At 32.7% G+C, this 70,782-nt stretch overlaps 8 protein-coding genes and 1 non-coding gene across 13 annotated transcripts; 5 read left to right on the forward strand and 4 right to left on the reverse strand.

Annotated features, from left to right (window-relative positions):
• Positions 1–10,966: 10,966 nt before the first annotated feature.
• On the forward strand, positions 10,967–16,067 carry LOC108461141 (transcription factor bHLH101). Of its 4 annotated transcripts, XM_053023783.1 has the most exons (6): positions 10,967–11,141; positions 12,357–12,473; positions 12,618–13,054; positions 13,157–13,501; positions 14,669–14,719; positions 15,691–16,067. In XM_053023783.1, exons 1-6 carry the CDS (start codon positions 11,111–11,113, stop codon positions 15,781–15,783), a joined length of 1,074 nt encoding a protein of 357 aa, XP_052879743.1. In that variant the 5' UTR covers positions 10,967–11,110; the 3' UTR covers positions 15,784–16,067. The 4 variants fall into 4 exon arrangements, with proteins under 4 accessions (XP_052879743.1, XP_052879742.1, XP_052879740.1 ...); XM_053023782.1 differs by having other exon boundaries at positions 10,967–12,012; positions 12,357–13,054; XM_053023780.1 differs by having other exon boundaries at positions 12,357–13,054.
• A 1,476-nt stretch (positions 16,068–17,543) lies between these two features.
• Positions 17,544–20,880, forward strand: LOC108461809 (uncharacterized). The gene is made up of 7 exons (XM_017761750.2): positions 17,544–17,847; positions 18,469–18,568; positions 18,670–18,790; positions 18,887–19,008; positions 19,431–19,552; positions 19,635–19,794; positions 20,530–20,880. The coding sequence occupies exons 1-7, from the start codon at positions 17,616–17,618 to the stop codon at positions 20,642–20,644; spliced, it is 972 nt and encodes a 323-aa protein (XP_017617239.2). The 5' UTR covers positions 17,544–17,615; the 3' UTR covers positions 20,645–20,880.
• A 50-nt stretch (positions 20,881–20,930) lies between these two features.
• Positions 20,931–21,015, forward strand: TRNAM-CAU (transfer RNA methionine (anticodon CAU)). The gene is given in 2 exon segments: positions 20,931–20,968; positions 20,980–21,015. It is a non-coding gene; the product is annotated as a tRNA-Met (tRNA).
• Positions 21,016–22,333: 1,318 nt separating this feature from the next.
• On the reverse strand, positions 22,334–23,706 carry LOC108461742 (probable 3-hydroxyisobutyrate dehydrogenase-like 2, mitochondrial). The gene has a single exon (XM_017761668.2). It carries the CDS (start codon positions 23,445–23,447, stop codon positions 22,527–22,529), a length of 921 nt encoding a protein of 306 aa, XP_017617157.1. The 5' UTR covers positions 23,448–23,706; the 3' UTR covers positions 22,334–22,526.
• A 1,431-nt stretch (positions 23,707–25,137) lies between these two features.
• LOC108461666 (ras-related protein Rab7-like) lies at positions 25,138–28,053 on the reverse strand. The gene is made up of 7 exons (XM_017761570.2): positions 27,830–28,053; positions 27,564–27,590; positions 27,332–27,431; positions 26,512–26,658; positions 26,325–26,405; positions 26,070–26,215; positions 25,138–25,581 (listed from the first exon to the last, which is right to left on the reverse strand). Exons 1-7 carry the CDS (start codon positions 27,880–27,882, stop codon positions 25,512–25,514), a joined length of 624 nt encoding a protein of 207 aa, XP_017617059.1. The 5' UTR covers positions 27,883–28,053; the 3' UTR covers positions 25,138–25,511.
• A 3,053-nt stretch (positions 28,054–31,106) lies between these two features.
• On the forward strand, positions 31,107–35,462 carry LOC108462238 (proline-rich receptor-like protein kinase PERK1). The gene is made up of 10 exons (XM_053024494.1): positions 31,107–31,344; positions 31,573–32,312; positions 32,389–32,403; positions 32,714–33,355; positions 33,454–33,534; positions 33,660–33,730; positions 33,815–33,891; positions 34,001–34,145; positions 34,431–34,592; positions 34,900–35,462. Exons 2-10 carry the CDS (start codon positions 31,655–31,657, stop codon positions 35,173–35,175), a joined length of 2,127 nt encoding a protein of 708 aa, XP_052880454.1. The 5' UTR covers positions 31,107–31,344; positions 31,573–31,654; the 3' UTR covers positions 35,176–35,462.
• A 2,243-nt stretch (positions 35,463–37,705) lies between these two features.
• Positions 37,706–43,629, forward strand: LOC108463806 (coatomer subunit gamma). 2 transcript variants are annotated; one of them, XM_017763737.2, is made up of 18 exons: positions 37,706–37,944; positions 38,408–38,505; positions 38,597–38,647; positions 38,839–38,952; positions 39,048–39,248; positions 39,345–39,446; positions 39,880–39,987; positions 40,069–40,302; positions 40,588–40,838; positions 40,935–41,106; positions 41,204–41,359; positions 41,460–41,510; positions 41,666–41,806; positions 41,880–42,077; positions 42,182–42,313; positions 42,396–42,569; positions 42,776–43,015; positions 43,174–43,629. In XM_017763737.2, the coding sequence occupies exons 1-18, from the start codon at positions 37,899–37,901 to the stop codon at positions 43,366–43,368; spliced, it is 2,664 nt and encodes an 887-aa protein (XP_017619226.1). In that variant the 5' UTR covers positions 37,706–37,898; the 3' UTR covers positions 43,369–43,629. The 2 variants fall into 2 exon arrangements, with proteins under 2 accessions (XP_017619226.1, XP_017619225.1); XM_017763736.2 differs by having other exon boundaries at positions 37,718–37,944; positions 39,342–39,446.
• A 187-nt stretch (positions 43,630–43,816) lies between these two features.
• LOC108463807 (guanine nucleotide-binding protein subunit beta-2-like) lies at positions 43,817–47,347 on the reverse strand. The gene is made up of 6 exons (XM_017763738.2): positions 46,926–47,347; positions 46,734–46,828; positions 45,884–46,308; positions 45,050–45,407; positions 44,382–44,495; positions 43,817–44,207 (listed from the first exon to the last, which is right to left on the reverse strand). The coding sequence occupies exons 1-6, from the start codon at positions 47,029–47,031 to the stop codon at positions 44,172–44,174; spliced, it is 1,134 nt and encodes a 377-aa protein (XP_017619227.1). The 5' UTR covers positions 47,032–47,347; the 3' UTR covers positions 43,817–44,171.
• Positions 47,348–50,715: 3,368 nt separating this feature from the next.
• Positions 50,716–54,705, reverse strand: LOC108464144 (cyclase-associated protein 1-like). Its single transcript, NM_001330025.1, is given in 10 exon segments — positions 50,716–50,811; positions 51,786–51,926; positions 52,118–52,174; positions 52,267–52,322; positions 52,443–52,552; positions 52,654–52,801; positions 52,879–53,185; positions 53,283–53,347; positions 53,671–53,839; positions 54,430–54,705. Coding segments are annotated over 10 exon segments (1,416 nt in total). The 3' UTR covers positions 50,716–50,724.
• Between the last annotated feature and the right edge of the window lie 16,077 nt (positions 54,706–70,782).

Raw genomic sequence — 70,782 nt, forward strand, 5'->3', positions numbered from 1 at the left:
GAAGGTATTAGCACCCTCGCGACGCCCAAAATTGGTATCTCGTAAACATGTGTTGTCTAGATTTTCAAAAATACGAGTTCAATGTAACATTTAGTCGAGATCCGATTAAAAAGATGAGAAATTTTCAATTCTTTGGATTTTTGAGAAGGACATACCATTTTAACACGAGTCGATTGATGTTCATCCAACATAGCGATGAAATCAGCGACTTTGTGTTAAACCGACATGTTGCCTTATGTATTAAAATTAATTAGAAAAATATTCCAAAAGTAAGAATTTAAAATAAATAAATGATGTGAATAATGACATTATGAATAAAAAATTTTAACATGGGATACTAGAACATTCGAATAACAATAACAATGACATTTGCGAAAGAAATAAAGACAAATCATGAATAAATACAATGTGTAGTAATGTTAAATATGTATATGTATATACATAGTACAGATGAACGTATACGATATGTATTAGAAAAAAACATGTATTTATACACTAATAATCATAATAAAAGATGTGTGTACACCAAATAGTACATAATATTGAAATAATATAATAAGTGGCAATAGTGAAAATAATAAGTATAATAATGAATAATATGATATCTGAAAATAATATTAATATAGAAGTATATATACATACGTATAATAAAATATGTGTACTAATATATAATAAAATATAATATATACATAGTATATAAAAGAAAATATGTATGTGGAAATGTATAAGAAATATATATATAACTAGTAATATTAAAGATATATACATAACATATATAGAATTATACAATAATGACGTTCCTTAGAAATGATAATAAAACTATTTTGTACATTACACAAATACATACACACATACATAAATATATATATAAATAATAGTATTAGAAGCATACCTTATAATATTAGATATATATATATATATATATATATATAATAGTATAAAAGAAGAATATGACTAATGATATTAAAATATATAGAATAATATATATATAATATAATATTAAGAACTTATATACATCACGTATGTAAAAATGCATATAATATTACAACATTTACATGATATATACATATTAGAAACAAATAACAACTAATAATAATAACCTTAGAAATATAATGAAGTATAAAAGCTAATATAATATAATAGTAATATTAAAATAGAGTAATTAAAATAGTACTATATATAAATGTACGAATATATACATATATAATATACATATATTAATATTAATAATGATGCTAAAACTAGAAATAATAATCATTAGTAGTAATAATACTTTGAAAATAATTAATATATTAATAAAAATACTAATAATAATATTAATAATATGTAAAAAAATGAAAATAAACGAAAAGGACTAAATCACCTAAGAATAGAATTTGGTAAATTTAAAAGAAATAAAGAAATAAAGGACCAAAACGAACACGCGTGAAAACAATGGGGACCAAAAGCGCAATATTCTCTATTACCCAAACGCGCAAAGACACGAGAGGGCTAGATTGATGAACGGGCAAAATTCGGGGCCAAATTAAACGCAAGAAAAATCGATTGCAAACACAAAAAGCGGAAGGGTGATTATGCAAATAGCCCTTCCGCTTAAAACACACGGATCTGGCGGGTTAGGGTCGGGTCGACCGATCCAAGGCCTAAACGGCGCCGCTTTTATGTATTAAGGGGGTCCAAAGCAGTGCGTTTGGACCCTATATAAGCCAAATTTTTGCTTTTCCATTTGAAACCAAAAAAAAAAAAAAAAGAGAAGGGAAGGGAAGGAGAGAAAGAGGAGCGGAGAGAAGAGAGGGAGGGGAGCTCCGGCCACGGGGTCGGTCACCGGACGGCCGCAGAGGTCTGCAAAGATGGGCTGGCCCCGCACGCTGTGATGGCCGGAAAGGTAAAAAATCTTATTTTTTATTCTTTTTTTTATTCTGTTATTTTATTGTATTTCTTTGATAAATATATGTGTATGAATTCGGCCAAAAAACGAAATTAGAAAAAAACAATCACCTTAGATCGGTTCTGATTTTAGCTCCTGATTTGTTGATTTTGTTTTTTTGTGTTGATGTCTACCTCGGACTGGTATTCTTGTTATATCTACTGACTTTTTCGAAATATATGTGTATTCAAAGATCTAAAAAAAGGGGCGTTTACAGTGTTCCATTCGGCTTTTTATAGCCTGTTTTGTTACACATTTTGTTATTATTTTTGCCATTCTTCTCTCGCTTTTTGTCTGCTTGTTGTTTGTTGTTTTGCGGGGCATGGGCGATGGTGGCATGGGAGTGCGGCGCCAAGGTTGGGCGTCTTTGGTGGGGTTCGATCTTTGGTCGACGCAAAGTGGGGCTAGGGTTAGGTTTAGTGGGCCATTCGGTTCGGGTGGTGTTATGGGTTTAGGTTAGTTGGGGTTATTGGGTTTCTGTGTATTGGGTTTTGGGTTTGTAAGGGTTTGGGGGTTATTGAATGGGTTTAGTTAGGTTTAATGGGCTTAGGGTCTAGTTGTTGGGGTTAGCTAAGTCCTATTGTAATGTATTTGGGCCTGAGTCTCATAAACGGCCCAAAATTGGCCTATAACAATGATCACACCTCTACTCCTAATTATAAATAATAATAATAATAAAGAGAGAGTGTGAGTAAATTGCCTAGATAATCACTCTAAAATTACTTTAAACCTTTTTGGATCACTCTAAATTTTTTTTATCAAATATAGTGTTGTAGGCCAATTTTAACCCATTTACATCAAAACCCAATTTAGTCTTACCTAACCCACCAAAATTAAACCCAAAATCTTAACTACCCAAAGCCCAATTTACATCAAAACCCTAATGGCCCAAACCCTAAGCTCAAATCAAAATAAAAAACCCTAGCCCACAACCTAAACTTTCCTCAACTAAATCCTAGCCTTTGCCACCACCACCTCCACTAGCCACAATTGTTCCACCACCAACTCCACTAGCCACACTTGCTCCACTACCTACTCCACTAGCCACACTTGCTCCACCACCACTTGTACCTACAAATGAAGACATAAACAATAAAAAATATTTTGTAAATGGCTATATAAGCCTTCTCATATTTTGTATTTAAGGAAGGAGAAAAAAAGTTTTTGGAGAGAAAGTTATTGTAAAGGATTTTTGGAGAGGTTTTTTGGAGAGTAATCAAGGAGAAGAGTTATTGTAAAGGCTAGTTTTTCGGAGAGGCTGGTTCTTTTTTTTGGAGATTAATCGAAGATCAAAGCAAAAGAGGTTCCTTTGTCTATTCTCGTTTTAAGTTCTTTGTTTGTTTATTGTTTTCCTTTTAATTTTATTTTGTTTTTTATACGAAAGTAAAAATAAAAGAAAGAAGCTTACCCATTTTAGAATTACCGAAAAAGGGTTTTTTTTGAGGTCCGGCTACCGTGTACGGTGGCGCCAACGGTGGCCGACGGTGGTCCGGCGACCGGACGGTGACCGGCGTTGTGACTGAAAATCACCCACCCTCTCCCTCTCTCTTTTTTTTTTCTTTCCTTTCAAGTGCAAAAATGATTTTTTTTTGAAGAAAATGGGCTTTTTATAGCCCTCCAAAACGACGTCATCTTGGGGTTGGCCATTAAACCCCAAAACAACGTCATTTTGACTTAGACTGGATCGACCCGACCCGACCCTCCTAGGATTCGCGTGTTTTTTAACAGAAGGGCTAATTGCACTTTTAGCCCTTCCGCTTTTTTTTACTTTGCAATTAAGTTATTTTTTATTTTTAATTTGGTCCCGAAGTTTGTCGCAATTTTCAATTTAGTCCCCGCTGATGTACTGCGTTTTGATGGGAAGGAATAATTACTGTTTCGGTCGCCCTATCAGATCACATCTTATTTCAACATCGATATTAGTTTTTTCTTTTTCTTTTTATTCATTTTTTTTTATTTCAATAAATAAGGCAACGCGCCGATTTAACATTAAGTCGTAGATTTCATCGCTATGTTGGGTGAATATCAATCGGCTTGTGTTAAAAACGGAACGTCCTTTTCAAAAGAAATCGAAATTATAAAAATTCTCGTGTTTTGATCGGATCATGATTAAATGTCACATTGAACTCGCATTTTTGAAAATTAAGACAACACATGTTTAACGAGATACCAATTTTGGGCGTCGGGAGAGTGCTAATACCTTCCTCGTGCGTAACCGATTCCCGAGCCCTATTTTTTTCTCTGGCTTTAAACGTAGACCTAAACTCGACCTTCTTTTTGTTTAAAAAATAAATTTTCTTTTGAAAAAGAGGATTTATTAGGTGTCCGATTGTAACACCCCCTACCCGTATCTGTCGCCGGAATAGAGTACGAGGCATTACCGAGAAGCACGAAACACTTACAGATAATTTAAATACATTTTCATAACAATTTGTTTCAATTTCATACTATTTCATATTTAAGCTTTATTCACTAAAGTATTTGAAATATCATCTTTATGCAAATAGCACACATGAGGTACATAATTCTATAATTATGAATGAACATATTTATCAAACATATTCCATGTTTTTATATATATCATAGTTTCATATTTCCATGTATCAATTACCATCACTTCCTCGTATTTCAGACAAATACGTGTAACAATTCATAAATATGCATTTCATTAACTCTTCCTACCAATTACGATTTAAATTGCCAAATCACTTATTGAGCCCGATTTCAATGTTCACTAAAATTTATCATATAAATTTTGATGTACGTATTCATCAATAAATTCCATATACAAATATCATCATCTTATATTTCCACATACATTTGCTTTCCACATTTATGAATTCAAATAGCATATACAATACATACCAATGTATTTCAAGTACGTTTTCATGATATTTCATTTCGAACTCAGATTATTTCATACTAGAAGTTTTCTCATTAACTCATTTGGAGTACCAATTCATACGGATAATACACTCAAGGCGTAGAAATATATAATCACAAATGAATTCATCCATCAACCAAGTTTTATGCTCATGTCTCATCAACTCGTATTTCCTTATGTCACATAATTCCATGTAATACTTACCAAACTTCTTCAAATTAGTGAACATCTTACGGAATTGAGTACTTCGTTTTTTTCGATGTTATAGTTCAACTATGGTCTTACACATCTTTACATAATGATGCCATAGCCCAGCTATGGTCTTACACGTAATCACATATCTCACTGATATCATATCCAATATATGGTCTTATACAGTAGCATATATCACACCGATGCCATATCCCAGATATGGTCTTATACAGAAATCACTTGTCACTTGTCACTTGTCACTTGTAGCCAAAGCTACCACTATTAACTGATCAGGTAGCTGGTGCTCCCATTTTTCACTGATCAGGTAGCCGGAGCTACCACTTTTCACTGATCAGGTAGCCGAAGCTACCACTTTTCACTGATTAGGTAGCAGAAGCTACCACTTTTCACTGATCAGGTAGCTGAAAATACCACTTTTCACTGATCAGGTAGCTGAAGCTACCACTTTTCAGTTGTCATTTGCCATTGATCAGATAAGTGTAGTCGAAGCTATCACTTATCACTTTCATTTGTCCTTGATCAGATAAGTGTAGCCGAAGCTATCACTTATCGCTTGTTTCCATGGTCCAACCATGGTCTTTTCCTTCAATTCATCTTGTCATTGAACTGAAATGCTCAATTTGATCATTTATTCAATTTTCATGCTTTTACATTATTCACGATTTTATCATCAATACATATGAAATAACTCATCATAAAATTCATAAAATTAACAAATAATCACTAAAATTTAGTCATATAAACTCACAAGTTCAATTTTTGTATTATAACGATAATCATAATTTCTTAATAAATATTCCAAATAAAACATTATATCATTTCTAATCCAACACTCATCGATTATAACCGGGCATGTGATCAATTTATACACGAGTCATTCATATATATGTATATTTTTCCTCCTCCTCCTCTCCATCCACATCCTTAGTATAAACAACACACTTGTAAGTAACATTATCCATAATTTTCATTATCTACTTATGTGAATATTCAAGCTATCCATCTGTTTCATAGTCACTAAATTATTTTTATCTTGAGCTATAGAACTCCAAATTAAGATCCGCTAATTTTCTCTGAAACTAGACTCATATACCTTCTTACCATAAAAATTTAATAATTTTTGGTTGGGCCAATTAATACAGTTTATTCATTGAAGTCTCCCCTGTTCTGCTATCTGACAGTTCCGACCCTTCTTCACTAAAAATTAATTATCTTCTTGTACAGGATTCGAATGATGTCCTCGTTTGTTTTTCTTGAAAATAGACTCATTCAGGATTATAAACATATAAATTTAAGCCCATAATTATTTTTATCCAATTTTTTATGATTTTCCAAATTCAGAACAGGGGAACTCGAAATCATTCTGACCTTGTCTCACAAAAGTTATTGTATCTGATGATTTACAATTCCATTGCTTACATAATTTCTTTTATAAGAAACTAGACTCAATAAGCTTTAATTTCATATTTTATTTATCCTCTAATTCGATTTCTATAATTTTTAGTGATTTTTCAAAGTTAGACTACTGCTGCCGTCTAAAACAGTTTTAGTGCAAAATGTTTATTTCCATTTTGCCCCAAATTTCACAATTCATACAATTCAGTCCTTGCTCAATTAACCCCTCAATTAAGATAATTTTCTCAATTAAAACTTTTTCTAGACATTATAAGTTATTTCATAATTTTTGAAATTCATAATTTCCATATGAAACTTTAACTTCAAACTCTTTTACAATTAGGTCCCAAACATTCACTTTCTATTCAATTCTTTCAATAAAATCAGCATATAAATAATTTAAAGCTCTAATTCCATGCCAAATCATCATATACTTCCAGCACATATTCATAACAACTTTCAATTTCTTTCATAGAATCAAAAACTAATGAATTCAACAAGTGGACCTAGTTGTAAAAGTCACAAAAACATAAAAATTTCAAGGAGAAAGCAAGAATTAAACTTACATGAAGCTAGAGTATGAAAACCAGCTTGAACCCTCCTCCATGGCTGTTTTTCAGATGATGAATATGAAGAGAAATGAAGAGAACTCTAGATATTCCAATTTAGTCCCATTTTTATTTAGCCAATTTTGGCAATTTTCCAATTTTTCCCTTATTTCATCCATTTCCTGATTTTTCTCAGCTATTGCCGCCCAAAATATCTCCTTTAGGACTATTTTCACTTTAGGTCCTTCCTCATTTGACAATTGAGCTATTTAATCCTTCTAGCAACTTTTACACCCTTTTCAATTTAGTCCTTTTTATTTAATTAACCACCCAAACGTAAAAATTTTCTGACTAAATTTTAATACTACCTCACCAACACTCCATAAATATTTCTAAAAATATTTATGGCTCGATTTATGAAGTTGAGGTCTCGATACCTCATTCTCGACCCAATTTACCTAATTAATTCTTTTAAATCACCAAATTCACTAATTCAAAAATGCTTTTATATTCGCATTTGACTCATAGGTATTAATTTATTAAATTTTTAACTCATCTGTCGGATCTAGTGATCTCAAATCTCTATTCCCGATACCACTGAAAATTAGGTCATTATAACTCTCCCCTTTAGGGATTTTCGTCCCGAAAATCTTATCGTAAAAGAGGTTAAGGTTTCAACATAAATCCTCCATCCCGTAATGTTGCCTAAGAACCTTACATCGCACTCGATTACTTTAAATTTTCTGAATGTCATTATACAATATTAATTAAGTAATCATCACTGCAAAGTAAACAAAACTTCATTACTCGAGCATATATATCTCGTTTACTCTTCTCAAAGGTTAATCGATAGCTACTCACAATCTTTCAACAACTCAAATCATCATCACCGTCTTAAATTCAAATTTTCTGTAATATTCGACACTTTAAACTCTTGGAATCAAGAATTTTTTATTTTTTTATTTTTTTTATTTTCCGGACTATCCGTCTATTTACCCATGAATACATAAAATTCATTTCCAAACTCGAGGATCGATTTATATACATATATCTCAATTTACCTTCTAACTGAATAACTTATTCTGATTAAAACATCTAATTCCATCTTAACTGTCAATCAATATTAACCTTTCAAAACAATTTCCTCTTCAAGTTGTTAGAACAACTCAAACACATAATCTTTCACAATTTCCGTAATATGCTAGTCAAAAAGCTTTACTAACGGCATTAGTTCAAACAAAACACCACATCTCGATTTATCTCATTGACCTTAATCAATATTACCTAATAAAAGGAAATTAATATAAAAATTTAGCTTGAACAGTCACAATCCACACTTTGTCGATGCCAATCTTCTTAAGAAAACTCGAAGAATTCCTGATAACACATTCTTTAGATATCATACCTGGATAAGTTGATTGTCCTCTTCTTTAACTGTGGCATCACTTAATTTGAATGATTTTCCAAACAGTCTATCATCTCTTCCAGAACCGTTTTTACTTGCTAAACCATTTTAATCTCTGACTACATTATTAATTATTCCACTTTTTGAACTCTTTTGTTTCACACTTGTGAACTTATTCAATATAAATTTAATAAACTTTATTATATAATACCATAATGATAGGGGGTGAAGATTGTAAAGCCTAGACTTTTAGCTCTTATATATATATACATCTAACATATCATTTATCAACAACATAACATCATATAAATACCAAACAACATAGGCGTGCTTATCACAAGATAAACTTTTATTTCATTTCATACATCATCACATCCATATCATGAACTCTTTTTCATACATTTCTAAGTTTCAACTCATCATAAACACATTCTTACTCAGACACATTAGTGTCACTTTCAACACTTTCTGAAATAACTCGATTGAAAAGTATTTATGTCTATAAGTAAAATAAAAATTTGATCAGATTATACACATCACTTTATCACAGATTTATACGGCATGTATCTCTAAACACTTTACACATCTCATTTGATCCGAGAATCGGCTAAACCGAAGCTCTGATACCACTAAATGTAACACCCCTACCCTATTCCGGCGATGAATACGGGTAAGGGGTGTTACACCGATCACACCTAGGAAAAAGGATCGGTGGCGATTCCATTTTTTAATAAAATCGAAAGTCGGTTTTTAAATTTCCAATAAATCGCCTCAATTAGTGACCAAAAGAAGAAATTTTTACGTCGCTACATATAGCACTGGAATTACTAAATATTCATGTTTTGGTCACTGTTCCCTCAAAACCCAAAAGGAAAGTTGACTAGAATGCCACGTATTGCTAATTGTTCTACCAATTGTATATATAATTAAATATTGCAAAATTTAATTATAAACCCCATTACCATTCCTAACCTCCAAAATCATTCAACCCTAAACTTCTATTATCATCCCTAAACTCAAAATCAATCCTAAACCTCAAAATCATTGAATCCTAAACCCTCGTTACCATTCTTAATCTTGAAATCAAATTTTAAATCTCGAAATCATTAAACTCTAAATTTTTTTATGATCACATTTCATTAATATCCAAATAAATAATTGGATTGTTAAGAAAAATCAAAGAAGTGCAATAATAAAAGGAGTTTAGGATTTAATAGTTGTTAATAAAATCCTAATTTTTTTGGTCATTCTAATTTTTTTTTTGTCTAATATAGCACTGGAACTACTAAATATTTCTATTTTGGTCATTGTTCCATTAAAATCCAAATGGAAAGCTGATTAGGATGCCATATACCGCTAATTATTCTAACATAATTAAATATTTCAAAAATTAATTATAAATCCCATTACCATTTCTAACCCCAAAATCAAACCCTAACCTCCAAAATCATCAAACCTTAAATCTCATTACCATCCCGAAATCAATCCTAAACCCCAAAATCAACTTTAAACCCTCGTTACTATTCCTAACTTGGGAATCAAACTTTAAATCTCAAAATCATTAAACTGTAAATCCTAATTAAGTAAAAGACACCTTCTAGTATTTTGCATCGTGCATTGTGTAAATGTATCAAAGTTTGGAGTTGAAGATTATTCTAATTTTAATTAATATATATTTTTCTAAGGTATTAGTTTTACAGCCAATATTAAATTTTAATTACTTCAAAATTTAATCTTTACCTGATTGATCCAACCAAGCAAAAGACACTATACATTTCAATATAATATACATAATATTGCATTGAAAATAGAACACCCAATAAAAAACTTGAGCAGTAGACCGCTAGCTATAGATGTTGGAGTGTTTCGTGTAGTACAAATTTAAATGTTTAATAGATTATGGTCTAATTCTCCACTTGTCCTTATACTCTTTTGGTTTTCAAATTTTAGTCCTTTTTTTTTATTCCTAGAATTTAATCCTTTCACTACGTCTATCATTCAGCCATAATAACTAAAATTCATTCAAAGGAAACTTTTGTCCATCCATTAACCCATAATTGCTGAAGAGGCATCAACAGCCTTCATAAACATTTCTATAATTGACTTCCACCAGTCAGTGCATGATCTAGAGCCTTGGGGTGAAGGGGCATAACAGATTTCAGAGCAGTTCCATACTGCCTGCGCTAAAGCAAAATGAAACAAAATATGTTCTGTTTTTTTGAACCTTTCACATCTAAGGCACTCCAAGATATGTCAGCAATGTCGCCAGCATAGGTTCTCCTTGGACATGCAACAAATAAACATTTTGATCTTGGGATGACATCTGAGGTTCCGTATTAATTGATCTCTACTAATTATTTAAATGTGTTACCAAATTTAACATAAATATATTAAATTTTTTATCAATTAAACTTTAATAATTTTCGAATACAACTAGAGAGACTAAATTGTAAAAATCCACAGACAACAAGGACTGGATTGAAAATTAAACCATCAAATGAAAGTACATTACTAGCACAAGTACAAGCTTCTTCGACTTCGCATTGTTGTCAATAGTACTACACTACTCTTTGAAAACAAAACCACCCACCCACCCCCCCAAAAAAAAAAACCCACGCTTTCCTTTTCCTTTCTCCTTTCTCTGTGTTTCTACCCTTTTTCTTTCGGATCCAAAATAAAGTGATGTTTTTGCTCGTCTTCCCTATGTAGCTGCTCACATTCTCATCATCAGCATCTCCATGGAAAGCCCATGTTCCCAAGGGAAGTACTGTAAGATATCGATGTTCTAAGTATATTCGACTATTTTCATGGCGTCGCTGCCTGTATTTTTTACCCAAAGGATTATGTCCTTTTCCTTCAAAAACAAAAAAAAACCCTAGCTTTTGCTTATTGTTGATGTAATTTTGCTTTCTTAATGAATATTCATCTTGCTTCCAATTCATATAATTTACTTCAGCATTTTCTGTAGCTTAGCTATTATGGGCATTAGCATTTCATCCAGTATACTTCATTTTTCTTTCTGGATTTTCTCATTGGCACCTTACCATTCTTGCATATGGTTAAATATAAAATTACATTAAATTCAATCTTTAAATGGAAATTAAAACTCTCCTACCATTATTTTCTTCCTCCAAGAACTGGCACCTAATGAAAAATTTCATGTCATTGATCTATTCAATGCTGAGTTGAGGAGGGATATGTCACTGTTTCATCTCTCTCTACATCTTCCCAAACCTGTTAAATTAGTATTTATTAAATCTTATAAAATGGAATATTTAGGACCTAATGGTAGTTTGACTTTAAACAATTTCGACATGTAGCATCACCCATTACAACATATGATTGATAAAGAAAGGTAACCTTTTTTAATATATAATATAAATCCATTAACCCTTTCTTTTTGTGGCCATATATTCAATTCCTTCATCATGTATATACTTGGTTTATGCATTATAAAATCCAAATTGTTAGCCTCTTACTACAGTTAAGTAATATTCTTAAAGTATTTCTTTATTCTCTATATAATCATGTCCTTATTTGTATAATATATACATAACTTTCTTTCCCTGCAAATGGAGGTTTTACTTTTCTTCTCCTCTTTTCCTTTTGTGAGGATGCTCATCTTTCCTCTATAATCTGTGTAAGGCTTTGGAACATTTTTGCACCTTTCTTTGCTTCTGTTTTCTTTATATATGTAAATATATTATGTATTATTGTTGGAGTAATTGGATAGAGGTGGTTGCCATTTCATGAGATTATTAATGTTTTCATGCATTTAGGGTTTAATTTTCCATACCTATGCTTAATTCAACTAGCCCTAGTATTAAGGGCAAAAGATTTGTATCAAGTCTTCAACACCAGTTTCTGAGTTTTAGTCCTCAGATCTATTGCATCCTTGTTTAGCAATTGTTACATTTTCATGCTTTGATTTAAAGCTTAACCTTTCTGGGTCTTTTCCCCCCTTTATTTTGTGTAATGAATTAGCCAGGAATTTAGCAAACCATCTCTGCATGTCTTCTCTACATCTAGAAAATTTGTTCTCAATTCCTGAAGCCACAGATGAATATTTATGGCCGCTGATACAAGATAACAAAGATGATGGTAAGAATTTCTCAGCTTCCATTCAAACAGATGGTCATCAATGCTCATCATCATCGTCCCAAGCTGTCATGGATAATTTAAATGGGAATAAATTGGATCCCGTTTTGGATCTTGATCAAGGAATTCCTGCACTACTATCTGCAGATTACACCATTGAAGATAATGCGAGAACTGGTGATCAGCTTGGTACAACAAGCAAGTTCATTTTAGAATCAGTTGATCCCAACATCGTGGGAGAATCAATGGAAAGCGTACTTGATTACCCCATTGATGTCAGTTTGTCGGCAGCTCTTGAAGATTCGGACGACATAGATTTGGTTCCGCATGAAACTAGCAGCCGACAGCATCCTAGTACGAATCAAGAAACAAGGGATGCTCATATCAATGCCAAACGAATCAGTTCCAAGACTAGGGGAAGAAATCATAGGTTTAAGGAAGGGTTAAACATGGAGGATAACGGAGAAGGAACAACAATGAAGAAGGAGGAACATAACGCCAAAGAGAGGATTCGAAGGATGAAACTGCATGCAGCTTACTTGGCACTTGGAGCTTTGCTTCCTTCAGATTCCACCGGATCCAAGGTTTGTTGTCAATTGATAGGTAACATTAATTCAGCCATGGATTTTACTATGGTAAAAAGTAAGTATTATTACGATGGTAGTTAATGTAAACAATATTTGCAGAAGAGAAAGAGTACGGCGCTTATAATTGACAGAGCAGTTGAATACATACCAGAGCTGGAGAAAGAAATACAGAAGCTAACTCTGAGGAAGAATGATATGTTGTCAATTATTAAAAACAAGAAATCTTGTGCTGTGCTCAATCATTTTCAGCTCCGACAACCATCGGTTTCAGTGCATGAAATCATACAAGGTGAATTTATAGTACAAATATGCACCCAAGAATATCCAGATTGTTCCTTCTTAAACCTACTGCACAATATAGAAGAAGAAGAAGGTATCTGCATTATAAGTGCTTCAACGCACCAAGTTTCGGATCATGGACATTGCTACCATTTACATATACAGGTACATACATACATATTTACATATTGAGCTGTAATAATATATAATTTTATGTATTGTTAGTGAATCAAATAATGAGTATTTGTATTTATTATAGAAAAATAAAATTAATTGAATTTAATGTTAATTTTTAAAAAAAAAGTTAGTAAAACCCAAAGTTGATTATTTTATAATTATTGATAATTCTCTTTCAAAAATTATTTTATGGATTCTTCTCATCACATCATCCATAATTAATTTTTAATTATTTAATGATATTTTAACAATTTTTTCAATGTCATTGACACATAATTTTGATAATTTTTTTATCCTAAATCTCGAATCTCAAACCTCATCCCTCGACGATCGATTCGAGTTCGAGATTCAGGTTCGGGGTTTAAGGTTCAAGTTTGAATTTGGGTTTTAGGTTCAAGTTTGGGGTTTTGGTTTAAAGTTTGATGTTCAAGTTCGAGTTTAGGGTTCAAGGTTGAATGTCAGGGTTTAAGATTTTAAGTTCAAGATTTAAGGTAAAAAAATTACTAAAACTATGTCGATGATAAAAAAATTGCTGAAATTTTATTAGATAATTAGAAATGAACCATAAATAATGAGGTGAGAAAAGTCTATAAAATAATTTTTCGTAATTCTTCTATAAAATTTCCTTTTTCTTTGAGGATAAAAGGAGTTGCATGCAATTTCTTTACCACTATTTTTTTTCAAAATAGTACTAGATAATTATTTATTTGGACAAATGAATAAAAATATGTGGTCGTGATGATTTTTATTTGAGGAAGTCGTCATGATGATTATAATTTCAAAAAAATACAAGTAAAAGTATTTATGTAATAAAGTTATAAAAAATTAATATAAAAATTAAATGTAACATTAATTAATATAGTAAAGATAACGATTTTAATTTAAATCTTATAATTAATAAAATATAGAAAAACATAAATATTTTCAAAATAATAGTAATTGCTTTATAAAGGAACGAGGAACATAAATGTTCATCTCTACCAAATATATTTTGGGTAAGTAGATATATAGTAAATTAAAGTGAGATTTTTTAGCAACACTTTTATAATATTTTTATTTAAAACTCAATTTTTCTGTAGTTTCAGTTTATATGTACTTTTCGTCATTCTACTCCTCTAAGTGCATATTTTACTTTATTATTTGGAATTTGAACAGATGCATGAGAGGTTAGATGGAGAAAACCATATTGCAAGTTTAAGAGAAAAGGTAATTTCATGGTTATGCTAATTCCCTAATTCTAGATTTGGTGATAGGGGTTGTTAAATATTATAATAATAAAAAATCGACCTGGAATTCGACTTGGGGTTCGACTCTATATAATAAAAGGTGACAAACATCTTCTTCTCTATTTCCAGACCAGAATTATCTCCATTTTATCTTTACATATGTTAATCCAATATATCAACAAAGGTTATTATTATTATTATTTTGTTTATTTTTCACAAAATATTACAAATTATTTTGTGATAAAATTATGCCACTATTTTCCTTCTAATAATTCAGGATGGATGAGAATACTTAATCAATTTGTATGTCAATTCCAGTGAACGGTTTGCAGATTAATAAATGCAAAAATAAGATTATTTTGTGATAACAACTATGTGATTTCTATAATATTTGAATCTACAGATTTACTTTAAATTATTTACCCTAAAATTAAAATCAAAATTAAAATAATTATCAATAGAATATTTAAATATGTTAATATCATAATGAGATAAATCTTAAAATTATTGTTGGAAAATATGAATCTGATAATTTAGTATTAAAATGAGTGCTTACTCCCCTAACCATCAAATCTGTATAAAGATAGTTATATGTAGGATGCTGGCAATTTTTGAATTGATTATTTGGGCTATACTGATTATTAGGTTGATATTTGGGAATTTTATAGTACTGATTGGATTTATTTGAAATTACCTAAGAAAATCTTTTGAATCGTGATTCTAGTTACTAAACTCTCAAGAGCCCGTATTTACATTGATTGATATTATTATAATGTATTAAATTTATTTTATTGTTATTTAAGTAGGATTGATATAGATTAGGAATTAAGCTTATATATTTGATAGACTTGCATAGGTGAATGTATTGAAAGTTAATCACTTAATATGTTCTTGTGAGAATTTTTTTATATGAGTGCATTTTGATAGTAAAATTTTGTGTTGTGATTTTAGTTGATGTATTCACAAGGGGTGAATCCAATGATGAGAGTATCGAGTCTTCAAAGCATAAGGGTGAGGAAATTATCACGAGATGTGATTGAGTAGGTTCACTTAGTGTAATTGTTGAAGAGTGCATATTTCTCACTGAGTTAGGCTCTGCATAAATAAGAAAACCAAACTGTGTAAACAACTCATTGTGTTTTGTGTGTTTATTATTTTACATTTGATGGTTGAAGGAGTGCCCACTAGCTTAGCCACCAATTTCATCTTAGCAGTTTGATTCTTAGCAAACGATTAAGTTATTTCAACTACATATGAACTTCAATTTAATGTGTAATTTGATACATGAACTTTGATTTGGTGCAATTATACACATAAAATTTTGATTATAGTTCATATGTATACATGAAACTTTATTGTAGTTCAACTATACACATTTAAATAAATATGTAATATTAAAATGATGTTATAATAATAATTGTGCAAGTGATTTGTGAAAATTAAATCAAACGAGAATCTCATGTATAAAATTGCACAAAATCAAAATTAATATATAATAATACACATTTATTCAAAATTAGTATATAATTTTAAGATTTAAGCATACCTAATTAAGTCAAACAAAATTTGAAAATTCAAGTAAATAATGGATTTAAAATGATATTCAATGGCTAATACTCACATCCTACTTCAATTATATGTCCATTATATTTCATCTATATTTATAGTGGATTAGACATAAAATTGAAAATGTTTAATTTTGTATATAAAATAATTTTTAATTATTATATATAGATATGAATAAAGGTAATATTATGGATCGATATGATAGATGTTCAAGTATAATATATAGATTTTTTTAACAACTATATAAATAAATTGAACATTGAATTATTAAAATATTAAATTTTAGCATAATATGTAAAAAACTTTTAATTTTATATTAATGTAAGTGGATAATTTTCATAAAGTAATATATACTTTTTATTAAAATTAAAATGACTTTTTACCCAATAATAAAAAAAAATTATTAACTCAAATGGTATCTTCATGAGATTATTTATTAAAATGGTACGTTTGTTACAAATGTTCTGCCGGTGCCACCTAATATATTGGCAGCACCTAACTGGCATGTGATGACTTAAAATATCCAGGTACTTGATATGTAAATTTCCCATTTGGATTGGCTATTGAAAAAAAGTTTTTAGGTGCCGCCAAACTTTAAATAGGGTAAATTGTTTCATAAACATATCAATTTGATTTACGGATACGGTATAAATTATAATTATAAAAAGCTTTAGAAAATTCTTAATATATAAAATTATAATTATTAGTTAATTTTACAGTTTCCAAATATAATGTAAGCAAAAGAAAATTACTATCAACACCATTAATTGCGATATCATGCTTAATTTGAACAAAAATATTTATATTTCAAAAATAAATAAAATTTATGTCCAATTGTAATCGACTTTTTATAAAAATATTTTTAATAGAAAATTTTTTAGACTAATTAGTAAGAGCCCTCTTTATTTTTTGTGCTGAATGAGAATAAAAATAATAATAAATAAAGAGAGCTAATAAAATAATTAACCCTATTTAAAATTTTGTGCCGTCAAGCACCATAAAACTTTTCATTCAGCATCTAATATGTCAGTTTGATACAGCTAATATGTTAGTCCAATATGTTAGGCAGCATCGATAAAACACTATAACAAACATAATCAATCTACTAACTGAACAAATTTTAACGAAAAATATTAACTTAATTTTCACTTTTTTAAAGTAGAAAACTAAATTATCCATTGACAGTATATTTTAAGTTATAAGTTTTAACATAAAAATTTACAGATTGACCTTAAAATGACTTCAACCATAAGAAACAAAAAGAAGATTGACTTTGTAAATTACGTTTCCTCCGCTCTACGTTATTCCAAATGTTATATCTCTCAGAAGCAGACAATTGGAACTGTAAACCCAACTCCCAAAGTACATATCTAAACCCCCGATCCTCTACTTCTTCACCGCCAAAAGAAGCCACGATGAGGAAACGCACCCTTTACGTATGGGGAGTCGCCATTCTCTGTTTCGTAGTGTTGATGATCGTCACTCCTGCTATCCCGCAGTCTCAAGAGTACCACAATTTCGCTGATCAACGCGAATTCTTCGGTTATCTTCACTTCTCTCTTTTACTCTCTGCTTTGTTTATCGTATATGAATGTTTTATTTTTTCTTTAAAATTATATGAATCTCGGAAGAACTGCACCCAAAATCTAACTATTAGAGTGGAAGAGCTTAGGTCCCTATAAACCCAGAAAAGAAAGGGGGAGGGGAGGGGAGGGGAGGGGAGGGGAGGGGAGAACCCATTTTTTCTATGCGGTTCAAGTCCTGTACCTTGCAATTACGATCTTGTTATTAATTGGTTAGAACCCATAGTTAAAACCAGCTTAGCTACTCATATTGTTGCAAACTTAGAATTACTACTTTGCTTATCATTCTTCGGCTAATTTTACTTCACTCTTGATTTTTGCTTTGTTTATCATATATCAATGCTTATTTTCCTTTAAAATGATAAAAATCTTTGAAGAACTACACCCAAAAGCTAGCTATTACAGTGAAAGAGCCTAGATCCCTGTAAAACCAAAAAAGGAAAGGGGAAAAAAAAACCTTTTGTTGGATCTGATTCAAGTCCTATACCTTGCAATTAGGATCTTGTTTAAACCAGCTTAGCTATTCGCATAGGTCTGGTTCAAGTTCTCTAATGGGTGCTTATTATTGTTGTTTTTGCAGGTATACCCAATACGTTAAATGTCATTTCGAATTTCCCCTTCTTAGTTATCGGTGTTATAGGCCTTGTATTGTGTTTTTATAAGAATTATTTCAAGTTCAGGTAAGTTGGTTCTTGTAATTATATCAAATTATAGCTGTTTTGTAGCTGAGGAAGTTACATGGTCTATCAATTGTTAATTGAGTTTTACATCTGTAATAAAGTTTGCAAGGTGAACTATGGGGTTGGACTTGTTTTTTCATTGGTGTGGCTGCTGTTGGGGTTGGTTCCTCATACTATCATCTCGACCCAAATGATGCCCGGCTTGTGTGGGATAGATTGCCGGTCAGTTTGTTTTACCCTTGATGCATAGTAGTCTTTGCAATGTCTTCTTTTTTTGGTAATTTGTTTTAACAAATTCTTTAATTGTGTTGTGCATAGATGACAATTGCATTCACATCAATTATGGCAATATTTATCATTGAAAGAATTGATGAGCAGAAAGGAACTATTTCCATCATACCGCTGCTGCTGGCTGGCGTAGTCAGTATTTTGTACTGGAGGCAAGCATTCTGCGTATTTGCCTTTTTTTTATATATATTTATTATCATAGTCCATTTCTTGCAGGTCTTTTCTGTGGAAATTGATATATGAATTGAGGACCCAATTCTGTCTTTTAGATGAGCTCCTTGTTTTGGTCCGGTGAAATGATTTGGCTTCTGATCTTAAAACGACTCGGGTTTCTTTCATTTTTTATGTTGACTAGTTTAGTTAGTGACCAGGGGGAGTTGAATATCAATCATTGGGTTGACAACAGGTTGGGGTTGGAATCAATGATATCTTAGGAAAATGTGCTTTTGGGGTTTAAATGTGAATCGCGATTGTAGAAATTTTTGGCTTCTACTGATCCATTTAAGCTGGGATGTGTATTTCCTTATGATGTCTCTTTCAACAGGTATGTCTTACTACAGATTTTATGCTGCAGGTTTTTTGATGACCTCCGACCCTATGCCGTTGTTCAGTTTGTTCCTTGCATTGTCATCCCCCTCATGGCGATCTTGTTGCCTCCGATGTACACACATTCTACATATTGGCTTTGGGCAGCAGGTTTGTGCTTCTCATCCATGGCCTCCGAGATTCCAAATACATGATATGAGTATGCATCTCTAATATAAATCTTCACTCGCAGCATTCTATCTTTTAGCTAAGGTAGAAGAAGCAGAGGATAAAGTAATATACAAATGGACCCATCATATTGTGAGCGGACACACCCTTAAGCACTTGTGTGCTGCCATGGTTCCGGTGTTTTTGACACTTATGCTGGCAAAGAGGACGACTGAAACAAACAGGTATTATTCTTGTTTGTACCCTCCTCTGGTGTCAAAGATTCTAATTTTTTTTTGCGTAATAACTGCAATAAAAGCCTTTACAGTAAATATCTCTGATGAAATTCCAATTTGGCATTCATTTTTAAATCTAAAATTTGTGTTTCAGATGCTTGCCTCCTGACATAATGTTTCACAGATCTCATACAAAATTTCCAACTCTAACCTACTCTATTCTTTCTTGTGAAAATACCAACAACAACTAAGCCCCCTTCTGCAGTACGAAAACTGAAATGAATGGTCTGAGTAATTCATTCCTGCTGGTTGCTCTTTAGACTTTTCTACTCTATGGCACTTGCATTTTAGTTGTGGAACTATTGAAAGAGAATAGAGGTGGAAGTTCTTGTAATTTTGTAGCAGAGGCAATGATAGTTTTAAATAAGTCGTGGTTGTGTATGCTAATTGGTATCAGTTGGCTAAACAGTTCCAGGGTGTTAACCTTAGCGGTGTAGGCAATGGTAATGGTGATATGTTGGATGCAGCAGTGCTAGCAACTTATTGTGTTTAGTGGTTAATCTGGTGGTAATGCTTTCTGTGATTAGCTACTCCTAGTTCCTCCAATCAAAGCCGGATGGAGCCTTATTTAGCTTGTTGTGAATCTGTTGTTTGTGATGGACAGTGGTTCACACTAATGTGTAAATTGTAATGTGATCCCAGCTGTGGTGTTGAATAACAGTGTAAATGCATGTATTCATGCAGGATAAGCCTACTGAAGACATGGAAGGTTTCATGGACAAAGGTGAATGAAAATGGTACCAGGGTGGAAAGTGGGGAGTATGTTTACACCAGTGTTCAATCTGAGGATTCACATTGACTTGCTATTCTCCTATTTTCTTTCTAACTAAATTCCATGCAACAATAGAAATGGGTCTATTACTTTGTTTGGGAATTTGAACAAATTTGGTTACTCAAGAGTAACTGCCAAATGTCTGTAAATACTTTTATAGCAAAGAAAGTTACTCCTTATTTCTTAACCGATGATAGTTCGTCGTAGTGTTAGCATTCTTGTAACTGTAGCATATTATCGAGCTATGTTGTGATAGTAACAAATTTCAGTTCATATGTTATATATTTAAAAACTGCACATTAAAATCAAAGAAGGGGTGGTGGCGCAGTTGGCTAGCGCGTAGGTCTCATAGCTTCTGAGTGATCCTGAGGTCGAGAGTTCGAGCCTCTCTCATCCCAATGTCTTTTTTCTGTTTTACTTTCTTTCTTAAAACTTATTTAATTTAAGAACAAACTTCAACTTCAAATGCAAATTTAGAAACAACCCATTTTTCTTTTAAAAAAGAATGTAACAATCTCTTGACAAATGTGATAAATGATATCAAAGTGATTTCATACTAAACATCTCAACGAATGAAGTAGCCAAATTAGACCAACCGTGAAGACTGAAGAGATTGAAAGGATGCGAACGTGATGATGAGTATTTTAAAAAAAGTAAATAATGTGCATTAATTCTAAACCTAAGAGGAAAGGGAAGGTCCATAGTACATAAGTACTTGTTTTTTTTTGCATCCTTTTGGAGAGGGGAGTGTATCCTTCAATCAATTTGATTTTTTTTTCCTTCTTTTAACCCTTAAACAAAAAAATAAATACGTTTTAGTATGTTCAAATTTATATCCTTCTATATTAGTAACAATGTTAATGCTAATCAATTAAGATTCAATCGATTATTTGAGGTTTATTAATTTAAAAAAAGGGTAAACTATTAAAATGGTCACTTATATTTATCTCATGTTATATTTTAGTTATTTATATTTGAAATGTTAAGTTTTAGTCACTTATGTTAAAAGTGTTGTAATATTTTAGTCACAAAGCCATTAATTGTTGTTAATGTAACAGTAAGCTGACGTGGCACATTAATTATTTTTAACGTAATTTTTCTATATTTTCTATTTGTTAAAACTAGTCCCTATACTTTAATTTTTTTTGAACAATTTATTTTTTCTTTTTATTTCTTTATTTTCCTTTTTTCTTCCCTTCAATTTTAACAAATGTAACACATAGAAAAACTTCGTTAAAAGATACAGAGAGAAGCAAAAGAGAATGAAAAATAAAAGTTAAAAGGAAAAAATTAAATTGTTCAAAACAAAAAAAAATGAGAACCAATTATATAATTTAACCTAATTTTTTTGTTTGAAATCATGATTTAACTTGTCACATTAGCTTACCATTATACCATTAACGGCAATTAACGGCTCAACGATTATTACTAGCTCAATAACTAAAATGTTACAATACTTAAAATATAACTTTTTAAACATAAATGATTAAAATATAACATGAGATAAATAAAAGTGACTATTTTAATAATTTACCTTTGAAAAAATAAAATAAAAATCGATTTACTCTATTGGTTGAATTTTTGGAAACCCAAAAACTAAGAAGGCGATAGAATAAACTGACGGAATAGTTTAGAAAAAGAAAGAAGGATTAAACCAAGTTATTAGGCTTAGATGTGGGCAGTCGGATTTTGATCTGAAATGGGGTTGTAAGAGAGTTTTCCCAAAGACATCTCAGAATTATGTAAAATTACACTCATCTAACAAAAACATCAAATTTGGCAGCTTTGCTGAGATAATGATTAAGCTAAGCTTGAAAATTGATCAGAATTCTAAGTAACCAAACACAAAGTGCAATACAACCAAATTCTTCCTGTATGAACTTTGAACACCAAATTTTGGCATTCCAACTCACTTGCCATTGATCCTCTCCACCACAGTAATAAGTCCCTGAATACCAAGCTTCCCATCCCCGTTAGCCACCATTGACGAAAACAGCTGCTTACACAGCGCAGCACCTGGCAATACCAGCACTCTCTCATCCTCCTCTTCCTTCACTACATCCACCCCCATCCCCAAATCCTTCACCAAGTACTCCACGAACGCACCTGGCTTAAAGTCTCTCTCAATCATTCTCCTCCCGAATAACTCCATTGCCATTGACCCTGCACCTCCTCCCCTAATGGCCTCCATATACTTGCTCAGCTCCAGCCCTGCTTTCTCAGCGAAGACGAACCCTTCACTTAACCCTATCAAATTAGCACCCACCATTATTTGGTTCCCAATCTTACAACTCTGCCCACACCCTGCTTCCCCCATGTAAGTAACTCTACCCATCAAATCCAACAAGGGTGTTAGCCACTCCACCACGGGTCTTTCCCCTCCGGCGAAAATAGCCAGTTTTCCTTCTCTAGCTCCGATATCACCGCCGGATACCGGAGCGTCAACCGACCAGCAACCCTTTTCGCGGGCCGAAGCGTAGATCTGGCGTGCAAGGGATGGACTGCTGCTGGTGTGATCTACGATGACGGCGCCTGGATTTAGTGTCGAAAGGATACCGTTGGGTTGTAAGACGATTTGATTGACGTCTTGTGGGTTACCGACCATAGTGAAGACGACGTCGGATTGACGGGCGAGTTGGTGTGGGGAGTGGGCGAGATGGGCTCCTTGGGAAAGGAGAGAGGAGGCTTTTGAAGGGGAACGGGCGTATATGGTGAGAGAATAGCCGGCAGAGAGGAGGTGAGAAGCCATGGCAGCACCCATTACGCCAATACCGATCCAGCCTATGCGAGTTTGGGTGGGGGAGATGGGTTTTGGGTAGGGAGTTTCCATGGAGATGGGACGGAGATGGGACGGAGATGGAGCCACCTCCTTTGACAGCACTGAAGGGGATATTTGGATTACTAGTTAGTCAAGGGGAAGGATGCTTGTTGTTTTGGCCCCCAATAGACTGAAACACAGCCTAGTACTGCCTCCCACGTGTAAATCAGTATATGGAAAGGGTAAACTATAAAAATAGCCTCCAACTATTAGCCTGTTTTTGTTTCGATGACACAAGTTTAAACTTTTCTATTTTAGTACAAACAGTAACTAAATTTAATATTTTGATATTCTCTCGTTAAAACACTCTAATGGTGACATTTTCTCTATTGACATAATAATAAATTTAGCCCTTCAATATTTATAAATTTTATAAATTTAGTCTTAATTCTTAAAACTTAAAACTAAAAAACTTTTAAAAGATAAAATTATTTAAAAGTTCAGTAAAATACATAAGATTTCATTAAAAACACAAAAATTATAAAAATATTTATAAATAAATAAATATCTATTTTTCTCGTTTTCTAACATGAAATTTTAAGGGAAAAACCCATGAAGAAAACTTATGATAATTCAAGTTTTCCCTTTTTTGCAACATTAACAATCATCATATTCAATTTGGGTCAAAAACTGTAGCATGAAGTCAAAAGGGGTGAGAATTAATCTCTTTAGATTGTAGCCTAGAATGGGTTTGTTGGGTATAAAGTTGTCCTTGAAGGCGGGCATAATTGAATATATATAGGTGAGGATGAGGTCATGGAGATTCAGTCAGTGGAAGGCTATGTCGGTAGCTTCATAATTAAAACCTAATTCGATAGCGTGATGATAAAAGATGTGAAAATAAAAGAGTTCAGAATAAGGATTATTGGTGCCAGTGATTGTAGGTGAAGGTGATGCCTAGCACTCGACAAAGTTGATGAGGATTAAGTAGCAATACTAGATGTATAATAAAATTTATTATTTATAAAATAAACTAAAAATTAAGAAAAGTTTGGATCTGGTTGAAGTGTTGTTTGTGTGTTTTTCTTAAAAATTATTTATAAAAGTATTATTTTAATAATAAATTTTATGTTAGAAAAAGGAGAAAATAAGTATTCATTTATTATAATTTTGTATAATATTACGTACTTTTATTGAAAATGAACTTTCAATTTTTTATCTTAAAGTTTTTATTTTTTTATTTTTGAATATTTAGAAAATAAACTAAATTAATAGAATATGTAAAGTTGAGGGCTAAAATTAAAAATCCTGACATCAACTCAATTAGAAAATAATTAAAAATCATCTTCACAAAAAAATTGTATCATTAACATGTTTTTGTTTTTATATTTTAATATAAAATTAATAAAATATACACATAGACCTGATTTTAGCACACTATAAATTTTTATACAATATTAAGGTAGGAATAGAGTTAACATAATTTGAACACTTATCAAATAAATATCTAACAAAAACTTTAACCACCACTCTGTACAAATCAAGACAACATTAATTTTAAACTTTCAATTTTATAATTTCATCCAAAATTTCATTTAATTTGTGCATAAATTATTAATAAATATACATGAACTCTTTTATGATCGTGAGATAATCTAATATGAATATATTTAATTTTTCTTAAAAACCTTACATATTAATAAAATTAAATCATTTTCTTATTCGATTATGAATCAAACTACCCTAAAAAAGTGCGCCTGTATTTACTTTGGTTTATGAATTGCGAAACTAATCCCCTTATGGTATACAAATTAAAAGGCATTGAAATATGTATTTAGCGGCTAATTTTTTTCCTAAACCCTAAAACGCCCAACATAGAATACATATTTCAAGGAAAATGAATCAGCAAACATAAGAATGTTAAACAAATGAGGAACTTAAAAACATTTCAAAGGCACCCAACGGAACTAAATCCAACCACAGCATTAGCAGACCACTTTGTTTCTCACACAAATACTAATGTACAGTGTATAGCCCCACTATGATTCCATAAAAATGGTTGAAATCATTCGTGAAACTCGAAACGTAATTTATTGAGCAACCATGAGGGAAAAAATATATAGCATAATATGTATTTCAACATTCACACCCAGTTGACCTTGGTTGGTTGCTGCTGCTTACAACGTCGATGGTGTCAGGCAAGTATCTTCCGGATCGAAGTATTCACCACAACAACATAAGAAAACAAAAATAAGTTAAGAATTACTCACATGGACCCTCAAAAATCGATATTGCATGCAAATGTTGTTCATTCTCAGGATCCAAAAGGAAAACTTGCCTCGTAAGTTGAAATGATAAAATGGCTACAGAGAAAGATGATTGACTAATACATGAAATAAACTAAAATTCAGTGCAAATTTAATATGCATTTGTACTTTCAGTTGAAATGATAAAATGGCTACACAGAAAGATGATTGACTAATGCATGAAATAAACTAAAATTCAGTGCAAATTTAAGATGCGTTTGTACTTTCAGTTGCTGTTACTGAAGCTGGTTCATTCGACCATCCTATTGCATTTCTATATGTAGCAGCTAATTAGTGTTAAAGTACAGTTTAAGGCTTTCCTATAAGTCAAAATTAACTGAGAATGAAAACTTGCAGGAATATAACTGATTGTGATTTGTTAACTCACATTTCTTCCTCTTCCCCACTCTTTAGGGCATTTTTTGCTATGCATTGAAAAGCTTCTTCCACATTAACTCCCTCCTTGGCAGATGTCTCAAAGTATGGGATATTTCCTTTTGAGGCACACCATGCTCGAACCTTTTTCTCAGACACCTAAAATATCCACAAGAATCAGATAATTGTATCTTTATAGGGAGAAAGTGAGTCCGCGTGTAATGCCACAGCAGAGCAAGAAAGAATAATGAAAAATACATATACATACTACTCTACTGTTTCCACCATCCACATCGATTTTGTTCCCCAAAACAACAAATGGGAAATTCTCTGGATCTGATGGGCTTGCCTGCAAGAGGTTTTTCATACCATCATTTCTCTACTTAATAAATCCTTGAGAGCAGGTTTGATTGATGGTTTTAAACAGAATTCAGAAATTCAGTATATATATATACCTGAATAAGAAACTCTTCTCTCCAATTGTTAAGGTTTTCAAATGATTTCATTGAGTTGACATCGTATACAAGAACACAGCAATCAGCGCCACGGTAGAAAGCAACACCTAGGCTTTGGAATCGTTCCTGGCCGGCAGTATCCCAGATCTGGGAAACAAAATAATGTTGAATAAATTTCAGCAAAATGAAATGTCACCAAAAAAAAAACAGGAAAAGATTTGTGCAAAGCGGATATGCAAAAAACACAAAAAAGCTAAAACAAAAACTGAATCTTTTTTTAATGTACTGCTATAATTTGCTAGACTAAAACTCAATGGTGTTCCATAACGTCTAACAGACTAACACTAATGTGCTAATTTAGAGAACCCTGCTTGATTAAGATTAAATTAATGCACAAAAAAATATAATTCCAAAGTCGATCATCACAAGTTCAATTCTTGTCAACACTATAACCAGAGAAAAAAGAAGCCATCTCTTTGCTTTTCTATGAATAAAGAAAGAGGAGCCACTGGCAACTTCAAATTAGTGAGATCACAGAGCAAAGTAAGATGCATTGTTACAGATCATAGATGTAGTTAAGAATATTGGTTAAGTTCTATTCTATTAAATCTAAGCTCAATACAATGAGCTAGAGATAAAAATCAAGCCTCTTCTTCGTCATAATCACCAACCAGCATGTGAAATTAAGATCCCAAAAAGCAAATGCAACAGCCCAACAAGACCATCACAATGTTCAAAAATGCTTGTATTCGAGTACAAGAAAAAAAAAAGATACTAAATTTACACTAAATCAAATGTAGTGTTCAGTATGAAATCTAACCTGTAAGGTGAAAAGCTTATCCTCAAACTGCACTTCCTTTGTCAAGAAATCGGCCCCGATCGTTGCCTTATACTGATTGCTAAACTTCTTATTCACATATCTAAAAGCAAATTGTAAAGGCAAGCAAAAAAAAAAAAAATGGTACTGATAATAATTACAATCAACTAATAACTAATTACGACTTCAACATTTTTTAAGAATTATCAAAAACAAAAAAACTACAGCAGGATACTGATTCATCAAAGACGTCTTGCCTACCCTGCAAATCACAGATCAATCACAATCATAAACGTTGAATTGCATGAAAAATATAAATATAGAAAAATCTAAACATTACAGGCGAAATTAACTAGCGCTTAACAACAAGCGTGAGACCAGTAATTCAAACCGAAAGATCCGTAAGGAAAACCCTAGAAACGAAATTTCCTAAAGAAAAAAAACATGCGTATCCGTACGTATGAATATACGAGCAGGATCAAGAAAAAGTAGCTAACTAACCCGCTATCGCCGAGGATGATGACCTTCAAGAGGGTTCTACGGCGAGACGGCATCGTAAGAAACACTAAGGAATCGACGGATCTATAGATGAAGAGAAACGAGAAAAGAAAATTCACTGTATCTAGAAAGAGAGAGTGTGTGACTGAGTGGCTCGTGGACTTGCTTGTCTGACACAGAAATTTCGGTAGGAAAATTGAGTGAACTTTCCAGCGTTTTTCTCCTCATAAAGTTTCTTCATTTATTTTCGGTTTAAATATGCCAAAGATCCCGTAGTCTTTTGAAATTTAAAATTTAATCCTATATTTTAATTTTGAGACATCTAATCCTGTACTTTTTTTTTATTTAAAAATCTTGTCATGCAGTTTAATTTTACCATTAAAGTTAACAATTTCAAAGTAAAATAATTTTTTAACCCTCAATATTTACAATTTTTTTCAATTTGGTCTTTACTTTTAGAAGTACATAAATTTTTTAAATTAATTTAAAAATTTTAAATGTCAAAAGGTAAAGACCAAATTGAAAACAATTGTAAATATTGAGGGTTAAAATTTGTTTTACCTTTGATATTGTTAACTTTAACCGCAAAATTAGATGAAGAGACTAAGATTTTTATATAAAAAATATAGGGACTCAATGCCTCAAAAATTAAAGTATATGGACTAAATTTTAAATTCCAAAAGAGTACAGGGACCTTTTACATATTTAAATCTTTATTTTCAGGTTAATTTCGCCGAGCATCCCTAAGGCATCTTTCAGATTTTATACTAGTCTTCATAATGTTTTAGTTAAGTCCTTAAAGTACCTACATGGTTTTAGTTAAGTCCTTAAAGTACCTACATTGTATGGGTAAACTATATTAATAGTCACTAAACTATTAGTAAATTTTTTTTAGTTAAGTCCTTAAAGTTACAAAATGGTCACCCAATTATTCAATTTTGTCTTTTCTGGTCACTAGTTGAGTTTTTAAAATTGGCATAATAATAACTTTTACCCTCAACATTTATAAATTATGTCAATTTAGTCTTGATTCTAAAAAATTAACCCTCAACATTTACACGTGTAATTTGTTCCTATTTTTGTAGTTTTGCCTTTCTTTGTGACATTGAGGATTAATTTTAAAAGAATGAGAAAATATGAAAATTATTATCTTGGATTTTTTAGTGTTTTCATTTTCGTATATTTTCAATCAAATTAAGTTGATAATTTTTTTTTTAACTTTTTAAGTAAAATGGTCACAAATAAAATCAAAATTGCCAAAAGAAGCAAATTACACAATGCGTAAATATTGAAGGTTAGATTTTTTTTTTAGAATCAAGATTAAATTGATACAATATATAAATATTAAGGGTTAAAGTTGCTACAATACCAATTTTAAAAGCTGCCATTGTTAGCTCGTTGATAACCAAAAAAGATAAATTTAAATAGTTGAATGATCATTTTGTAACTTTTTATAATTCGATGACAAAAAAAAATAATAGAGTGACTACTACTGTAATTTGCCCATATTGTATTAATCGAGTTTTTCATAAATTAATTGTTAATCTAGGCACTAAACATTAATTTGGATTTGAAATAGGGCATATTTGTGGATTGAATTATAAACATGAGTAACAGGAACAATGCAAAGGGAATGAAGAAGAGGCCGACCCCAATAATTTCTACAGTTATTCTTCTAGAGTTCGCATTTGAGAAGATATACATTATAATCATTGTTCCAATGCACCCTTTTCTTTATCCTTAGAAAACAAATATGAAACCTCTATTACTAGTTATGACATTGGCATTCTATAGGGGTGTTCAGTCGGTTAACTGACTCGAAATAACATTAATCGAATTAATTAACTCTTCAAAATTTTTAATCGTTAACCGAACCTAAATTTTTTCAAAAAAGTTAACCGAACTGAAAATTATATATTTTTTAATTTTTGGTTAAAATAAGTATAAAATTAACCGAATTAACCGAATCAGCCAAATTATTTGTATAAAATTATATTTTTATTTTAATTTTTAGTTTTAGTTTTAGATTTTTATTTTTATTTATTAAATTATTTGTAATTTTTATGATTGGGTTGGGTTGGATACTTGGGTTAATATATATTAGATTGGGTATTTGGGTTTATGTTGAATTGGGTTTGAGTGAATAGTGGGCTATTTATATATTATAATTTTATTTATTAATTTTTTCCGTTAAACCGAAAAATTCGGTTAACCGACCAGTTGCGAACCGAATTAACCGTTAACCGAAAATTTTAAAAATTATTAACCGACCCACTACCGAATTAATTCTGTTAACCGACCGATTAACTGAATTCGGCCGGTTAACCAAATTTTTTCGATTTTACCCAAATTTTGCACACCCCTAGCATTGCATTGACCTCTTTTTTTACTTCATAATTAAATAATCAGTTACCAAAGGCCAATCAACCTCGAAAACGGCCGGTAAGGACTAACCTTTCTATCATTATCATGGATAAGTGTCTAATAATTTCTCAGTGAATCATCTATGATGAAAAGTAGAGTTTGTGTCATATTTTGATCGAGGGTGAAATCAGAATTTTTTTAACGGAATTAAATTATATATTTTTATAATAGTAAAATGTAATTTTATCATTTTAACAGTCTATATCTTTATAATTTTTAAAAGATTAAATTAAAATTTTGTCATTTTTGGGGTTAAAAGTACAATTTTATAATTATTAATTTAAATTTTCATCAATTGTAATAGCCTAAACGAAAAAAATTCCCATTCGGGCCCTTTAATTTTTTAAAATTTAAATTAGTAAAGGTAAAATTACATTTTGACCCCTAAAATGATAAAATTTTATTTAATCCTTTAAAATTATAAAAATATAGGTTATTTAAAATATATTTTATTATCATAAAAATTAAAATTTAATTTAAACCCCTTTCTGCCCTGGTTTTGATGCCACAATCCATGCATTGTGGTTACATAACTTTTATTTCATGACTAATGGTGGATCTTGACATTAAAATTTGATGGGAGGTGGTTAATTAAAATTGTCAAAAAAAATTAGAGGTTTTAGTGAGAATGTTTACTTGATAAATTTAATTAAAACTTTCAAAAGATATTCTAAAGGATTAATTAGAATTAATAAAAATTTAATTCGTTCATAAAAATAACATAATTAAATCCAAATTAAAAAAATAAAAACAAACACTACATAAAATTAGAAACAGTTTTGGAACATGTCAGATAAAACTAATTAATTTAGTTAATGAAAGAACTAAGAAACACACATAAACAAAAAATAAGAAAATTAAGAAGAAATAGAGATTCTCCTCCATAGTAGGAGATGTTTACCAAGAAACACATGGTTATCACAATGTCTGGTGGAGCTATTACCTAGCAATCAAAATCTCTTTCGTTCTGCCCTTTTCCTCTCACAAATCTCCTCCCTTATAGGTACTTTATTTTTTCCTTCCACTTTCATTTTTTGTTTGACTCAATGTTGTTGCCTTCCATCAAAAGTTTCTTACATATGGCAAAGCTTATGGTATGGGGAATTGTCCGAGACGAAGCTACTTTTTTTTTTTTTTTAGAGTTAGAAAATAAAATATACTCTTTTGGGAAGATTCAAAAAATAATAAATATTGTTTTATAATTTATTTTTGAAAGAATTAATCTAATATTAGGTCCTTGATTCTTGTTGTTTTCTTTAGTTTTTTTTTTTATCTAATTAATATCATTGTTGGATGTTAATTTGCAGTGGTTTTTTTGACAGGCATCATTGTCTGGAGGAGAGGGAGAAGGGGCATTTTCCGGTTTATTTTTAAGTGTAAAGTTCGTCGGAAATACCCCGCCAAATGGGTTCGGACGCTCCGGAAGGATCTCCGCCTTCACCGACTACTACTTCATCGCCACCTCAATCATCATCAGATAACTCGCCCCCACCATCTCCGCCACCGCCTTCGCAGTCGGCTTCACCGCCACCAGAATCATCATCCTCGAAGCCGGGAAAATCAGCTCCGCCTCCGAATGAGTCGAAGTCAACTTCTTCACCACCACCACCACCATCACCATCACCCCCACCACCACCAGCAGAGTCAACTCCATCAACATCGCCACCATCACCATCACCGCCACCGCCACCGTCACCACCACCCCCATCTAAGAGCAGTAACGCTTCCCCAACTAAACATAGTCCACCACCACCAAAATTTACACCCCCAAGCACACCAACAACTCAATCTCCTCCCTCAAAACATTCCCCTCCACCACCAAAATGGCATTCATCATCAAGTAATTCTGAGAGTGGATCAAAATCCAATACCTCATCGTCTCTGCCTATTATACTAGGCCTTTTAGCTGGTGTTGTTTTATTGCTTATAATCATTACAACCATCATTACTGTAGCTTGCTGCAGAAAGAAAAAGAAGGCAAACCATGATGATCCTATGCAATATTACAATAATTATACACCATCACAAGGTAATTATTTCAACAAACTAGGTATAATCCCTTGTTATATGAGAAACGTCAAATGCTAAGATACTATACTATTTAATTTTTGTATATTTAGGGTGAATTTAAATAAAAGATGCGTTTATTTGCGGTAAAATTAGATATTATAGTAATATTATAGCTTAAGATAAAAAATAAGTTAAACGCAACTCACTGTTCATCCAAACTTATTTTTAATCTCTATTTTTAAAACATATGTTTTTCTATTTTGAGATGAATTTTTCGTTAATTCAATTAAATAATTTAGCATGACTTATTTAAATATGCGATGATATAACATATATACTTAGTTCTTTTTATTGTTGGACAAAACATTTTAAAAACCTAAAAAATATAAAGAATGTATTTTTGAAAAGCAAGTTCAAAGTATTGAGGAAATTAATGGGAAAATGTTAAAATAGAAAGATTAAAAATATTAAAATTTTTATGCCATGCATGCCTTTTAATGTGTATAGGTGATGGCGGATATGGAAATGCATCAAGCTTAGCCCAGCGAGGGCAAATGAACAATGGGTATGAAGCTAATAATCACATTGCCATTAATTTACCCCCGCCGCCTTACGGCACTAATGCTGGCCAGGGAGGAGGTTGGCCTCAAACACCGGCAACACAACGGCAAACACCATCAACGCAAGCGTATGCATCGTATTCTAGTGAAATGAGCTCCAACATGCAGGGTCAAGTTTTGCCACCACCACCCACGTATGCGTCACCATCGCCTTTAGGGCTGATCAACCAAAGCTCTTTCTCCTACGAAGAGCTAGCTATGGCAACTTACGGGTTCTCTCAAGCTAACTTGCTAGGTCAAGGTGGGTTTGGGTATGTCCACAAAGGAGTTTTGGCCAATGGTAAGGAAGTAGCCGTTAAGAGTCTCAAATCCGGTAGTGGGCAAGGCCAACGTGAGTTCCAAGCCGAAGTCGAGACCATTAGTCGCGTCCATCACCGCCACCTCGTGTCGCTTGTTGGGTATTGCGTAGCAGGGGAAAGGAGGATGTTGGTCTATGAATTTTTACCTAATAAAACGCTTGAATTCCACCTTCATGGTAATGCAACAACATAATGCATTTTTTTTTTGACAACATCATTTATAAGCTAGAGTTCTAAATGTTCATATTTTATGCCTGTCATTGTTTGATTGTAGACAAAGGCCCCATGGATTGGCCTACTAGGCTCAAAATTGCATTGGGAGCAGCTAAAGGACTTGCATACTTGCATGAAGATTGTAAGTATAAATTTCATATATTATTAGTAGACTCTCTAATCAATATTCATTGCACTTTTAGTGTTCATTTAAAAAAAAATTGAGCTAGTTTATTTATAATATCTAATTAATTTAAGAAAATTCAGGTTATCCCGGCATCATTCATCGAGATATCAAATCGGCCAATATCTTACTTGATTTTACTTTTGAAGTTAAGGTATGCATTATTAGAATAATAACCTTGAAATAAATTTATTAGATTAATTTTGTTTGTTTTGATTTATTTCGAAATAATTTATAGGTGTCGGATTTTGGGTTGGCTAAACTTACTCAAGATAACAATACTCATGTATCAACTCGTGTCATGGGAACATTTGGGTAAATAAAAAAAAAATCAGCCCAATTATTTTGAATAAACCATGAGATTTTGGTTAGATTTGATCATTAGCATTAATTTAATGTGTTTCCTTATAATCAACAAATGCAGTTACTTAGCTCCTGAATATGCATCAAGTGGTAAGCTGACGGAAAAATCCGATGTTTTCTCCTTCGGTGTTGTGCTCTTGGAACTCATAACTGGGCGTAGACCTTTAGATTTGAACTCCAATATGGATGATAGTTTAGTGGATTGGGTAAGTAATGTTTTTTTATATATAATAACTATCTAAGTTTGTTGGGTCAGATAATAAAGAGTTTGATGTTTCTTAAACAAAATCTTAAGTTTGAGTCTTATTAATGGAGAAAACAGATCTGGGAGACTTTATCCCCTATTTATAATTTTGATTCGTTTCAATTCTAAATTTAATCGAGACCTAATATAACCACAAGAAGTATTCTACCCTTCCAAAGGAAAGAAAAAAAAATGTTGGTAGAGTAGATTTTGACAAAGAAATTTTCAATTGTATATGCATTAACAGGCTAGACCATTATGTGAGAGAGCAATGGAGAATGGGAATTTTGGTGAATTGGTGGATCGGCGCCTAGGAAACAATTTTGTTCACCATGAGATGGTCCGTATGGTTGCATGTGCTTCTGCTTCTATTAGGCATTCTGCTAGAAGAAGACCCAAAATGCGACAGGTTTCAATCCCTTTACTCTCTTTTTTTCTTTTGTGTATCTATTGATTTTGATTCAAATTTCAAAATTTATTTTGAGTAACAATTCAAACTTGAATCTATTTAAATCCTAATTAACCCAAATTAAATTGAAACTAACTCGAAATAGCTAGAATTTGTAATAATTTAACTTAAAGAATTTAAACCTCAAACTCGAAATTAACTCGATTGGAAATATAATCCAAAAATTTTGAAACCCAATTCACGTTGACTTGGTTCTACACCAATTCGACCCACTCAACTGAGAAGATTTAATTTATATGTGAAACAGATTGTGCGTGCATTGGAGGATGACGTTCCATTGGATGAAATAAATGGGGTGGCGGCAGCAGGCCAGAGCTCAAGGTTCAGCACGACCAACGACACCAGCGAGAACAATTCAAGTTCATACAGTGCAGACATGAGAAGATTCAGGCAAATGGCGATGACGGACAGCCAAGAACATGCAAGCAATAACTACAGTAACACTAGTGAGTACGGCCATAATCCTTCTTCCTCTAGTAGTAGCTCAAGTGATCACATAACCTCTACCCGATCCCTAACTTAAACCCCGGCCAACACTAATCAAGTGATTTGACTCCAAATTTAATACAAGTCTAATGTGACTATCGAGTACCGCAGTATTTGCTGTAATATTATTTTCTAGCATTTTTCCTTGTTAGATTGTGTATATTTGTATTATATCCTAGTTTTTGAGAAGTTTCCACTTTTTGATCATATCCTTGTAATATTGGGAAGAGTAATGGTGGATTGATGTATAACTGTTTTCAATTTTTTCGATATAATATTAGAGGTAGGGATAGAAGCAATATGATGTTTAACAAAAATTTTAATCACGGTTTCATTCAAGTTAAGATATGTATATGTATTTCTATTGTTGCTTGCTTATATATAATCTATTTTTCCAACTCTCAAAAGTCATTAAAATAAATTGGTGTAAATTAGATTTGTTTTAAATAATAGTTAGTTTTGTATTTTATATAAATTAATTTAATTATATGCTATTTTACTAATGTTATCGAGTGAAGAAAAGTTGGCGTGGCACTTTTTTTTATTTGTCTAATAATGAATTTAATCTTTTAATATTTACATATTCTATTAATTTGATCCTAAATTTAAAATTTTTAAAAATTTAGCCCTCAATATTTATAAAATTTATCAATTTAATTCTAATTCTAAAAATCAATAGATTTAGTCCTCAACATTTATAAAATTTGTTAATTTAGCTTTGTTTTTAAAAGTTTAAAAAGGAAATATTAAAAATTGTTTTGAATAAAAATTTATAAAAGTGATTGAAAATTTTAAAAGTATAAACAAAAACCAAAACATATGTATTAAAAATACAAAAACAAGAAAAATATATCAAAAGATTCAAAAAGAAATGGACATGAAATATATTGATGAATATTAGAGAGAGATAAAGTTGGACATCCCCATGGGGTATGGATTCTCTTGGTTCAGTTTAGCTTGTATTTTCAATTTTTTGACTAAATTTTTCGAGACTTTAGTTGTTTAATCGACGTTCTTGGACTACCCAAGTTTGGAAATTGATGACATGTTCAAGTCCACAAAAAGCAAGCTCAAAAAAAAATTCAAGATTTTTCATTACATGAAAGATTTCAAATTACATTATTTTTTACTCAAGATTAATTTTTGTATATTTTAAAATAAGAAAAAATCAAAATAATTATTTTGTTTCACTTTAAAATTGTTATTTTTTAAGAATAATTTAATTAAATAATATGATATTAATTTAAAATATGACACTTAGTTGAATTTTTACCATATTCACAAAAGTGAAATTAGTTTAAAATAAGCATGATACAAATGGTGTTTCTTGTTTAGTGGGTTTTTGAGTTACATCAAATTTATAGAATGTGTAAACATTAGAGGACACGTTAGTATTCTGTCACTAATCTGACAGCAACTAACTAGAGAGTGACTAAAATATTTAATTTCAAAAAACTTGAGTGATTAAATAGAAAAAAAATTAATAATTGAGTGACCAAAATAAAACCAAAGGTATAGTTAGATGATTATTTTTATAGTTTACCTTTAATTTTTTTATAAAATAGAATCTCAAACTTACACATCTATACACACATTTAAACAACCACATAGGCGCAACTACAAATCGATCCCATAACCTTGGTGATATGATGAACACTTTTGACCAATCCGCAGGCTGTGCCTGTGTGGTTGTTTGAATGGGTGCATGCACGGATGTTTAAGTTTGAGATTCTATTGTATCAACAAAAAAAATTTTAAAAGGTAAACTACAAAAAAGTCACCCAACTATAACTTTGATTCTATTATGATCCCTCAACTATTAATTTTTTTGATAAAATTTTAAGTAGTACCTGATCTCATTAAACGAGAGTCCTTTTAAATATTAAAATTGAAAAGGTTAATTACACAAATGTTTTCAAGCTATGTTTTATATTTTAAATTAATTCCAAATTTTAAAATTATCTAATTGAGTTCTCAAATTATCAATATCATGTTAATTAAAATTTTTATTAACCTAGTGGTTAACTTAAGCTTTAAATGTAAGCTCAAATATATTGTAGAATGTATTTTAGTATTTAAAATAGGTGAATTAAATTTTAAGTTTATATGTACTTTCACATAAACAACTTAAAATCTTGTATATATATTATTAAAATTTGATCACTTATTTTAAATATGATTTGCTTATGTTCAAAATGGTATCTAATGCCTAAACTTAAAAATCTTTTAGATCGGCGTGACTATGGTGTGATAAAATCTTTTACTTCATAATTATAATAATTAATATTACAATTATTGTTATTTTTAATCTTACTTAAGCTAAACACATTTTCCATTCAAAGTTACCTTTAATATGATTGAAAGACTTAAAATTTAAAATTTTTAGATCTAAAATCATTGTTTGGGGATTTTTTGTTGAAATTAATCGGAAAAATCATACCTTCAATTTTAGTAGTGAAAAAAATAATAGAGTGGATCTTAATCATCCACTTACTTCTTTCCTCCACGTGGCCCTCTTTTATTGCTAGGAAAAGTTATCAAGGGTGATTGCAAATATTACCGGATCCACCAGATCTCAACTCTTTTTTTTTTTCTTTTCTGATTCTACCGTCTTCAAAATCCAATGCGTTAAGAGAGCACAGAAGAGAGCAAGCGAGATACATGACGAAGAGATTATAAACTCACTTGATTGCATATATAAAACCGGAAAATTTTAAATATATCGCCTTAGATCTCTTAGATTCAAAGTTTCAGTTAGCGATGGCACAACCTTTGGTGAAGAAGGACGACGATCGCGATGATGAAGGTAAAATTTCTCATTTCCGTCGATTCCTTCTGTCCTTCTTTTGTTCCTCACTCTTGTTAATTGTTTTATTTGGAATTAATTGTTCATTTTGTGTTATATTAATCTTGAATCTTAGGTTTGAGCTTCTAGATCTGTGCAGTTTTGATTAATATGAATTGATTTGTTGAGGCATTTCGTGATTTGTAGATCTAAATATTGAAGGATTACGATTTAGGTTTAGTGGAATTTCTTTTAATTTTAGTTGATCTGATATCTACTCTTGCTTCGCTAGATTTTCTGTTCCTGAAAGGGCAATGTAGCTTGCTAGTTTCAAACTTTCGATGGATGTGTTTAATTTTAGTTGATTTATGTGGAGATGAACATCTCGAGACTATATGTATATAATAGTATCGAGGTTTTTTAGCTTTGTAGGTGATCGGAAAAGGTTTTTAATTGTTAATTTTGTAAATTTTTTTGAAAACAGCGGACTACTCTCCATTTTTGGGGATTGAGAAGGGTGCAGTCCTTCAAGAAGCTAGGGTTTTCAATGACCCTCAGCTTGATCCTCGAAGATGCTCTCAGGTTTCTACCTTTTAAGCAATCTTGATTTTCTAATTTATGTATTTTCTTTTTACATTTTATATGAATGTTTGTTTGTAAATTCTTTATGTAGGTTATCACAAAACTTCTTTATCTACTGAACCAAGGAGAAACATTCACTAAGGTCAGTATTTCTTTTTACTTGTGCCTGAAAAGATAAGATTCTTTATTATTTTCTTTTTCAGTTGTTAAATTACAATTGGCCTCTGTTGCTTGGATATCTCCTGCAGTTAGTATGTACACTGAAGGACGTAAACTCTGTTGTGATGAAAATTTCCCTTGTTCACTGACTATTTGCTGGTGTTATATGGATAGGTGGAAGCTACGGAAGTCTTCTTTGCTGTGACAAAGCTTTTCCAATCGAAGGATATAGGCTTGAGGAGAATGGTCTATGTGATGATAAAGGAGCTATCCCCATCAGCAGATGAGGTTATATGTCTCGAATCTTTTAACATCTATGCTTTCTATTTTATTGTTTGTTTGTTTGTGGATACTAATTATTTCTTAATTCTTTTTTTCCATAGGTTATTATTGTCACTAGCTCGCTAATGAAGGACATGACTAGCAAGACTGATATGTATCGAGCAAATGCTATTCGTGTTCTTTGTCGGATAACAGATGGAACTCTTCTAACCCAGATAGAGAGATACTTGAAACAAGCAATTGTTGACAAAAATCCAGTTGTTGCAAGTGCAGCCTTAGTCAGTGGTATCCATTTACTGCAGGTAATGCTTTTTTTTAGGTTTGTTTTCTTATCTATTATTCTCAAATTAATATCAAAAGTCTGATGATTTATTAACATATTATAAATATTTTAGCAGACAAACCCTGAGATTGTGAAAAGATGGAGTAACGAGGTTCAAGAAGCTGTTCAATCAAGAGCAGCCCTTGTGCAGTTTCATGCTTTGGCATTGCTTCATCAGGTAAGTTACTTTCCTTGCTCAGAAAGTTTTGGGGTTTTATTTGGTAGTTGAAGTAGGTTGCTCAATTCAAGCCTAACCTGTTATCGATTTCAGCCTTTTGTCTATAATTCCTTGTAAATAGTTTTTGGCACTGCTTTTCAAGCTTTTTCATTTCTTCCAACTAATTTTCATAGCTTATGTGTTATGGTTACTGATTTTAACACATTTGCTTGCTTGATTCATTGTTCTGGTTAGAACAGTACTTATAGATGTATCTGCAGTGAGTGCTTGCTAAACTCATGCAGTATGAATCAATTTTACTTTTGCATGCTTGCATATCTGTGTTTAATACTGTATACGAATGGTAGGATTTGGGTTGATGATCATTGAATTGATATTTTCAGTTTAAAATTGAGTGACAACTATGATGAAGTATGCGACTTCGTATTTGCAGATACGGCAAAATGATCGGCTAGCTGTAAATAAGCTGGTTAGTAGTTTAACTAAGGGAAGTGTTCGCTCTCCATTAGCCCAATGCCTATTGATACGTTATACTAGTCAGGTACACACCATCTCTAATATCTTTTCCCTTCTGCCAACCTTTTTATTCATAAACATTGTGAAGTAATTGGAGAATCTGCAGGTTATTCGTGAGTCAGCCAATAACAATCAAGCAGGGGATCGTCCTTTTTACGATTTTCTTGAGGGCTGTCTGCGCCATAAGGCTGAGATGGTGATTTTTGAGGCTGCTAGAGCAATCACTGAGCTCAATGGTGTGACAAGCCGAGAATTAACACCAGCAATTACAGTTCTTCAGCTCTTTTTAAGCTCTTCTAAGCCAGTGCTGAGATTTGCTGCAGTTCGGACTTTGAACAAGGTTGATATATTTTCAATTTCTATATCATGCTATTAAATCCATATATGTTGCTGCTGGTTAGAGGAAAATGGAAGTCTGGAACTTTAGTCAGAGGGCCTAGGGCAGTTCCTTCTGCAATTTTCTGAAGTTCAAACATGCTTATGGAGCTTGCTTAAAGTTCTTTTTACCATATTGTTTACCAAACATATAATTACTTTTAAATCATAATTGATTGTTGTTTCTTTCTAATTCAGATGCATGTACTATCCTGTTCATGCAGATATCTGACTGTGACATTCTTTTCAGGTTGCAATGACTCATCCCATGGCTGTTACTAACTGCAACATTGACATGGAGAGTTTAATATCTGACCAAAATAGAAGCATTGCCACACTTGCAATCACTACCCTTCTTAAGACTGGAAATGAGTCTAGTGTGGATCGCTTGATGAAGCAGATAACGAATTTTATGTCTGATATTGCTGATGAATTCAAAATTGTTGTTGTGGAAGCCATAAGATCTCTATGCTTAAAGTTTCCATTGAAGCACAGATCTCTGTAAGGGATACTTGGATTTGCATTATTCATAAGTTGGCTTCAGCAAATGCATCTTTTCTAGTGCTTTAAAGCATTTTTTATTCATTTTATCTTCAGGATGAATTTCTTAAGCAATATTCTGAGGGAAGAAGGTGGATTTGAGTACAAAAAGGCCATTGTAGATTCAATTGTGATTCTAATCAGAGATATCCCAGAAGCAAAGGAGAGTGGATTGCTTCATTTATGTGAATTCATTGAAGATTGTGAATTCACTTATCTTTCCACACAGGTAGCATTTTCATCTTATCTTTTGTGCTCTTTATTCTTTTATCCTCTTTTGTCCCATCTTTGACTTCATTTAAATTTGTCTCAACATTGTATTACAGATACTTCATTTTCTGGGGATTGAAGGCCCAAAAACCTCAGATCCAAGCAAATATATACGGTACATTTACAACCGTGTCCATCTTGAGAATGCAACTGTCCGGGCTGGTGCAGTGAGCACCTTAGCAAAATTCGGTGCTATGGTTGATACACTGAAGGTATGACATCTTAATTATTCTTTCATTTTTTCTGAAGTATTCTCAACCTTGTACACATTGCTCACCTATATAAGCTGAAAAATCTTGCAATGTTTTGCAGCCCCGCGTATTTGTTCTCTTAAGACGCTGTCTATTTGACAATGATGACGAGGTCAGCCTATCATGAATTATGTCATGTTTACAGTGTTGTATTATATACTTAAGTATGCATCGTTGTCTGTTCATTTGTTATTTGTGTTTATTGCGCTTAAACCCAAGCTTTGGGAACTTGAATGATGATGAGGATTTTTAAATCTCTTGTTGTAGGTTCGTGACAGGGCAACCCTCTATATTAATACACTTGGTGGTGATGGTGCAGTTGTTGAAACTGGTGAAGATGTAAAGGAGTTTCTTTTTGGTTCACTAGATATCCCTTTGGTTAACTTGGAGAACAGTTTGAAGAATTATGTAAGTTTCTAAATTTCTGTTGCACTATTTCTGCTCTTTAGATCATTATCTCATGTATTTAATTTGGCTACAGGAACCATCAGAAGAGTCTTTTGACATCAACTCTGTGCCAAAAGAAGTCAAGACTCAGCCACTTGCTGAGAAGAAAGCTCCAGGTAAAAAGCCAACTGGTCTTGGTGCTTCTCCTGCTGGCCCTCCATCAACTGTTGATGCTTATGAGAAGCTGCTTTCATCAATTCCCGAATTTGCAAACTTTGGCAAGCTTTTCAAGGTACCTCCATTGACTTTGCCTTATGTGTTCCATGCATATAATAATGTAGATGTTATTCAAATTTTGAACTTGCTAATGCCTTGGTTCCAATTTGTATTGGCCAGTCCTCTGCACCTGTGGAGCTGACAGAAGCAGAAACGGAATATGCAGTTAATGTTGTCAAACATATTTTTGATGGTCATGTTGTGTTTCAGTATAACTGCACCAATACCATTCCAGAGCAATTATTGGAGAACGTAATGATCAAATTACACAAAGCATCTCAGAATTACTTAAAATCTTTGAGGTATCTCAACAACTTAATCTGCATTTTACCAGGTCACTGTTATTGTGGATGCTTCAGAGGCTGAGGAGTTTGCTGAAGTAGCTTCAAAGCCTTTAAGATCACTCCCATATGATTCACCTGGACAGACCTTTGTTGCATTTGAGAAGCCAGAGGGGGTCCCAGCTGTTGGAAAGTTTTCAAATATGCTCAGGTTCATTGTAAAAGAGGTATGGCTTCTCCTCCTTTTGCACTGGCAGAATCTTAGGCGTTTCATGATACTCCATTACTAGAACATGCAACTACTTGTTTTAACATGAATTGAGTGATTTTTAACTTACATTAATATTCTATTGACAGTGTGTTTTTGGTTTCTGTTAACCACCAGTACTTATTTTATTGTTCAACCATCTCATGCTTGCATTGGTTTTGCTAGGTTGATCCAAGTACCGGTGAGGCAGAGGATGATGGAGTAGAGGACGAATACCAATTAGAGGAGCTTGAAGTTGTTGCGGCTGATTATATGTTGAAAGTGGGTGTCTCTAATTTCAGGAATGCATGGGAAACCATGGATGCGGATTGTGAGCGTGTCGATGAATATGGCCTTGGCCCTAGGGAAAGCCTGGCTGAAGCTGTTAATGCAGTCATCAATCTTCTAGGCATGCAACCTTGTGAGGTAAGTTTACAGTGTTTTCTCCTTTGTTTTGCTTTATGTTGTTGCTATGGATATGCATTTTACCCTTAATTGCCGTGCATCAAACTTAAAAACACCATCCTTGTGTTTCACTGCAATTCCATTGAACTGAATGGATCTTTTTTGTGGTGGGTATCCAGGGCACAGAGGTTGTCCCTAACAATTCAAGATCACACACTTGTCTTCTATCTGGAGTATACATCGGCAATGTCAAGGTGCTTGTGCGGCTGCAGTTTGGACTTGACGGTCCAAAAGATGTGGCAATGAAACTCGCTGTTAGATCAGAGGATGAAGCTGTTAGTGATGCGATTCATGAGATCGTAGCTAGTGGCTAGGTTTGTATCAATCGGCTGTTTTTTGCCTCCAATCTGGCTTCTATATATAATTTTTTTGTGATTTTATATGATATTGGAAGTAGATGACCGCAGAAACCTGGTAAGCCTGTAGAAAGAAACTTCAATGGCCGTTACTGCTTTTTTTCTTTTGATTTCTTCATACAAAATTCTTATGTGGGATTATTGCTCCATCAAGCTTTGTTCAAGAGCTACATTGTGTCATCCTGAAAAGAACGTTTCATAATTTTGCATGTTGTAAAATCACCAATTCAGCATTAATATTCTGAACGAGCCCTTATTTTTTTTCCTTCTTTTTTGCTACATATTACAAATAAGTAGGGATTGACAATAACAGGATTTAAACCCCATATTTCCCAGTAAGGGATACCGAAGTGAAAAATTTACTTCAGGGGCTTTGTGGTTTTATAACAATATGACAGCTTAGAACTTGTGAAAGGGAAACCAAAGTGACAATTAAGTTGGCAGCAATCATAGCTTACAGTTACTAACTACTGTGGAACCTTCCTTTTTAACAGTCGGGCAAAATTCAGAAGAAACTTCTCCAGCAGACGCTAAGTTCTGATATTGAATGCTACATTTTTTTTTTTAAATCTTTCTTTTTACCCACTGATCTAATCGGCTTTCCACATTAAAGTTACAAGCAACATTACAAGATTAGGGTTTCCCCAAACAGCAGACATGATCGAAATACGAATGAATCTTCCAGGTAGGATTAATGCAGGAAGGACAGCCTAAGATGAAGAATGGGAACATCGAAATGGATTCCTGTCAAAGTACTCGAATCAAATAACCTTCCTGTGCCCCCCAAATGCCCAAATCTGCCATGCCAACAAAGATATATCATTTATCACATTCAGCAGAATTTCTAAATTTCCCTAAAGAAAAACACATACAAGAACAGAGGGAAAACAAATAGGCAGGGTTATTACTATTCATTTCTATTCGTTGCAAATGCATTTTGAATTTTGATAAAATGAAAACATTAGACTAACCTTGAGGTTTGTATCCCAACTTCCTGTACATAAGGAGCTACCATCGGCTGACAAACCCAAACAACTAATCCGGTTCTCATGTGAATTCTGGACGGATCCTAAGTTCAACACAACCTGCAAAACACGTAGGTAATTAGAACCACTGCCTACCATATGCCAAAGTACAATCAGCTTTAATTCGTTACAGCTCATGCTTAATGAAACCAGTCAACAGAATGGGAGAACATAAAATGATTGCAGGTGCAGGGCTCCTGAGCTCAAAAAGTTAATGCTAAGACAAAAATGACAAGACTCGGGCAATGAAGGCCTTCATAAATTAGCGTCTATAACTCACTACGTTTCATGCTTCATGTGACGCATTTCCACACATACCATACTTGAGTAGAAACGAAGGAGGGAACCTCATTAAAAGCATTTAAGAAAGAAAACCCTAAACCCTAAGCTCAATAAGTTAACGTCTAAAATTCATTACTTTCATGTTTAACACTTCATGTGACGCATTTCCACGCACTATGTCTATAACCCTAAACCCTAAAAGTATTTAAGAAGTAATTAAAGTCAAGAAAGGGAAACTGTTATCAGCCTATGCTGGTATAATTTAACCCAGGGATGGAAAGGAGAAGAAAAGGGGACAAAAGGAGGGGAAGGTTGATAATTTAGTTGCGCACCCTTGCCAATAATGTGTCCCATACATAGCAATCTCCATTTGAGTATCCAGCAAAAAGGAGTCTTCCGGATATGGAGAATGCAATCGAGGTCACAAGTGGAACCTCCTTATCGCTATGTTGCTGATAGTATACTTGCAACTGGTGGCCATTTCTGATATCAAACAACCTGCAAGTTCCGTCATCTGATCCAGTTCCAAACCTATTGCCATCTGGAAAGAACTTCACGGTGTTAACATCACCCTCATGACCCTGAAACGTACGCATTGCTCGACTTGCAACACGAGTATCCCATAGTCGGGCAGTTCCATCACACGAACCAGAAACAAACACTCTTGAGTTTGCTCCATTTATTGAGACACTGAAAGAATGAAAAAAGGTAACATTGTTAAATAAAAATTTCATTATCTTTCATAAGAAGTTTCTATAGCATTACACTTCTTGTGAACATGAACATCATTGATCATAGACATAGGGTCCATCATATGTCTAATAAAAGCAGAACAATTTAATCAGAGATAAATATCATATACAAAACTGAGGTTCAGGCTTCCTCAAGGTTACAACCCAGCAGTTATTGGAAACTTTTCCAATGCAAATTCATCGCCACGCCAGTTCATGACAATACCAAAGCACCCCATTGTGAATCACTAACTTGTTACTTTCCTTACGATCGATTCACAAAGGCCAGTATATTTTCTCAAACTTCTAGATGAACATTTTGCATGATATTGTAAAGATACCAGAGAAAGAATTGTCATTGGACGCAGTTATTATTAAAAAAAAAAAGGCTAATACAATATATAAGTTTACCAAAAAAAGGAACAACTAAAATACCTCAGTACATCAGCAGTATGCCCAGATTGGAACTCTCCCCCGAAAACAGTAGTTCTGAGACCTGTTGTAATATCCCATAGCACACATGTCTGATCACCGGAACTCGTAATAATGTGAATGTCTTCATCGGGGACGTACTGACAACAGGAAACATAGCCCTTGTGCCCATTAAGGGTTACTGATACGGGAAGGTTTCCATCCCTGTCTGTTGCTGAATTCAAGTTGAAAATAGAACACATACTATCAAGACCACCGCAGGCAACAGATTGACCCGTTGGGGAAAAAGCACACGTCATAACCCATGCACAAGGCAGCTTTATGGCATGAGTTTTCTGGCTCGTTTGAGCATTCCACACGATTAAGCGTCCATCCTGAGAGGCACTGACAATTCGATCTCGTTCTGGTGTCCAATCTAATGAGTATACCTGCATTTTTCTTGGAAAATCAAAGTCAAATATAGCACATCATATATAGTCAATAGACAAGTGATACAATTTACTCAAGTTTTAAGTTGATTTTGTGCATCATTCTGTAAAACCAACGGGGTTATATTTGTCCAAATGATCAAAATGCTGATTTGCTTTAACCTAGAAGTTGTTTTCTTCCCATTTCAGCAAATAATAATGGAAAAGGGAATTTTGCATTAGAGGATCCCACTTCCCAAACCACCATTTTTCTACCTACAAATCAGTTAGCTACATAGCAAGAAGCAACTTAAAAATTGAAATCCGTTCGTCTCCAAGTTATGTATTAAATAAATTTGCAAGAAAGAAATATTTAGCAAACGGAGAAGAAGAACAAAAACACAATTTCGAAAGCAATTCAAGTTTTTTTTTTTTTAAAAATGTACCTTGCCGGTATGACCTTGCAAGGTCCTACAGCAAACCAGATCGGTTGGGCCAAAAGTAACTTGACTCCTCCCATGCGATCTTGCATATCCGGCCACTACCCAAAATCCCAAACAGATCTCAGAGCCACATTCTCAAATTTCCAAATAAAATAAAACAGTAATAAAACAAAGAAAAAGAATGTAATTTGTGACCGTCAGTGTCGAGCAACTGCTGGCGTCTCTGCTTCAATCGCTCTCTAAGATCGTTCACTGCCTCAATCGCCGCGGCGTGCCTCTCTTTCAGCTCCGCAACGGGCATTTTTGTTACCTTTTTTGTTTTCACTCAAAAGAAAAGAAGCATTTTATAATCAGCTTTGACTGTTGTTTGCAGTGTGGGTGGTTATGAAATTAAGGCTTCTCTATCAACTCTATACGTCTCTATCGATGGATTCTTAAATCAAAATGAGCATAAACCCCAAAAACAGCAAGGATTTATAAGTGTATATATATGGGAGTGAGATTTGAGAATGAGAAGTTTGTGGTTTAGTTTGAGTTTAACTGACGCCGCCGGCCCCATTCTGCTTCTAACTTCCACGTGATTCATTCCCCTTTTGCTACTTCCCCCAGTTAAGACCGGGGGTTTAATTCATCAAATTGTCAGTTAAATATAAATGTAAAAATTTTAAAATTAAAAATTATTAAAAAATTTGTTTATTCTTTTTATAGATTTTGAAATGTTTTTTAGACCAGTTTAATCTCTTTATTTGACTAATATATTAGTTGATTATTGATTTAATCGGTTTAACTGATCGATAATTAACTAATATATTGACCAAAACTGTCAAAGGAAAAAATTGTGCAAAGATTTAAAGGATGTTTTTATTTAGTGTTTCATATTGAGATTGTTATTTTTTATGTCACAATTAATTTGTTTTACTTCTACGGTGTTAAGGATGTTGAAAGATCTAATCTTAAAATGTATGTTGATTCTTATTCTCGATCTTTGATTTATCGTTATACAAACATAAGTAAAGTTTAAATTTGATAAAGAGGTTTTAAATTTCAACCATTTTTTTAATTGTAGTATACCCACTACTAATTTTTATAGGATATTCTCTTTGCTTAATCCAGTGTTTTTCATGAGAGATTAAATTTATTTGATATTTGAATTATAATTAGCTTTGGTATATATTGAAATTAGTAAGTGATTTTTTGTGTTTTATAATGAATAAAATCTTTTTGGTTGAGTTTTGATAGAGATAATTTATTTTAATAATGTGATATGAAAATTATTGGCCACGTAACTCTTGTATGTTCAAATTTTTTTTTTAGCACCTCTTATATGTCTCGTTGATAATGTAACAATAAATATTATCCTTACGGTAGAAAGTATTTATCTTAATTGACACTGAAATAAACTAATATTAATGTAATATTTGATAGTACAAAATTAGTTGAAAGTTTCAAAAGAGCTAATATATCTATATATGAAGGAACAAAATTAGTGATAGTTAATGCATAATCCTCTAAAGACCTTCTTTCGTCATCATTCTCAAGTTGAGAACAAAACATTTGATCATATAGGATCCACTTAAATTGTAGAATAACTTAAAACAACGATAGGGTCATAAAAACAATAATTTTATCTAAAACTCGTTATAATTAGATGCACCTAGAATTGTAAGATCTCGCTCGTTATGATTAAATACACTTAAAGTTATAAGATTTTATCATGCTAGTTGGAAACCCCAAACTGCCACCAAAAGATTACCTTGGGATTCCAAAAATTGCTATGAATAATGATAGTTAAGTGTTAAATTTATTAAAATATTGTTTAATTTATATTGTTAGAGTTGTGTGATTGGAATCTCTATTAAAATAAAATATAGTGACAAAATTAAGGAATCTGTGTATGGCTTAAGGCTGAGGGCTGAAGTAGAATCCGTATAAAAATATACTTCTTCTATTTCATATTGATTAAAATTAAAGTTTTTCAGCCTTTAAATAGATGTAGTCGAAACTCCTCTTGTATCATCCGATTTCCAACATTAGTGAATTTTCTTCTTCTCTACCCATAAAATTTTTTTAAAAAGATTTCTACGTAAAATCTGTGTGTTTCATTTTTATTTATTATTGCTTTTCGATCATTTTATATTGCCATTAAAACTATTATTTTTATAAATAATTATAAATATATTATTTAAGTAAGTAATTTGCTTTTATTAATGCTTCTTTCATTAGAGGTAAAACATGAGAAGGTTTGTACTATTAAAACTTTTATTTTAAAAACCAACCTTTATTAGGTTCAACAGTAAAGAGTGTGATTTCTTTTAAATATAGTCTTGAATTTGAATTTTATTGATAAAAAAAGCAATATAAAAAAATTATTTTCTATTTAAAAATTAATTTTATTCAACTTTAAATTTAATTAAGATTTAATATAATTATCTAACATCCAAATAACTTGAAAATAATTATATTAAAATAAAGACAGACTGAAAAGGTACGTATAATATGTCCCACGCCCATTGTTTAACTATATATTTTCAAAATGGCAGTTTCAGCTTTCATAATCTGCCTTTATTTTCTTTATCAGGTATCCCCACCATGTTGGCTGCAATTATTGTGACCAACAATAAGAGTGGTGTTTTTTTTTATAGTCTACCTATAATTATTACATGTGGAAAAGAAATTTTTAAGCATAGAAGTGGTAAATTTCGCTATCAACAAATCTAATCTTCACAAATATAACTGCACTAAATTTAATTATGCATCAAATTACTCATCTAGATTTAAAGATTTAACTAAAAAGTAAGAAGAATTTTTTCAAAAAGTAAACTCAGACAAAAAAAATAAAATTCATTTTCTAAACTGATTGAGACTAGTTAATCTTTTTCGGCTCGAGCCTAATCCGATTCAAATTTGTCTAATTCTTTTCACTATTGTTTTGATGTTATCTTACTACATTTTACTATTATATTACTTTTATTTTGTTATTATTATTTAGATATTGTATAACTACATTTTACTATTATATTACTTTTATTTTGTTATTATTATTTAGATATTGTATAACTAACTCTTATTTTATAATTATCTTAGTGTTAATTAAAGATAAATACTTTTAATATATTTTCAACTTAGTGGACAATATTTATCTTGATATATTTGATATATTATATTTTTAAATTTATTTTATATAAAAATAATATAAAATTTTAATACTGATAAGCTGAAACAAACTTAACTGAACTTGAACATAAACAAAATTTTAAGCTAGTTTTCTAAATCACGTGCATCCTACTAAAATTTTGCGTTGACGTGATCAAGTCTAGGTCGTGCATATAGGGACCATGAAAATGACAGCTTTATAGAACTAAAACTGTATAGCTGGAATGAAGATATTTCTCCTTTATTATCAGATGCATAGAGGTTACTAAAAAATATCATAGAGATAATCAAAACCTTTTCCAAACACAGCCCTATCCACCCACATAACCCATTTCCCTATTTAAAAAATAAAAAAAATATTTAAATTTATTATTACCCGTTTCACGGTACCAATAAACGACGATAATTCCTCACCAGGCGACACCTCAATGTGAAAATCTCAGGCCAAATTCAATCGTTCAAAAAGAGAATTCATTAAAAAAAATCCAAATAACATAAAACACACATTAATTTTGCTTTAAAAAAATACACATTAATTTACTTAATAAAAATCCAAAGGAGAGTAGAACATTAGAAACTTGACAGTAATATTTGCAAAAATTCCCAACTCATCATCGCCGATAAAACAAAACACACCAGCCAAAAAACAGGTTACGGAAGAGATTCAAACTGTAGTTGTGAAATAATACAGATGATGACCAAATGATATGTGTGTTAAAATAAATAAACAGCCGTACGGAAGAAGTAAAATTCACCCATAGGTATGTATCCAAGAAAATGAAAGAATATAATTGTTTTTCCCCCAAAGGAAAGCTGAGTTTTCAATTCAAATAGGTCTCATTTATGCTCCTGAGTGCGACACGGGGGTAGTTTCAAATTGACCATCCTTAAATACATGGATATACTGTTGCGGCAATGAATGCTCCCCCTACAACACAAAACAACGTAAACCATCTATTGTAAACAAAAATAAACCAACTGTATCATCCTCCATGTCATTCTGAAACATGATTAACTAGGGTTTACCTCTATGTTGCTCGGACTGACACAAGATATGAGGATTGAGGATACAAGCTCTAAGGATCCTCTTTAACTACATGAAAGAACTTACAAAAATCTAAGTATATCCATATTCGACACTCGTACCCACACACCAAGTGCGAGTAACATAGGTATGATAGGTTTAACTTGCCTCTGACACATAAAATAATGGAATAGAACAACCCATAAATTACTAATACATTAATTCGCAACATTTTAGGAAGATATCACATTGTATTTGTATTCGTGTTTCTAGATTTCTTCCTGTGGTAGCTAGCACGAAGAGGGAAGATAATGACATTAATACATCCCGCATTATCGGAGACAAAGGTCAGGTAAAAGATTTTAACTGCAGATACCTTGGATACGAGAACCACAGTACAAAGCATATTCTTTTTACTTCTTACATTTTCTAGGGTGCGTGATCAGAACAATGTTGCTATTTAAGGCAAGCAACCATCCAAACCGAAAAAGAAAAGGACCAAATCTCGAAATAAGACCAAACAAGAAAAGCAGAATATATTCTTTCTGATGTACAATGCCAGCCAACCTATTGTTATCAAGACTTCAACTTTATAATTAAAATGTAATTACCGGTTTCCATTCCTATTTCATAGTTGTGCTATTAATAAGTCTTTTAACTTATGTCCAGAAAAAACTTTAACTGCCACGTGAATATTGCAGTTTTAACACATATATTACTTTCTATAAGATATGGGCAAGGCAGCTAAATGAAAAAAAATGTAACTATTCTGCAAGTAAAATAAATGAATTCCAAACAGGAGGAAGGAGAATTTAGCTAATCAAGAAGCTTTTAAGGTTGAAAGATTTAGACACGCGGGGAAAAAGTAGTCAACTTACCCAGTCACCATCAGGTCCGGTAGGCACCAACACATTGATCTCACTTGACTTTGCTGATGTTATAGATGTCCCTAAAGAGTCTTTGCTTAAGTACAACTGACAGCCAGATGTGTTGTCCACTGAAATTGTTGGAGCAGAACCCTACAAAAGCCACAAAGTAGATGATCATAAGTAATACAACTATCAATCACTGATAAGTAGTAACAATATCTGTCAAAGAGCATGGAAAGAAAGACCATCATGTGCTATGAAACATAATACCATGGCCAGTATTTGCTTTGAAGGTAACTATGCCAGAAGGAGGAAGTCAGTAAAAAGAAGAAGAAAGATACCTGACATTGCACCTCAACACCATTGCAGTTTACTACCTCACAAGCAGCCACAACATCCTGCCATTTAAGTCAAAGGCATAAATGAGTATATGAGGTGAATGTGCTTAGCAAAAATATAAATGTTAAAAGTTGGTCTTCGCCCTACTAACCTTAAATACCACTCCCATCTTAGTGCATTTGTCAATGGTTATATTGTTGACTTTCCCTGCTCAATATCACAGAAACATTAAGTTGCTCATAACTTTTCAGTAGTTATCTCTTTCAAATAACAAAAAAATTCATGGTGTCAAAATAAACAATTATGCATATGATATAATGAATTTACCCTGAATCTGCAAAACAGAATCTTTGCATCCATAAATATACACAGACTGTTTGGCATCACAGTCATCAATAACTAAGTTCTTTCTTCCAATTTGGTTCTCAACAGCCCACCTGCCAGTATCACAAGGAAGAGACACTTCAAAAAAAAATTCAAATACCACTACCAACCACCTAAATAAAGTTAAACAAGCAAAAGAATCATGCACACTTACTTGCGACCCATTTGCAGCTCTAGTTTGGGTGGTCCGGCTTTTGAGAAAGAAGGGGAGCTTGAACGTGTTTCCTTTCCACTGGCACTAACAACACCTGTTCTATCTGTACGGTTCTTTGTCTTCATATCAGCAGTAACCTTCTTCAGGCCTAGACATAAAGAGAATGAGATCATAGTTGCTCAATATTGACAGAAAAGCAGAAGAGAGGGAGGGAAAGAGGATTACCTGCAGAGACATTCCCACTACTAATTTCTTGGAAAACAGCTGACATCCCTTGTTTTGGATTTGATGAAGAAGGCTGAGAAGGTTCTGAGCTGAAAAGAGAAGCAGGTGGAGGGGGAGGAGGTGCAGGGGCCCCTGGTGGAGGAGCTTTTGGCGGAGCACTAGATGCCTTTTTACCGGAAGCACTCCATACCGGGCCAAGAGGATAATGGCTTTTGACATAATCCCTCAGACCCGGTAAATACAGTTCCTTCAAAGCTTTGGCCCATTCAACATGGATCTGATCTTTGTTTCTGTACTCTACAAGAACCTGATATTTACATTATATTAAGATATGGAAATGCTAAGACAATTACCATATGGAAGTTTCCAGTTTGAGTTGTGGCTTCCTACAAATAAAAAGGTACCTTGTTGTTATAAAATTCAGCCATCTGCCAACTTTCTTCCACATGTGCGATAGGCATGCTCATACCTTGAGTAAGAAAAGCATTACCAAGAATCAAAACAAGTGGCAGTAGATCATATGCTATTGCCGTATAAAACTGAAAAGGGCTAAATGCTTGAGCATGACAAGCACAGGTTGGGGTCACACACTTTTTCCCAAAGCGTTATTAGTTGAAAGTATGAGCCTAATTCAAGACAAAGGCAGGAATGTAAATCCACACTTTAAACAAATAGTGTAAATCAGACTCCTAATTTTTTTCAACATAAGTTAAGAGTTATACTACACCCCACGCGCGAGCCACTTCATTGTGCAGGTACAGCTATGTGAGGCTACAACATACATTCACATACCACAATCTTTGCCTGTGTAAGCAATCCATGCTAAAGCTGAAAGACTGTCTCCAGCACTCTTCAAGTGGTTGAAGAAATCAGATCGCCTCCCTTCCGTCATAGCATTAACCTTCAAGATCACTTCATTCAGTGGTTTGAGAAATTCGACCAAGCCCGCCATATCAGGTTTCTGTACCAACAGAGTGGAAAGACATTAAAAATTTTCATGAAAACAATAGAACCACGGAATAGGATACTTGCACAGTATAAGGACGAAAAGCAGATAGCGGCCAGACAATCAATATTACTGCCCTAGAATCAGTATTTAGAAAACCGTAACATTACACGCAAGCCACAAAATGTTAATTTTGCTCTACATAAAACCTTCAGACAGCTTCCTATAAACTCTACTGCTTAAATGCTCCTCGTGCTAATATTGTTTGTTTAAAAAGTTGGCTAGTAATATCAATTCTCGATCGTTTTCATACTTTCTTAAGGTCGTGAAAGAATCATAGTCGAATTTCAAACAGGAATGGGACACTCTCTGATTGCACCTACAGTTCTCACCGTACCTAAAACCAAATCCTTTTCTGCAAAATCAACGCCAAAACCAGATTCAAGATACGAATGCATTATACATAAATGTAATTTAACTAAATTTCACATAATCCATCACAAAATAAAATAATTATAAAAGCGCAATTAATAAAAAGCTCATCCAAACAAAATAGACACTTCAAATTTTAATTAAATAAAATGGGAAAAAAAATAAACAGCGACCTGAGTCTGCTTGATCTCGATAAGAAGTTTCTTTTGAACAGAGAATGCCTCGAGAACTAGCTTAGTCACATCCAGCACTTGACCTCCAATCTTCTCGGCAGCAGCCGAAACCCTAGCCGCATATTGAGCCATCAGATCGTCAAACGCCAAAATCGAAGGATCCGAAGACACCTCATCAACACCGTCCGGTAATCCCCTATCCGAGATTCCACCGGCCGATAGAGACTCCAGCCGAGCCACCGCGGCTTCCAGCCTCTCTATCAGCTTCGCCTCCATTCTCAAACTAATCGCTATAAGAAAATGCTGGAATAGATTTCAGATTTTCTCAAAGATTTCTCAAGTTTGTCTGTAGAGCAGATCTAGCGCTTTGAAATGATTTTATAACTACTTTTTCTTTTCTTTTTATTTATCTTTAATCGCCGAAAGGCAGGGAGTGTGTGGGCGAATATTTTTGGGTTTGTCTAATTTTGAATTTTATCACTTTATTTTATGAAATTAAAAATTTAACCCTTTATATTAATTTGTTAAAATTTTGTCCAATTAGAAAATAATTAAACTTTTATTTTAAATCACTAATCTAAAATTCAATATTTCAACCATTTATATGCTTAAAATTTTGAAATTTGATTAATTTATATACAAAAAATAATATTAATTAATGATTCAAGTCCATGTGCTTACTAATAATTGGACTGATTTATTTGTTTTCACAAAGTATCGAGACTAAAATTTAATAAATTAAAATAAAAGGACTAAGTTTAAATTTTGTTAAAGTATAAGGAGGGATTTCATAATTAGACTTTTGGGGTTTTACAGTTTTGGTAAATTGATTTTTAATTTGTAAGAGATGGAATGTTAAGAGGACAGGTGTCGGATAAAGTGGGTAAAACTAGAAACGTGTGGAGTTAATAGCAATAGCAGCATAGAATTTAGCTGTTTCCTAAGGACACGGTGCGTTTTAGGTTTCGGCAAGAATTTTGCTTTGGTATTGATTGACTTATTATGTCTTTTTTTTGGCAAATTAAATTAAATTAAATTAAAAGTTGGGTGCAACGTAAAAATAATATTCAAATTTTAATTTATAATTATTTTTAAAATGATAATGATTGATAATAAGGTAATAAAAATGTAGCTAAAATGAACATGAAAGAAAGTAGAGAAGTAAATAATTTTTATTTGAGTTGTTCTTGTTATTATATTTTAAAATAATATAAAGTTATAAAATAAACTTTTGTGTGATTACTTAGTTAAATAATTTTATGTATGTTTCAATTTATAATTGTGATTTCTATTATTTTTAGTGGTATTTTTATTTTTTATTAAGATAATATTTTAGTAACTCGTGATATCAAATTATAAAGGGTTAATAATTATTATAGATTAATTAAATATAATATATTTATTAATTAAAATTAAAATATTTAATATATTTATTACATAATTTTTATGAATATGTTATAAATATGATATCTATATAATATATATTTACTCATACATGTTAGCATAATTTCTTTTGTTACACATTATCAAATTCAAATTTAAGATAATACGTCGTATGAATTTTTATTGCTATTTAAATATATATGAAATTTTATTTTATAAATAAAATTTAGATTTTTATTTAATTACACATGTTTAAAGAAAATAAATTTAATTACTTGTATGTCAAGTAAATATAATTATGAGTGAACCTAAATTATGAGTCAACCTAAAATAGGCTCACGTTGGTCACCCTATTTGTTCATTCTTTGTGCTGAGGGCCCTAGCTTTCTTTTTCGGCAAGCGGAACTGCGGGGCAAGCTTCGTGGTAGTGTCGTTTCTAGAGGGGATCCCTCGGTTTCTCCCTTGTTATTTGCCGACGACAACTTTTTCTTCTTTAGGGCAACTACGGAGGAGTACTCATTCTGTTCGGTAGATTCTTAATATTTATGAGCAGGCGTCAGGGCAGACGATCAACTGTCAAAAGTCAGGAGTTATGTTTAGCTCCAATACGAAGTTGCCGAATAAGCAACATGCATGTTCTGTTATGGGAGTGGATGTGTCTATTACTCAAGGATTTTATTTAGGCTTGCCATCGTTAGTGGGGCGGAACAAGAAGCAGATATTTCAGTTTATCAGAGAACGTCTCAGCAAACGTCTATCTAGTTGGAAGAACAAGCTCTTATCTCGATCGGGAAAGAAGTGGTTCTTGATTCTGTTGAAGGTAGTAATCCTTAATTTGCTTGGAATAGTATTTGTGCTGCTACGCAGTTGTGGCTTGGGGTTCGTTGGAGATAGGGGATAGGCCGAGAGATACGGGTTTTTAAGGACCCTTGGATTCTAGACGAAGCTAATTTCTTTATTGCTTCTGAGCATATCGATATGGTTTTACAGATACGAGGGTTCATGATTTTTTAACTGCCGAGGGAGACCAATGGGATGTCGACTTAGTTAAAGGGATGTTGGCGCCGTATGATGCTGATCGTGTGTTGGCTATTCCTATCGCCCTTAATAATCCAGACGATTGTTTGGTATGGCGTTTGACTCGTATAGGGTTGTATGGTTACAACACGACTGTCAATTCGCTTTCCTTTATCATGCAATCGTCGGTAGAATGTCCTTGGTGTTGTTTCAATAGGGTCGGAAGCGTGTAAATTATTGTACTAAAAAATCACACAAAGTTCAATTCCCAGGGAAGAGAGGTGGATCACAAGGATCTCTTAAATACCAAGTCTTTCCTTAGTCAGAATATCCCTTTTATAGTAATTTAATAGCACAATTAAATACTACTATTATACCCTCAAATATTGAAAGAAAAATAGGACAAGAAAGAACACAAGAATTTTAACGAGGTTCGGTAAATTATACCTACGTCCTCGGGCACTAACACCAGATGATAACTTTACTATCTCCAAAATATTACAAACAAATAGAATTCCTTAAGAATTCTCAAATGGGAGAAGAGAGAAAACTAAGAGAAAGATTGGTTGGGATGATTGAAATGAGAAATGGTTAGGCCTATTTATAGTTAAGGCTCAGGGACTAACTTGCAAATGGCCTAAAAAATTAGGGACCAAAATTGCAATTATCCCATTCAACTTTAAACAAGTTGCTTGCCACTTTTTTTCTTTCGGTGCCAATTGCACCTCCCACCACCCACCATTTTTGACTTTTCAACAATCTCCACCTTGAAGATTTGATTAGGATAATCACATCTTCACTTCTTTCAACTCCCCAAATTCGATAAAGCTATCTTTTGTAATGCCTCCAAATGCGCTCTCGGCGCCATACACTGAAGGTGCTCAAATTCTCGAGGATGTTAATCAAGTTCAAACAATGATTAAACTTGATTGTTGTTACCACTTTGGTCATCATATCTGCAGGATTATCTGTTGTCGGAATCTTCAAGTAGAATTTTTCCTTTTTCAAAGACTTCCGCACAAAGTGATATCTTACGTCGATATGCTTGGTTCTTGAATGATAGACTTGATTTTTCGCTAAATGAATAGCGCTCGACTGTCACAATATAGACTAATGTGACTTTGAACAACTCCCAAGTCTTTCAACAATCCATTAAGCCAAATAGCCTCCTTAATGACTTCAGAATCGCCATATATTCCGCTTCAGTAGTAGACACGACTCAGAGATCGTAAGGTAGACTTCCAACTCACTGGGGCTTTCAAGAGTAAACAGATACCCGTAGTTGAACGACGTTTATCTAAATCACCAGCAAAGTCGGAATCAACATATCCGACTACAAACCCGACCAAGTGCTTCATCCTGTTCAAAATTAAACCAACATCTACGGTTTTTCAAGATACCGTAGAATCCATTCCTGACTTGCCAATGTCCTTTTCGAGGATCATGCATATACCGCTCACAACTCCAACGACTTGTGAAATGTCGTGCCACGTACACACCATCGATACATCAAACTCCCAACTGCATTAGCATATGGGACTTTTGCCATATATTCTCTTTCTTCTTCAGTTTTCGGAGATAATTGAGCACTAAGTTTCAAATGAGAAGCAAGTGGGGTACTTACATGTTTAGTGTTTTCATTTACACTAAAACATTGTAATACCTTTTTCAGATATTGCTTCTGATTCAAACAAAGCTTGCCTCTCTGTCTATCTCTACTTATCTCCATGCCGAGAATCTTCTTGGCCTCACCTAGATCTTTCATCTCGAACTCTTGATTCAACCGAGCCTTCACTTATCTATCTCTTTTGGCTCTTGAGCGATTAACATATCATCAACATACAAGAGTAGATAAATGAAAGATCCGTCATGTAGCTTCGCAAATACACACAATTGTCATATTTGCTTCTTGTGTATTCGCTTTTCATAAAGCTATCAAATCGCTTGTACCATCGCCTCGGGATTGCTTCAATCCATATAGCGATTTGTTCACTTACAAACCCAATTTCTACCACCAGCATCTTTGTATCCTTGAATGAGTCATATAGATCTCTCTTCTAACTCACCATGCAAGAAAGCCGTTTTAACATCAAGTTGAGCTAGCTCCAAATTCAACTGTGCTACCAAGGCCAACAAAATTCTAATGGAGGAATGCTTCACAACAGGGAAAATACATCATTGTAGTCAATTCCTCCTTACGGCGTAGCCTTTAGCTACCAACCTTGCCTTGTAGCGAACATCTTTCTTGCTAGGAGATCCATCTTTCTTGCGAATACCCACTTGCATCCGATTGCCCTTTTACCTTTGGTAATTGCGCCAACTCCCAAGTATTGTTCTTCGGAGAGATTGCATTTCTTCATCCATGGCGCTTTTCCATTTATCACTTTCTAAGCTTTGCATTGCTTCTTGATAAGTGATAGGAATATCATCATCAACAACGGAAGGCGTGAGGCCACCATATCGAGAATCGAGCGAGGTTTACGAATTTTTCTCCTTGGCCTTGCAACCGCAATCGGTTCGGTGTACTTAATGATTCTTGGGTCGAACCTCTTCAACCTCTAATTCCTCCATTGTGGGTGGAGAATTAGACTTATTAACTGGGCAAATCCCCATCTGCTCAAACTCCACTGTTTTGGAGTACACTCCACCTTGTGGAGTATCGCTTGTCTGAATATCTTCATCGCTACCTTTTCAATGTGGCGATTCATCAAAGGTAACATCTCGCACAGATCATTTTCTTTGTGCTTAAGCACCAAAGACGAAATCCTTCACTCCGAAGTGATTCCCATAAAGAGAGCTTTCTTTGCCCTCGGATCTAACTTTGACTCCTTCACATGGTAATATGCGGTGGATCCAAACACATGTAAGGAATCATAATCATGGCCGGTTTTCAGACCATACCTCCATAGGAGTTTTTCTTTCTAATGCAGATGATGGCAAACGATTAACAAGATGGCCAGTATGTCACATGACCTCACCAAAATTGCTTGCCCAACCCAAAGATTGGACAACATACATCGAACTTTCTCCAAGAATGTTCGATTCATACGCTCTGCCACTCCATTCTGCATGGTGTATCCCTAAGCGTGAAGTGTCGAACAATACCATACTCTTGGCACACATCGAAGAACGGATCACTTCTATATTCCCTCCATTGTCCGCCCTAAGCCGCTTGATTTTCTTGCCGGTCGGTTTTCGATCATAGTTTTCCATTTAAGAAAAACTCCAAGCATTTCATCTTTAGTTTTCATGGTATACACCCAAACTCTTCTGGAAAAGTCATCAACAAAAGTAACAAAGTAGTGTTTTCCTCCCAACGAAAGTGTTTTGGAAGGCCCCCACACATCTGAGTGAACATATTCCAAAATACCTTTTGTATTATGGATAGCAGTGCTGAATTTCACTCTCTTTTGCTTTCCCAGAACACAATGCTCGTAAAATTTTAATTTGCAAGCCTTTGCACCTTTCAACAATCCTTGCTTTGCCAGAATTTGCAAGGATTTTTCGCTGGCATGTCCCAACTTCATATGCCACAACTGCATTGAGTCCAATTCTTTGTTGCCGGAAGCTGCAGCGACTGCTCCAATAACTGTACTACCTTGGTAGTAATACAAGTTATTTTTCCTGATGCCCTTCAATATCACAAGTGCGCCAGATGTCACTTTCAAAACCCCATCTCTCATAGTAACAACTGAACCATTGGATTCCAAGGCTCCCAATGAGATTAGATTTTTCTTCAAACTGGGCACGTACCGAACATCAGTTAGAACTCTGGTTGATCCATCTTGATTCTTTAATTGGATTGAACCTATCCCAACAGTTTTACAGGCATTGTAATTGCCCATATAAACAACTCCTCCATTTAGTTCTACTAAATCAGAGAACCACTCCCGGTTAGGGGACATATGATAGGTACAACCCGAATCCAATATCCACTCATCTGAATGGAATGACGATGATGATGCAACCAGTGATAGTTCAGAGTCACTGGTATCATACTTTACAACACAAGCATCTACAGCAGCTTTTCCCTTATTCTTCAGCTTTGGACAATTTTTCTTCCAGTGGCCTTTCTCATGACAAAAGGCACATTCATCTTTCCCGAGTCTGGACTTTGACTTTGATCTCCCCTTTTGAGTTTTCTTCCGAGTGTATGAACGACCTCGGACTACTAAAGCTTCTGTATCTCTGATTGAGTTTTTCTGTTTGTCCTTCTTTCTCTGTTCATAACTGTATAAGGCCGCACAGACTTCGCTCAGAGATATATCACTCCTGCCATGAAGTAGAGTAGTTTCTAGGAACTCAAACTCCTCAGGAAGTGACCCCAACAGCATCAAAGCCAAATCTTCATCTTTGAATGTCTCATCCATATTCAAGAAATCGGTGACTAACGATTAAATTTGGTGATGTGATCATTCATTGTGGTACTTGGGACGTAAGTGAAGCGAAAGCATCTTTTCTTCAAGTGGAGCTTATTTTGACTGTTTTCTTCAAAATTTTTCTTCAAGTGCCACCCACAACTTATTTGCGAAGTCTCCTTTGAAAAAGCATACCTCTGCTCTCGAGAAAGGCATGATCGAATTGTGCCACATGCCAACCGATTGATCGCCTTCCAATCTTTCTCCTGTACATCATCTGGTTTCTCTTCATCAATGGCAATGTCTAGACCCTGCTGAAAAAGGGCATCTAGAACCTCACTTTGCCACATACCAAAATGGCCCGTGCCATCAAAGATCTCCACGGCCAATCTTGCATTTGCAATTGTCGGTCTTGTCCACATGGACGATGTTGAAGCTCCTACACCGACCGTTTTCTCCATAATCTTTCAATATACCTAAGGAAATCTTTTCTGATGTGGAAGATCAGTTTAAACTGCAACCACAGAGCATACTACGATTAACCTTCGACTCTGATACCACTTGTTGTTTCAATAGGGTCGGAGCGTGTAAATTATTGTACTAAAAATCACACAAAGTTCAATTCTGGGAAGAGGTGGATCACAAGGATCTCTTAAATACCAAGTCTTTCCTTAGTCGAATATCCCTTTTATAGTAATTTAATAGCACAATTAAATACTACTATTATACCTCAAATATTGAAAGAAAAATAGGACAAGAAAGAACACAAGAATTTTAACGAGGTTGGTAAATTATACCTACGCCCTCGGGCACTAACACCGGATGATAACTTTACTATCTCCAAAATATTACAAACAAATAGAATTCCTTAAGAATTCTCAAATGGGAGAAGAGAAAACTAAGAGAGAAAGATTGGTTGGGATGATTGAAATGAGAAATGGTTAGGCCTATTTATAGTTAAGGCTCAGGGACTAACTTGCAAATGGCCTAAAAAAATTAGGGACCAAAATTGCAATTATCCCATTCAACTTTAAACAAGTTGCTTGCCACTTTTTTTCTTTCGGTGCCAATTGCACCTCCCACCACCCACCATTTTTGACTTTTCAACACTTGGAACGTGCTTTGGAATTTACAAGTGCCTCTAAAGGTCAAGGATTTCTCAGGGCGGTGTTTGCGACATTTCCTTCCTTGTAAAGACCGACTGGTCGAGAGAGGGTGCTATATTGACCTTTTATGTAGTCGGTGTAATAGTCATGAGAATGCCGAGCATGTTTTATTACAGTGCCCGATTGCTTTGGATGTTTGGCATTACTTTGGGCTCTCGGCTAATTTTGACACTGTTGAGGTTTTCTTTTCTAGCGATTCTAAAATTGTCTAGTGTTTCAATTTTGCCGAGTGTTGACAGCTGCTTGGAGTTTGTGGCTGCATCACAACCTCCTCCTTTGAAAAGGGGTGACGACCTTGTTTCACACTGTTATAGTGGTGGTCGATCAGTATGTGCAGGACTGGTCGATGGCTTGTTTTGTTTACTGAAAAGTGAAGCAACTGGCAGATTCGATGCAGCGGTCAAATGTGCATTGGATTCTGCCGGGTCAGAATGAGTTGGAATGCAACATGGATGCTGCAGTCAATAGTGCTCAAACCAAGTCCTCATTGCAGTCGTTATTCGAAATCATGATGGTTCGTTTGTGCACGAATTATTCGGGACCCTTCCTGATGAAGTAGAAGTGCGGATGGCGGAACTTCTTGTTATCCGCGACGCTCCTTCGTGACTTAAGGAATTAGGATTGGATAATATAGTGATGAAACCAGACTATAATGATGTGATAATGTCTCTTACTAAATCTTATTTGAACATTTCTGACTTTGGTATGATTCTTGATGATTGTAATTTATTGAGTGCTTCTTGTCAAGGTTTGTCCTTCCAATGGACTAAATAGTCTGCTAACAAAGTGGCTCATGAGCTTGCTCAGGTAGCTTTGTCTTTTGTTGATCGTCATTTATGGGATTCTTTCCCACGTCACTTTGTTCTTTTGTAGAGTCGAATAGTAATGCTTCTGATTTTAGAATGTTGGAGATTCATAGGATTGGGTGCATGAGGTAAGCTTGTTGGCTTAAGATTTTAGGAGTCTTGGAGATGATTATTATTGCTTTCTTAGTAATTAATATGAGTTTATTTTAAATATATATAACTATAAATTTACTTTAACGGCTTTAAATTAAAAATGTATTATTTTTTATTCTCACATCATTCTACTAATAATAATAATTTTTTTATAATAAATTTATGAATAATAATATTAATAATTTATAATAATTAAAATAAAATCAATATTTATATATAATTATACAAAATCAACATTAATGTCTAAATCAAAAATTTAAACTATAGTAATCATACAAGAGGAACATTTTGAATGTTGTTACTCTTTCCCTACCCACCAAACAAGGGCCAGGGCAAATGCATCGTCAATTTGCTTTACCAAATGGGTATAAGCTTGAAATATCTTTTAGAAAGTTGTATTGGTCTGCCATGACCACGAGCCCCCCATGATGCCGACGACCTAACCGAACTCAGAGGCGTGCAGACAGCAAATCAAGCAGAATACTCTACACAATTATCAATTGATTGAATGAAGCTTTAATGATTGATTGAATTATTATTATTTTAATTATTCCTTATTATTAAATTTTTCAAAATTATGTTTTTATTGATATTTAGTGATTTATAAATGAATTAATTCGTAAACTTTAAGGTTTTACTTAGAGGAAATAAAATCAAAAATGAATAATTAAATGGGTAAAAATTAGAATGTTGAAAAATATAATTTTTCTTTTTATTGATGTATTTGATAGAAGAGATGAAAAAATAGAAATAAAAAATAAAGCTTTTGAAAATAGATAATTTCAATCTAACATACACATCTTTGAAAAGATTAATTTTAATGCATTATGATAGAAAATTGGTGTCCTTTTGAATTTTCTTTTTAACTAAGTACGCTCAAAATTGATTTTTTTTCTACTTTTCCACTTAAGCAAAATATTTTTCATACTTTTTTCATTAGACTTGACTTAATTGCCAAGAAGATTTTTTTTGACAAAGTTGATGTTGATATATCCACAAATCTAAAAACTCATTTCAGACACTTGAACCTTCTCAAACTATTTTCTTTTAAGAACTAAAAAGATTTGTGCAAAAACAACATATGCCAAGAAAAAACAAAAGACCTTGAACATATGCCAAGAATAATTTGAGTTCTAAATTTTAAATCCAAGTTAAACTATTTAAATTAAGCTATTTTGTTCAATTTATTTTGAAAAATTAAATAACTTAAAGTATTAATTTAAAATTTTAATTCACTTATTTAATCAAGTCAAATTTTACTCATTCGTAGCTACCACCATTTCCTTACTCTTTTCCATTTGGAATCTAAGCTTATATTCTATCTAATTTTATAACCCATGTTTCTATGGCTGAATTAGTAAAATATGTGAGGAAAAAAAGTTAATCGGTCAAATAGGTTATTTTTAAAAAAATTAAAAAAATAGGTTATTTTTGAAGAAAGAGTGTGAAAGCGTCCAACCGGACATGCGAAGTCTTATTTTTTGACTTTTTAAATATAATTAGTTTTCTTAGTTAGATGATTAAATGTTAGCAGCTTTATCTTTGAGTCTCAGGTTTAATTCCTCTTTCACTCACATTTGTAATTTTTATTTCATGTTGTTTTAACATTTTTTATTTTTAATTAATATATTTAACATATTAACTCCCTTGGTTAAATAGTTAAATAATAATGATTTCATCCTGATTTTCAAGTTCAATTCTCTTCTAAACATATTTGTAATTTTTATTTCATGTTGTTTCAAGTTTTTTATTTTTAATTAATAAATATATTATTTTAAATTTTTATGTTTAATTATCTTTTAATTAATAACTCTTTTATTTATAAAATTAAACAATTACTACAAATATAATTATTTTTAGTAAATATAATTATTATATGTGTAATATTTAGTTTTCAATCCATATCATGAGTGTAGTAAATTTTAGTATTATACATTTTTGTATGTGTATTTAAAATATTTCACATATAAACATAATAATAATTGAAATAATTAATTGAAATATTTCACATATAAAAATATTTGATTACATATTTATTATTTGATTTTATGAATAAAAGAGTTATAATTTTATATAGAATCAAGATTAAATTAAATAAAAATATAAAAATTAAAAACTAAAATTATTATACTAATTAAAAAATATATTATTTTTTCCGCTAAGCAAGTGGCACTTAATAATTTTGAAAATATTAATAACCAATTTTTAATTTTTAATTAAAGTGATGAAAATAAAATAGTGAATTTTAATAAATAAATTAATCATTTAAAACTTTATAAAAAATAAAATAAAATAACCCCAATAACGGTACGGAACGCAAGTTACATGGGTGGCTCGATCCACTGAGTCGGGATGGTGGTTTTGTTAAAAATGGTCCCTGAAATTTAACAGTTGGTGCGTCCCCCACACGCGCCATCTACGGAAGAACTCTTCCATTTTCTTCACACATCCTTTTCCGGATAAGCATATCCTCATCCGATATAATATAAAATAAATAGGGTAAATTACACCAACGTCACTGAATTATTTTTAAGTTTATGTTTTGGTTACTTAACTTTAAAAGGTTACAAAATAGTCACCAAACTATGCAAAAGTTTTCATTTAAGCCACTAAGTTGTTAAAATCGTTGATGTATAATATTCTCTATTCGCACCGCCTACACCAATCAAAAACTCTCATTCTTATTCTCTTCTGCAATTTAATTTTCTTCATGAAACAACTTCAAATATCACGAATCTGCGAACCAGAACCCAAACAACTTTCTTCTTTAATCTCTGAAACTGATCGTTAGATCGACTTTGATCTAAAACATATTCTTCTAATCGTCGATGGGTACTAATATGCCCTACTAATGTCAAATCGTTGCTTGGAGCTCGCTAATCGGACTTTTAAAAAAAGCTTAACGGCCTAGTGAGTAGTGACTTGAAGAAAAACTTTTGAAAAGTTTAGTAACTTAAACAAGAACTTTCGAATGGTCAATGGTCCTTTTATAGCTTATTGAAATTGAGTAACCAAAATATAAACTTAATTATTAATACTTTAATGACCTTGGATGTAGTTTACCCAATAAATTATTAGGGAAGGATTCACTTACATAATGTAAGACTATGTTTATTTCATTGAAAATAGTTTTCAAAAAAGGATTTTTAGAAAATGTAATGATTTTCTGAAAAAGCTGATATTTTTGTGTTTAGATGATTCTGCGTAATATATTTCTCATTGGGTAATAATTTTTCCTACAATTATTTTTAAAAATTTTTTAGTGAAACAAACAACTATAAATTAAATTTGCTACATAATATCATAGAAGTATTTCATTGTAGTAATAAAATTTATTTTATAATAATTAATATCTTAAATAAATTTAATAATAAATCATTTTTACTTTTAATTTAAAGTTACATAAATTACATGAGAATAAATAATGAAACATTGAAGTTGAAACGAATAAATTTGGCTAAGGATAGTCTAAACAAGTTGTTGTATTTATATTATTAAAATAATCATATTTTATAATAGAAAATATTTATTATGAAATATCTATAAATTGTAGTATATATTTATTTTTAAATAGTAATATAAATATTTCCAATAAAATATTAAGAAGATTATTTAAAGATGCTAAAATATATTATTAATATTTAAAAATGCTAAAATATATTATTAATATTTAAAATGCTAAAATACATTATTAACATAAAATTGCAATATTAAATAATTTATTAAAAAATTATATTAATTATATTATCAAATATAATTAATTAATTATGTTTGTATAATTATACTAAAATTTATAATATTTGATATCAATATTTTGATATTTTAAAATTAAAATTTAAAAATATTATTATAATAATATTATGCTTGATTCAAGTAAATTTTATATAAAATCAAATTACTTGTAACTGGATTTTTTTGAAAAATAACTTATGCTTTTTAAAATGATAAGTCAATTTCTAGTAAAATTAGCTTCTTCTTCTTTCTTTTCTTGTTGATTCATAAGTCATTTTCTACTAACTAAGTTGATTTGCATGAAACAAACACAAAAATAAAAATAAAATGCAAGAAATAATTTTTGTAAATCATTTTCTATATAACAAACACACCTTAAAACAATTTGGTGTTACACAATTTCATAACTTTTCTATTATTAATATTTTAACAATTTAATCATCATATTTTATGTTTCATTAATATACAACATGAAACGCATAATGGTTATAGATAATATTTGTTTTAGGTGAAAACATAAAATATATTTTATTCTATAAATAATGTTCTAATTTTTAGTTTATAGCAGTGTTTTTTATATTTATCCAACTAAATCTTTAATACTTAATTTATAATTTAATAAAATTAATCTAAATTATATATCTATTTTTCACCTAACTCAATTATTTTTATCTCATAATAATAATTACATCTTCTATAATGAAAATAATTATTAATTTGTCTCAAACAAATGAGCCATGGGTATGTTCTATTTTCATTAATCATATGATGCCATTAAAAGGTTAGTATTTACTCTTTTTATCGAACTATGATGCTACTATTCTAACTGGAGTCATGCTATGTATAAATTATTGTTAAGCTCGATAATCATCAAGAGGGGGATGAATTGGTGACTTTAAAATTTTAAGAAGATAAGGCAAACAATGAAAACTCAAGAATTTATGGTAGTTAAGCTCCAATTGCTTATCTCCACTACCTTAACTTACCACGATTTCCTAAATTCATTAGATTTGAACCTTTTAAGGACAAAGTTTAACCTCTACAAAACACTATCTTTTCACTGGGGAAGATAGAGTCATTTCCTTTAAGGTTTCTACCCAAAAACCTTAAGCAAACCCTTACAAATATGATAAATAATAACAATGATTGAAGACATCTCTCAAGGAAGATATTACAATAATAAAGTTCACTCAATGACAATACAACAGTTGAAAAGAATAAAAGAAGTGGTTATGTAACACCCCAAACCCGTGACCGTCACCGGATTCGACCACGAGGTGTTACCGGGCTTACTTCCCTTATTTCCCTCTTGGAAATTATGAAATTTTTGTTTCAGGCAGGCTAGCTAACTGCGTCACTGTTACCTTAAAAATCATATCTCGAGTTCCAGAACTCGAAAACCAATTCCGTAAATTTTCCCTGAAACTATACTCATATATCCATCCATGGATTTATTTCTAGAATTTTTGGTCAGGCCAATTGGTACAGTTTATTAGTTAAAGTCACCCATGTTACAGGGGTCGACTACACTGACCTTCGCGCGTTACAATTTGAATATCTCTCTGTACAGGGCTTTAATACTGGTGCCGTTTGTTTCTAATGAAACTAGACTCAAAATGGAATCTGCACATATAAGGCATAACTTCTAATTATTTCTGGATAATTTATAGTAAATTTTCAAAGTCGAGACAGGGGATCCAGAAACCGTTCTGGCCCTGTCTCACGAGAACTTTAATATCTCTCAGTATACTGCTCATATGGTCGTTTCTTTTCATCCATATGAAAATAGATTCATCAAGGTTCAATTTCATAATTTATTCACTATTTAATTCTACTTCTGCTATTTTTAGTGATTTTTCAATCTCATATCACTGCTGCTGTCCGCAACAGTTACTGCAGTAGATTATGCCAATTTCATGAATCTTTCCTTGACCTTACTAATCATCCATCATACATGACACAAATTATGGCCACCTTATCAAAATTAAAGTTTCTAAGACTCGTGGCTATAGGTTCTAGCATCCCACTCAACGACCACATAGGCCATTTTCACATGGCTTAAAGTTTACAACCCATAATTCAACAAAACATAATAGCCTATACATGCCAAATGTTCTCCTAGTTCAACTACGAAGACAATACCAAAAGATTTCCAGCCGGTGTGATGACTTCAACGACGGTTCCGAGCACGCAAACAATACGAGTCCAAGAGACCTAAAAGGGTGACAAGAAAACACCGAGTGAGTTTATAACTCAGTAAGTCATAAGCATTCAACCACCATCCATTAATAAAGTTATCACAACATGAAACAATAAACGAGGCTAGGTACTCATCCATACCGAAACTATACCATAATTCCTCGGACCTTTCGGTTCAATCTCATACCAAGTCATACATCCACATTTCATATTCTACACAATAAGATATTTGAGGCATTTTCACACACTAACTCATTTTCACCACAATCACACAATTGCAATCATCACATAGATTTAAAGCTTACCAAGCTCAACCCCGAGCATGAACATATTGCCTATTCGTCATGAGCTCAAGGTACTTACCCGATCCGCTGTCCAGGATTAACTCGATAATGTCGCACACTCAGTGCCAATTGTAATGCAAGAGCATATAGTGAATCCGCACACTTAGTGCTATAAAATCAGCTCGCACACATAGTGCTATATAATCAAATTCGCACACTTAGTGCTGTACAATTTTAAACCCGCACACGTAGTGCCAATCTTGTCACCGTGTCCATTTATACCCGCACACTTAGTGCCAATCTTGTCACCGTGTCCATTTATACCCGCACACTTAGTGCCGAGACCAATACTTTATGCAATTTACCACCTTTATACATTCAACGATGGCATCATTCCATACACATACATTTCCATTTACACATCAATTCATTAAACACAATTGCATATATATTATGATCATTTAAATCAATACCAAATATATGCTTAATGTCTTACCTCGGATGTTGTCGAATGTCTTCAACGGCTATTCAATTACTTTTTCTTTCCCCTTGTCCAACTTCGATCCTCTAAGCTCTTGGGCTAATTCAAACAAATTTATCTTATTAAAGTCCCATCATGCTAGCTTATGGCCGAATACCCATATCAAATAAGCAATTTACCTTAACTCGTAACCCACATAGCCAAGTTACACATATAACCCTTATGACCGAATATGAATATCACCAAAATCTCTATGACTTAACCTTCAGCCTTCATAGCCGAATATATATATAGCTTATCAAATAGACATTTATTCACCTTCCCTTAACACATATTAATCAATTAGTCCATGCATTATCCCTTGACACACCCGATCATTAAAGCAATAACCTATTAACATCCAAGCATATTATACTAAAATTTCTTCTAAGGCTGAATTCATGTACCATCCTTAATACTCATACAATTATTTTATTTTAAATAATTTACACACACCATTTACCTAACATCAATTAACTAGACACTTTAAGGATTTCTTCTTTGACTATACACACATTCGGCAACTATCCATACACACACAAGCCGATTTTTTTCCTATCACCCAAACCATCTACATGAACACTTAACTAACTCAAACTTCACCCATCCACAAATACTCATTACAACACAAAGACAACAATCATTTTCCTCAATTTCTTCCATGGCCGATTACCCAATATTACCACACAACCAAGATTTTGACATGGCTAAGTAGGAAATTTTAGTAGCTAGCTT

This window comes from Gossypium arboreum, chromosome 13, assembly GCF_025698485.1.
Source record: "Gossypium arboreum isolate Shixiya-1 chromosome 13, ASM2569848v2, whole genome shotgun sequence".
NCBI classification, from domain to species: domain Eukaryota; kingdom Viridiplantae; phylum Streptophyta; class Magnoliopsida; order Malvales; family Malvaceae; genus Gossypium; species Gossypium arboreum.

What these genes read in the sequence shown, in the direction of transcription:
- LOC108463806 (XM_017763736.2), top strand. Translation starts at nt 37,899, where the DNA reads ATGGCACAACCTTTGGTGAAGAAGGACGACGATCGCGATGATGAAG. An exon ending in TATCCCCATCAGCAGATGAG is followed by an intron (nt 38,953 to 39,047) that starts GTTATATGTCTC and finishes TTTTTTCCATAG; the next exon opens with GTTATTATTGTCACTAGCTC. An exon ending in CCATTGAAGCACAGATCTCT is followed by an intron (nt 40,839 to 40,934) that starts GTAAGGGATACT and finishes TTTTATCTTCAG; the next exon opens with GATGAATTTCTTAAGCAATA.
- LOC108461809 (XM_017761750.2), top strand. Translation starts at nt 17,616, where the DNA reads ATGTTATATCTCTCAGAAGCAGACAATTGGAACTGTAAACCCAACTCC. An exon ending in GTCAGTATTTTGTACTGGAG is followed by an intron (nt 19,009 to 19,430) that starts GCAAGCATTCTG and finishes TTTATGCTGCAG; the next exon opens with GTTTTTTGATGACCTCCGAC. An exon ending in ATATTGGCTTTGGGCAGCAG is followed by an intron (nt 19,553 to 19,634) that starts GTTTGTGCTTCT and finishes CTTCACTCGCAG; the next exon opens with CATTCTATCTTTTAGCTAAG.
- LOC108463807 (XM_017763738.2), bottom strand. Translation starts at nt 47,031, where the DNA reads ATGCCCGTTGCGGAGCTGAAAGAGAGGCACGCCGCGGCGATTGAGGCA. An exon ending in GCAGTTGCTCGACACTGACG is followed by an intron (nt 46,829 to 46,925) that starts GTCACAAATTAC and finishes GATTTTGGGTAG; the next exon opens with TGGCCGGATATGCAAGATCG. An exon ending in GTTGGGATACAAACCTCAAG is followed by an intron (nt 44,208 to 44,381) that starts GTTAGTCTAATG and finishes TTGGCATGGCAG; the next exon opens with ATTTGGGCATTTGGGGGGCA.
- LOC108462238 (XM_053024494.1), top strand. Translation starts at nt 31,655, where the DNA reads ATGGGTTCGGACGCTCCGGAAGGATCTCCGCCTTCACCGACTACTACT. An exon ending in CGTGTCATGGGAACATTTGG is followed by an intron (nt 33,892 to 34,000) that starts GTAAATAAAAAA and finishes CAACAAATGCAG; the next exon opens with TTACTTAGCTCCTGAATATG. An exon ending in GAAGACCCAAAATGCGACAG is followed by an intron (nt 34,593 to 34,899) that starts GTTTCAATCCCT and finishes TATGTGAAACAG; the next exon opens with ATTGTGCGTGCATTGGAGGA.
- LOC108461666 (XM_017761570.2), bottom strand. Translation starts at nt 27,882, where the DNA reads ATGCCGTCTCGCCGTAGAACCCTCTTGAAGGTCATCATCCTCGGCGAT. An exon ending in AAGACGTCTTTGATGAATCA is followed by an intron (nt 27,432 to 27,563) that starts GTATCCTGCTGT and finishes ATTTGCTTTTAG; the next exon opens with ATATGTGAATAAGAAGTTTA. An exon ending in AGTGGGGAAGAGGAAGAAAT is followed by an intron (nt 25,582 to 26,069) that starts GTGAGTTAACAA and finishes TCGATCCGGAAG; the next exon opens with ATACTTGCCTGACACCATCG.
- LOC108461742 (XM_017761668.2), bottom strand. Translation starts at nt 23,447, where the DNA reads ATGGAAACTCCCTACCCAAAACCCATCTCCCCCACCCAAACTCGCATA.
- LOC108461141 (XM_053023780.1), top strand. Translation starts at nt 11,111, where the DNA reads ATGGAAAGCCCATGTTCCCAAGGGAAGTACT. An exon ending in CAGATTCCACCGGATCCAAG is followed by an intron (nt 13,055 to 13,156) that starts GTTTGTTGTCAA and finishes CAATATTTGCAG; the next exon opens with AAGAGAAAGAGTACGGCGCT. An exon ending in GCTACCATTTACATATACAG is followed by an intron (nt 13,502 to 14,668) that starts GTACATACATAC and finishes GAATTTGAACAG; the next exon opens with ATGCATGAGAGGTTAGATGG.